This window comes from Tasmannia lanceolata, unplaced genomic scaffold, assembly GCF_043159265.1.
Source record: "Tasmannia lanceolata isolate RefF3 unplaced genomic scaffold, GAP_Taslan_0.1 ptg000013l, whole genome shotgun sequence".
NCBI classification, from domain to species: Eukaryota; Viridiplantae; Streptophyta; class Magnoliopsida; order Canellales; family Winteraceae; genus Tasmannia; species Tasmannia lanceolata.
Window position 1 is genome coordinate 38,212,552 of NW_027518690.1, and position 72,089 is coordinate 38,284,640.

General features: G+C 39.0%; 5 protein-coding genes across 5 annotated transcripts; 1 reads left to right on the forward strand and 4 right to left on the reverse strand.

Annotated features, from left to right (window-relative positions):
• Positions 1-25,136: 25,136 nt before the first annotated feature.
• LOC143891215 (protein FAR1-RELATED SEQUENCE 5-like) lies at positions 25,137-26,756 on the reverse strand. Its single transcript, XM_077395843.1, has 4 exons — positions 26,569-26,756; positions 25,713-26,517; positions 25,369-25,425; positions 25,137-25,256 (listed from the first exon to the last, which is right to left on the reverse strand). The coding sequence occupies exons 1-4, from the start codon at positions 26,754-26,756 to the stop codon at positions 25,137-25,139; spliced, it is 1,170 nt and encodes a 389-aa protein (XP_077251958.1).
• A 45-nt stretch (positions 26,757-26,801) lies between these two features.
• On the reverse strand, positions 26,802-28,686 carry LOC143891216 (protein FAR1-RELATED SEQUENCE 5-like). Its single transcript, XM_077395844.1, has 2 exons — positions 28,573-28,686; positions 26,802-27,914 (listed from the first exon to the last, which is right to left on the reverse strand). The coding sequence occupies exon 2, from the start codon at positions 27,903-27,905 to the stop codon at positions 26,802-26,804; it is 1,104 nt and encodes a 367-aa protein (XP_077251959.1). The 5' UTR covers positions 27,906-27,914; positions 28,573-28,686.
• A 2,676-nt stretch (positions 28,687-31,362) lies between these two features.
• Positions 31,363-42,576, forward strand: LOC143890056 (double-stranded RNA-binding protein 6-like). Its single transcript, XM_077394597.1, has 3 exons — positions 31,363-31,861; positions 34,631-34,850; positions 41,736-42,576. The coding sequence occupies exons 1-3, from the start codon at positions 31,616-31,618 to the stop codon at positions 42,431-42,433; spliced, it is 1,164 nt and encodes a 387-aa protein (XP_077250712.1). The 5' UTR covers positions 31,363-31,615; the 3' UTR covers positions 42,434-42,576.
• Positions 42,577-46,121: 3,545 nt separating this feature from the next.
• LOC143890057 (mRNA-decapping enzyme subunit 2-like) lies at positions 46,122-57,909 on the reverse strand. The gene is made up of 8 exons (XM_077394598.1): positions 57,714-57,909; positions 55,280-55,431; positions 54,401-54,528; positions 52,159-52,257; positions 47,989-48,141; positions 47,148-47,251; positions 46,995-47,062; positions 46,122-46,455 (listed from the first exon to the last, which is right to left on the reverse strand). Exons 1-8 carry the CDS (start codon positions 57,758-57,760, stop codon positions 46,271-46,273), a joined length of 936 nt encoding a protein of 311 aa, XP_077250713.1. The 5' UTR covers positions 57,761-57,909; the 3' UTR covers positions 46,122-46,270.
• A 2,650-nt stretch (positions 57,910-60,559) lies between these two features.
• LOC143891426 (uncharacterized) lies at positions 60,560-62,614 on the reverse strand. The gene has a single exon (XM_077396000.1). It carries the CDS (start codon positions 62,580-62,582, stop codon positions 60,594-60,596), a length of 1,989 nt encoding a protein of 662 aa, XP_077252115.1. The 5' UTR covers positions 62,583-62,614; the 3' UTR covers positions 60,560-60,593.
• Positions 62,615-72,089: the final 9,475 nt, after the last annotated feature.

Below are 72,089 nucleotides of genomic sequence, written 5' to 3' on the forward strand. Positions count from 1 at the left end.
ATACAAAACCATAATTCGGCCCCTGAATCTGTCCCAATTTTTGCCCAGTTCAACCCCTGTTTGTGCATGAGTTTCACCCGTGGATCAGCCCCTGTTTGTGCATGAGTTAACCCTTGAATCAGCCCATCTTTAAGCACATTTCAGCCTTCGTTTGAAGCGCATTTCAGCTCCTGTTTTAGCATATTTCAGCCTCCTCACTGAGCTATAGATGTTGTCACTAGCCATGTTGAGCTAGGGCTGACTTTTCATATTGGTGATTGGTCCAAAGACCCATGCTTTGCTTTATAATTATTGCAGCTGCCATGATATTTGACATGTGGTTAGGTCCTGTCAATAGAATCGCAAGGATTTTTCTTTCTACTCCAATCGCAATTCATATTATTATGCAATTGTCTCATTTGGATTGCACAAAGTTGAATCTGTTCTTCATTTCATTGTGTACTTCACTTCTTAATCTCGTTCGACTTTAAGGCCTGACCTTTCATTTTCTCAAACACTGATTTCATGATGTTTACATGTAGCCTTGGTTTGTGTGTTTAATGTTGGGTTTAAGAGTCTCAGTTTCAAAAAAAGGACAAATGATCATGTTGTTATCATTTCAGTATGTGCAAATGTTTTTGGTTGTATATAATTGAGGATAAAGGGGGGTCGTGAATGTTAACTTTGTCTTGAGTCCCTCTGGCTTGTTTAAAACTCGGAGTACATGAAGTTATGACAAAATCCCTATGGCAGCCATATTTTAGATAATCATATCTATACATTATGTAGAGTTCATCGATGAGGTTTTTAATAATATTGCCCTTATTATGTTTGATGTGTTTTCAGTTTGTATCTTTGTCTTAGTTTCTAAATTATAAGCGTTGTGTAAGATTTTCTGAAATTAACAGCAATTTCATGGGATGGCATATTCCTGGATGAAACTAGACATGCCTGTACTGATGTCAGCACCCTAAGATGTGTAATGAGGAGGTTAATAATTACATAAATGTAGGGAATTGATAGTATTACCTCAGTTGTTTTTTTTTTTTTAAAGTTGCGTAATTAAAAGGTGTGGCTGTCTCAAAACATGGGTGTCACATCTTTATACTCTTGTCCATGTTTTGAAACATCATTATTATAGTATTTGTTGGTGTGTAATTTCTTGACTTACTGCATTTTTTTCTTTTAAATGGGTCATGTGACTATGCAGATTCTTCACATATTTTAGTATCATCATCATGGCTGATTACTTAAAGTATAGAATTATTTCATCAGAAGTTATTTACATCAGGTCTGAGTATAAAGAACAATTCTTTTTAGATACTAAGATCATTTATTTTAAAGCGGAAATTATTTTCGAGATACATTTCAATAATATTGATGGTAGTAATGATAGAATTTGGAGTGGGGTATTGCTATCGGCCTTTTCTTTTCTTCAATTTGAATAGAGTTGATAATTCTTGCTATAAATTTCATGGCTACTTTATTATATTAAGATTCACAGATGGTGTTTGTCATACTTTATGATGTTGCCATGCTCTGTATTTTTGTGGTTCCATGAATATTTAAAAAAAAGAGAGAAGAAAGATGTGCTTTAGTTTTGATCATTGAATGCAGAGGATATAAAAAGGTTTCAGATATTGGACTTGATTCTTTATATTTTTATTTTTTTATTTTATCAAAATTTATGCTCAGAACATATTGATATGTTATTTTATTTTATTTTTAAAAATCATTTCCCAATTCAACTTGTAAGAATGTTTGACATCCTTTTAAGAATTGAGAGGTTTAACTAAAATATGAAATGGATCTGAATTTTTCTTGGGAAAATTTCACCTGTTGGATTAATTGTTTTGAGAATTTTACTTTTCTTAGAGGCAATGAATTGTTATCCCATACTTTTCTTTTACAGATGACGTATAAATTAGTATATATCAGGGTATGGATTCAAATGATTTTCTAGTCCAAAATGTAAAAGATGGTTTCCTTTTTAATCCCTGTTCCTTGTTAGATTTTGGTTCATACGCACGTTGTTGTTTAATTATATGGATCAAAGTAGCTATGCTATAACTGTTATTTTAAAGATCTTTAGATTGTGAGTTATCTCCATGAACTCAATGGCCAAAACCTATAGGTTACATGGATAGGATGCAGCCTGAACTCTTGGATTAGATATCGTTGCACCATAGGCCAAGATGTTATACCTAGTGTTATTTAAGCTTGAAGTCTATTTGAAATTGTGAACAGAATTTTAAATTTACAAGTTTCTTTATTGGTGATAAAATCTAGCAATGGAATAATGCCTGTATGCATTAGGGAATTTACATTGTACCTATGTGTTTGGTTATATAATAGATTTATGGGCTGTGTAGATGAATAAGTGTTTGCTGAACATATGTAATTTATCTATAGGGTGCTAAACTAATAGAACTTGTAGTTCTTTTTTTTTAAGATGCTAAAACTAAAAGAATCTTTTATTTTGAGAGGATTGATTAACATCTTAGTATGTTATGGTCCTAAGATAATTGTGATCTCTTGGCATTGAGAAGATTGCAGATTTGGTCTGTAGCTTTTAAGTTGATTTTTCATCTAATAGTAGTGTATCTTAGTCTGATAAATATGTGTATCCCATTGCAAGGACGATGAAGGCGATAGCCCAAGCCCATCATTAGGAGACTTGCTCGGTTCAAGTAGCACTCTTCTCTTTTATTTAAAAGACTTGCTCAGTCTTTTAGATGTATATCCCTTAAGATATTAGGTTTTCCCTCTATCATTGCAAGGGCAATAATAGAGTCATCTGAAGCCTTCTCTTTTAGGAGACAAGCTATGTCTCGGTAGAAAAACCACATCCTTAGGGGACTTGCTCAGTCCAAGTAGCTCCCCTCCTTTGTATAGTAGACTTTACTAGTCTTTTGGATGCCGGTAGAAATTAGACCCCACTAGGAAACATGCTTAGTCTCATTAAGGTGTTTCTCCCTTGGAGACAAGCCTTGTTGTTTAGAGCCTCCCCTTTTGAGAGTCTATTTTAGTTTGATAGAGAGTTTACCCATAGGAGGCATGCCTTGTCTCATTTACAGAGCCCCTATTTGGAGACAAGCCTTGTCTCATATAGAGAGTTTCCCCTTTAGGAGGCTTACCTAGCCTCATGTTAGAGTGGCCTCCTCTTTTAGAACGAGTCTTTGACTTGGTAGTGTTATTAGAAAGTCTCTGACTCATTTGTACTCCCTCCCTAGTGTTATTAGTTATGAGTTTTTTCATTAGAGACTAACTCAGTCATATAGAACCTTCCCTGCTTGGGATCTTAGATTGTTTTCTCTGTTTTTGGGACACTTCTTTACATGTCGAGGTTCATCTCTATGAGACGCTTGTTATTTGTTCGGGGTTTCCCCTTTGGCTTTAGGGCTTTGCCCTAGTTTGTGGTTGTACTTGCGTGTTCCCTTTAAGGATGAAAACATTTAAAGGTCCGAAACATTGGAAAAGCTTGAAAATCCAAAAAAAATATTAGAAATTTGAAACTCAAAAATATTTGAAAACTTAAAAAAATATCAAAAACATTTGAAAAAACTTTAAAACCGTTAAATCATTTGAAGTGTTAGGTTTTAGTTAAGAGAGTTAGTTCCGAACTACGTAGGCTTGATCCTCTTTCACGAGGTACGTAGTGCAGCTTGGGATCCACATCCTAGGTCCAGCCAAACCTTTAAAAATAAATTTGTCAAACCTTCAAAAAAATATAAAGCTTCTTCAAAACCTTTTCAAAAGATCTTCCCCTAGAGTTAGGAGTCTGTCCTAGCTGTTTGGAGTGTTTTAGAGTTAGGAGGCTGTCCTAGTTTGTATTGATATGGTGTGTCCTGTCGTGTGAGTGTCCCTAGAGTTAGGAGACCTCGAAGTCGATCGGTTAGACATTTAGTCGAACTGATGGCTAGACTAGGAAGCATATAGTCAGCCCATGGTTTTCATTAGGTTGCACAGCCTAGTTACACATAGAATGTAGGGCCCACCTGCATTAGCTTAAGGCTAACCAACTTGCATTAGTTAGGGCATACAGAGAGTCCTAAAACTTACAATTCACATGAACTTAAGCAATTGTGTAAAAAAATCAGTCGAGTCCAGTGGATCGAGTCTAGGATAGCGACTCTAGATGGTTAGGCATCGTAGTTTAGAATAGGTCATCGAACTACGTTGACTCCAATTCTTCCTAAGGCAGGGATACGTAGAGCAGCTGGGATGGATGGCTATCTTGGTCCGAGTCAAGTCTTGCATTAGAGTTTTAGGATTCATCTTGTCCAGTCATATATAGAGTTGATTTGTGTTGTATGTTTTGCTGTGTTTTCTTACTTTCATGTACAAATCCTATACCTTTAGTTGTAGCATGCATGTGCTTGTCCACCAGAACTTAGACACCCATTAGGCATGTCACTCATAACCTAGCTTTGCTTAGGTGACACATTTTTTATTTCATTTTATGTATGCTTATTTCTTTATCCTCAGGAAATGCATGCTTAGGTAGACGATTCCTGAGAATTATTCCTATTTCATATGATTTTCGCCCGAAACTCTTCGAGGTTAATAATAAATGGCATAAGAGACCAAGTGCTTGCACTCGGACGAATTGGGGGTGCTCTTCAGACCTTCTCCATTCGTAATCAGGCACGAACCCATATATATTTCTGGTTATCCATGGTATACGGAGCCTATTTTGTTTAAGGATCCATGGCCGTATACCATGGATGGCGACTCTGAGTTTGTTTAGGTACATTTCGAATCCGGACTTGTTCCCGAATCGAGAGGTATCTCTTTTATATCGCCACTCATGCTATGCTATGAGGGTGGCATCCGTTTCGAGAGTTCCTTGTTAGAGCTCTCCTTCACACGTGGATGATCCAAGAGGCCGCTGGGGGCTCGTTCCTCACCTCTCTCTCGGATCGAGGTCCACAGGAGCGCACTCCTGGTAAGGAACGGGCTCGAACAGAAAAGCCAAACCTACTCGGAAACCCAGTTCACTAAAACTTGGGTACTAGCTGCTTAGTTCACCCCGGTTCGTCTCTACAGAGACCCGGGTCAATAAAAGCTTGAATGCCTGCCCGGAGTACCGTTCTACTCGGAAACAAACTGTTTTACAAGTATTATTGGCCCACAGTGTTGAGTTAATCAGTATTAGCCAGAGGCAGACATGAGTGGAGACAGTGGACAGCGAAATGTAACTTCTATTCATGAAAAAGTGGGCCTCGAAGGGCCATTACAAAAAGTAGGGCCTCCAAGGGCCATTACAAAAAGAATCAAGAAGCCGTGCTCAAGAAAGGGAAATGGGGAGCTCAAGACACCCCATGACCACCATCTCATGGGGGATCTGCACCCGGAACTTTTGCTTGTGCGATGGTGCCTTGCTCGTCGCCGCCGGCCACCGGTGGATCAGGAAGGATAAGGCCCGTCAGAACGACAGCCGGGTTGGATCCCTTGACCTGCTCGAGGTATTCCATGAATCCCAGTTTGTAGGATTCAGTGGACAAACTAATGAGCTCGTCCTCTTTCTTCTGCACAGCCTCTTCGACGGCCGCTATCTGTCTCTCCCGAGCTCTTTCCCTTTGTGCATTGAGGGCTTCGGTGGTCTTCTGCTTCTGGGCGGCCATCTCAGCCTTGAGCCGCCTTATCTCCACGTCCCTCTCCCCGATGGACCTATGGAGCTCGGCTGCCTCCTGCACCAGTTTGTTGTTCTCCTCCTCGGACTTAGTGATAGCGGCAGAGAAGTTCAGACTCTTCTCGCGGAAGTCATTATAATACAATCTGATCTGATAAAGTGAGGAGAAAATGGCCTCATCAGCCGCATCGGGAGGCTCATTCAAAACCCGGAGCTGATCCTAGTTCAGTAGGCCTTTTGTGACAATCTCCATGGCCACCCGGCTATCACCCAGGCCGGTGTCGCTCTTCTGAACGGCCCAGTTAGGCCGGAAGACGTTGTCCCCGGACCTCGCGGGGGTGGGGCGGGCTCCGGTAGCTGCGTCCCCGACTTAGAGCTCCCCACTCCCCGACCATAGGAGCCGACCAACTTCACAGTGGGCTTGCCCTTGGGGAGCGGTGCGTCCTTAGTTGGCGCGGGACTTAAATCTCGGGAGCTTTCCTCTTCTAGCCCTGCTGACCTTGGCCCCTGCCGAAGGCCCCTTGCCTCACCTTCTCCAGCTTTGACTGCGTCTGCATTTCTAAAATCCAACAGCACAAACAAAAACCGGTCAGGGACAAAGAAGAGAAAAGAGACTTAAAATCAAGACTCGCCACATACGTGCCGGGATCGAAGTACTGATGCTGAGCCCGACCAGAACCTCTTCTCTAGAGAAGTCCGCACAGTGAATCATGCCCTTCCAATGTAACTCATCACAGACTAGGGCGAACGTTCTCAAATCCTCGCCCTCCAAGAGCAGTTTACGGCTCAGCGCAAGTGTGTCCGGGGTGTCCCACTTCAAAGGAACCGGCCAGGGCTCAGTGGGCTCACCGTCCTCAATATAGAAAAATATGTTCTTCCATAGGTGTATGGAGGATGGAATGCTAGTAATCATTCTCACCTCGGGGCGTTGACTGATATAAATCCAACCCCCATCCTTGTGCCTCTTCAGGTGCGCACACATCCGAAACAGCGGTAGGGACAAGCTCCTTTGGAGCCGGCCCTGGACGAGGTATTTGAACCCGACCAGCGTCCTCCATGAGTTCGGTACGACTTGAGCCGGAGCCAGGCCGTAATATCGAAGGACTGCGACGAAGAACGGATGCAAAGGGAACCTGAGCCCGGCTCTTAACGACTCATCGTATATACAGATGTCGGTGCTGTCGTTGCAAGCAATATCTCCCTCTATCGCAGCCCTCAGCCTGAACCTTTGGGGAATACAATACATATCTCTAATGTCCCCTAATCTGGACTCATCAAGGATATTCTCCTCGTAAAGAGCCTGAATGTTATATTTGGGATCAGCGTCCATCTGAGCCCTAGCAGTGACCTCGACGGCCCGGCCCGGACGGAATGTGGTGGACGCCTCGGCGGCATCACTACCTGCGCTCGCCTCTGTTCGGAAGAAGCTATCAGTTGGGGGCGGGGTGGTATTCAGATCCAAAATCACCTCGTCCCCACTATCTACGACCTCTTCACTTAAATAAGGACTCGCCATATAGGGGCCGGGAGTCCTGGTCGGATTAGTTTGGGTCCTCTCCGACGAACTAGACTCTGAACTACTCGAAGATGCGGACTCCCCGGAAGAGGACTTAGAACTGGACTCCGAACCGGACTCAGGGCTAGAGGCACTACGGGACATGAGGAATGCAGGAAAAGAAACGAATAAAAGACGCGCTCAAGAAGATTACTGTTCTGAACAGAGAGCTCCTAATTCGCGGACGGCCACAACCACGAGCTATCCGAGCTGAGCAAGCAGAGCAAAAAGCAAGAGTAAAAAGTTAAAAGTGAAAAAATGAAAGGTGAAAACCCCTTCTTATAGCCTCTAAGCTTGAGGCGGTTCGCATTCGTGAACCAGGTAACGCCACGTGTCTTTCATTAATGGAGGGCACACACTTCGAGGCAGGGAATTGAGTAAATACACGCGTACAGACTACGCGCGTACGGTATGGATGCGGGAAAAATCTCCAAGGGGTTAAGGGTCGTCCATAAAGTGCTCGTGTACGGGATACCTTTTAAACGATTGCGCCCGTCTAGAAAATCTGCCCGGCCCAAGCCGGACAGAATTTGACGCATTCGCTAAAAGACAAAAATGTGTCCGTCCCAAGCCGGCCAGCATATGATGCATCCACTAAACGACAAAAATCTGCCCGGCCCAAGCCGGACAGAATATGACGCGTCCACTAAACGACAAAAATCTGCCCAGCCCAAGCCAGACAGAATATGACGCGTCCGCTAAACGACAAAAATCTGCCCGGCCCAAGCCGGACAGAATATGACGCATCCGCTAGAAGACAAAAATATGTTTGTCCCAAGCCGGACAGAATATGACGCGTCCGCTAGACGACAAAAATATGCCCGTCCCAAGCCGGACAGAATATGACGCATCCACTAAACGACAAAAATCTGCCCGGCCCAAGCCGGACAGAATATGACGCGGCCGCTAGAAGACAAGAATGTGTTCGTCCCAAGCCGAACAGAATATGATGCGTCCGCTAGACGACAAAAATCTGCCCGGCCCAAGCAGGACAGAATATGACGCATCCGCTAGACGATAAAAATGTGTCTGTCCCAAGCCGGACAGAATATGACACGTCCGCTAGACGACAAAAATCTGCCCGGCCCAAGCCGGACAGAATATGACACGTCCGCTAAACGACAAAAATGCGCCCGACCCAAGCCGCCCAGATCGCTTGGCCGGACAGATTTCACGCCAAGTTTCTGCCCGTCCCAGGCCGCCCAGGTAGTGCTGGGCCGGACAGATTTCACGCCAAGTTTCTGCCCGTCCCAGGCCGCCCAGATCGCTTGGCCGGACAGATTTCACGCCAAGTTTTTGCCCGTCCCAGGCCGCCCTAATAGCTTCGCCGGACAGATCCTCCCGCTTCATTTTTCCAGCCGCCTTAGAGTACAGCCTCACACTTCCCCAAATCATCACAATGACTTGGAGAACTGAGGGGCAACTGACGGGGTATGAAAAACAACTAATGAGTTGTCGACACGTGGCCCTGAAAGGGCCCACCACGAATTCGACACCTGTCCAGGGGTAATCCGGTAATTACCCGAGAGTAGGTAAACCTAAACCCACAGAAGGGCTGACACCTGTCCTGGGGTAGGTAAGCCAACCACCCCAGGCCTCCCTCTATAAAAGGCCTCTCAAGGCTCAAAGTAAAGGGTAATAGCTTCTAAGCTACCACTTTTAAATTTTGGGCTCTGCACTCCTGCTCATACTGACTTGAGTGTCGAAGGGCCCGTCTGAAGCAACGACTCCGGGTTGGTCTTCTGACCTCGTGTGCTCTTGTGCAGGACTCAGGTCCTCCAGCTCAGCTCTTACGTCACTGCCGTATCTGTTACCGATTTTAGGCCTAACAGTATTCAACCCTTTTTGTTCCCTGGGGGTCACCCCCTCTAGTGTATTTATCACTACTCTTTTTACACTAGAGGGGGTGGGCCGAAAAAACAGACGGTGAACATATCACTTCTCTAACATCAGCTGTTAATATTATTAGAGTTTGATCTCGAGACTATCCCATAAATTAGTGAGTCGGCCAACAACTCCATCCGCATTAAATACAAAGATCTACGCATCAATGACATTGAAATGCATTCAACCTTCCGATCTACGCGTCAATCACATTGAATTACATTCAACCCTCCTACTTTTCCACGATCCTTCTAAATGGTATTTAAATCATGCTTTCAACTTCTTGTACCGTCCACTTTTTTCACAAAACATTCATTACAAGTTGGCCACCCATTCACACTCTGGTACGTGATAGCGAGCACGGTTGGCAACATGTTCCCACTCCAAAGTCCAAACTCCAACATACACACTCCAAATGTCATTTTAGTCTTCTAGCTAGTTCCATATTTTTACTATATTCATAAATTTTCAAGCTCCTTAGGTGTTTTATTGCAATATATTTTTAGCATAATTTAATATATTAGAGATTGTTGCTAATTAGTCCACTCTTAAGCATAATTTAATGACCCTTGGGAACATCATTTTACATGTACTTTTATACTTTTACACCCGTTTTGAGATTTTTTTCATTAATAAATTTTTTTCTTAAAAATGATTATTCAAAGACCTGTTGAGCCCCTTTTAAAGTTAGAGATTGTTGCTAATTAGTCCACCCTTTACAAAATTATTGCTAAATAATCCTTAAGAATTTCATATTTGTCAATTAGTCCATGATTTTGGAAAATAATTGCCTTACCACCCAAAAAACAAAGGCAGTTACTTTCTTCCATTAAAATTCTAAAATGAATAAATTACCCCTAACCGAGATCTACTGACGTTCATGAACGCCGCTAAAGAAAGGAATACATTTACCGGCATTTAGGAACGCCGGTAATAGATCCTAGCTCCACCCCTTGTTTATGGAAGTGATATATTCAACCCCTGCCCCTCCCTCCCTCCCTTATTGTGTTTATGGCTACTCTTTCTATACTAAAAAAGGGTGGCCCAAGAAAGAGAAGGGATGAAAACTTATTTCATGGAAAATTTTTATTTTTAGGAGATGATAAATTCGCACCCTCTTAGGATAATTCGCACCACTTTCAACGTGAATTGTGGCAGACTTGACGCTTTTTTTCGTCAAATCACGTTATAAGGGGTGCGAATTTATCATCACCTTTTTTCCGGTATTAAAAGTTTTACCTAAAAGAAGGCACCAGTGACCTGGCAAAAAGTGACCCGCACCCGCGGGTCCACCCGGCCCGCCCGCAAATTTGCAGGTGTGAGTCTCTAATTAGTGACCCGTTTGAAGTGGACCTGTGGGTCCACCCGGCCCGTCAAAACTGGGCCGGGCTGGGTAAATCCTCGAGTGCCAGTAGCATAAAAAAAAGCAAAAAACAAAAAATGAATAAAATCAGACTTTTAGAGGTTTTAAGCCAAAGGGCTTTTAGAGACCAAAATGCCCTCATGTACATTAAGAAACTCCACGATATATATATTCTCCCTCAGTGTGTGGGTCAGTTTCTACTTTTTAGGGTTTTTGAATCTCACAAAACCTCGCATTCGAGCAGCAACGAAAGAAGGTTCTCTCCAGAAATGGTATTTCTCTCTCTCTCTCTCTCTCTCTCTCTCTACATACAGCAGATTATTGAAAACCCTAGTTTTTTTTTATAGTATTTAGCTTTAAGATTTTAGGGAACCTAGTTTTCAGTAATTTACTCTCTCTCTCTCTCTCTCTCTCTCTCTCTCTCTCAATAGGGTTAGGGCCTTAGGGGCTATGATTATTTTCTAATCTCTTGTTTGATGAAATGTTAGGGTTTTAAGACAAGTTGCTTTATTTTTATTTTTATTTTAAATAGAGCTGATAAATCACACTCCCTATTTCGTGGGTAGAAATATTCTCTGTTATGGAGTTTATAAATTAAAGAAAAGGGTTTTGAGATAAAAAGAAAAACAATGTGCCTTGTGTCCCTGTGCTTTTTTTGTTGTTGGTTTGTTTTTCTTGTTTTAGTTTAGACGTTGGGTATGTTGAGGAGATCTTTGAGTATAATTATTTGTTCAGGGACATGTGATCTTATTCTGTAAATTTTTAACTTAAATTGAAGGAGAGGATGTGGAGGACTGACCCATTTTGTGAAAATTGTCTATTGATATCCTTATCCTGCAAATTTTTAACTTAATATGGAAGGAGAGAATGTGGGTGACAGACCCATTTTTTATCATGTGAGTTTTGTTAATGGGTTTTCATTGGAGGTTAAATTGCACATTATCAACTCATTTATAATAGTATGTGATGCTTGATTCAGATTGTCCAATAACCTTGGAGAATGTGATACCAATAGAACTCCAAAATTTGCCCGGTACCCGCGGGTTTACCCGTACCCGCCCGGGTGGGGTCTGGATACATGAAATGGCTACCCGCAGAATCGCGGGTATTTTTAACCCATACTCGTTGGGTCCGTACTCGCACGGGTTACCCGTTTGCTAGGTCTGGGCACCACCGGACCTTGGAAATATTGTATTTCAACCCAAAAAAAAAAATTCTTGGTTGTCAAACATGAGTGCGTATGTGGCGTGGTTGTATCTAGCCAATAGCCATAATTGTCATGGCCACCAACATGGAAAGATAAAAGCATGCCTCCCATGAAATGTTGACACGTGGACGTGGCATCCACATGTATACTTTGTACTCTGCAATAGTCAGATGTCACTTAGTCTTGCTGAGAATGGGTAGGAGACAAAAATATTTGAAGACCTAAGTTTCTCGAGGGTTTTTTTTTTGTTCATCTTTGTTTGGAAGAGGACATCTTCTCTTTATTTTATTGAAGGGATTTAGGTCAATGTACCATTTTGCATTGTAAAAATTAACTATAATTTATGAAAGTTATATATATTTTTCATGTCAATGCATGTACTACAAGTCCATAGCGATGAACCCATATGTCAAAATGTACCATTTTGCATTGTATTAATGAATTTCATGCACGTTTTACCAAATTTTAAGGTGCAAATACTATCTACAACATCATATCCTCATAATGGAGCTGTTCTGTACGAGGATCCCAATCCCAGGATAGTTATCCTCCGCAGCATGTTGGTTTCTCGGTCACACAAGGAGGGGGAATACCCAGAGTAGAAAGGGAGGGGGGCATGGATATTTCAAGTTTGAGCTGAGATTTCAAAATGGGTGATACATCAGTTATAGCTATTCAGGTGTAGAAACTCAAAATCGGTGATTCATTCGTTATAACTTATAACTCGGAGGTTTCCATAATATGCATTTCCTCTATAGATCGGAGGGCTATGATCATACTACGGACATGATTTTTTTGGCACAACCCATCCATATTATACTTTTAGAAAAATATTGAACTATACAGGCTTACACTGTATAAAATCTCCCATTCACACGCTCCAAAACGAGAGAATTTATATAATGAAAGGCCATACTCATCATCCCATCCTTGATATTTGATCCAACAGCAGCTCACTTTTTGAGAAGCTGTCGTTGGATCAAATATCAAGGGTGGGTGGTACTTCCATCATAACACCTTTAGGTGTACGTTTGCAAGCCTTTCATCATATAATTTCTCTTCTAAGCCTTTTCATCATAGAATTTCTTGCGCCTTTCACATATAATTCCCCTTTAAGCCTTTTCATCACTTAATTTCTCACGGGGCCCTTCAAAAGGGAAAGAAAGAGGAAAAACAATTACCTTGCCCATTCGAAAGGGAATCCTCGTTTGAAAATTCAAAGTCTTCTACCTAGACTATAAGAAACGTTGAGCCACAAAATAAATGGCCAGCAATGCCCTGTCAAGTATGTCTTAAATTTCCATTGCCCTTTGAAGTTTGATAGTTCGTCAATTCCTCTAACCAAGGATGGGTGGTACATTTCCTAATCATAACCTAGACTTGTTAGCCTGGCATGTAAACCAGAGTAAAAAATTTCTTGTGTAAATGAATAACTACCCTCTATATCTCAAACCATCCGACTTGTAAAAAAACCCACCCATAAGAGCTTCTGATTAATATTGTTCCTAATAGCAAATTTATAAACAGGGGAATGCTAAAAAAAAATCAACGGTGTCAATGTCATGATGTCTGTTTGGCATGGGACCTTCTACAAAATCAACGGTCTTGATGGTATTTACATTTCCCATAATTAGGAAATGAAGTAATAAAATCAATTTAAGCACCCTACTTATTGTAAATGAAGTATTAAATGCATGCCTTAAGCTACTTCCCAAGTTTAGAGGAATTACATTCTGGGTTGCAGAAATAAGTGAGCATGTGGGTGCTCACATTATATTATAAAATTATAATAATAGGTAAATATGAAAAGGAAAATTCATTTTTTTTCAAAAGGAGCAAATATAAAAATAAATAAGTAAGATGGCATCAAATTTCCATCCTCCCCCACCAATATTTCATGTTCACTTATTTTGATATTTCCACTCAATTCCTTATTTTAAGTCTCTTTGAATGCCACGGAAATCAGTCCTTTTTTGTAAGTAAAATTATTTTATGTAAATCTTATTTGCAAATGAGATATTAAGGCCTTTTTTGAAGCCATTGACTATAATAATAATAAGGGCCATGATATTTTCACCCTCCATGCTGTACGCATTCGCCCCCCTTATGACGTGAACAATGGGCCAACTTTTTAACACTTTTTGACGTCAAATCACGTTAAAAGAGGGGCGAATGCATACTGTTGGGGTAAAAATATCATCGCCATAATAATAATAATAATAATAAGGGAATTGCTAGTGTCCATCGCAAAAGGCATTTCGCGGCTGGTCTGTCGCACCTCAGACCAGCCACCTCGTGAATGGAGACAAACAACTTTTGTCTCCCTTCACGAGGTGGCTGGTCTGAGGTGCGACAGACCAGCCGCGAAATGCCTTTTGCGATGAACCTTAGCAAATCCTTAATAATAATAATTGTAAGCAGAAGGATTCCCATGGGTTCAACTAATCACCTTATTTTGATGATCAACAAACCTAAATTGATTAGTCATTTATGGACTGATGAGTTGCCTTGAGTGTTGTGCTATAAACAGGTAATTCAAAGGCAATCCATGTTAGCACACGCCATACATCCCCGATGCTTGAAGATGAATCAAACACAAGTTAAAGGAACTACAACAAACTAGAACCATCATGTCTTGGAGGTACATCCAAGGAGAAGTTCTATCTCAAGCATCTCAAGCATTGAACAAGCAAAGGAGGATCATTGAAGGCCAAAGGTTACAGATCAACATGCAAAAGAGCTTGAAGACATTGGTGGCATCATCCTTGGAAGATGTCAAATCAAGAAGCTCAAGTGAAGATCCCATAAGCAAGCTAAGAACCATATTAAAGATTAAATGAAGATTGGTTTAAGAGTTCATTCAAGAGAGTGTTTAAAATGGTAGAATGTATTCTTCTCTCTCTTGGACTTTCTCTTGATCAAGGCATATCTTAAAACCCTCCAAAAATATTTTTCAAAGAGACCACAACCTTAAAAAAGACTTAAATGGATAAGTGAATGACCATGGTAGTGTACAAATATGTTGGGACCCATATGGCGTTCCATTACATGGTATAAAAATGAGTTTCAAAGGCCAAACTGAAATCAGCACCTAAAACCTATCATAGCTGGTCCAAAAATTTTTCAAATATTTTTAATAGCAATATCTCATCGTTTCCATTCAAATCAAGTATAAGAACGTCGAAATCCGACGAGAAACAAAGGAGATATGAATTTTACAAAATTGGTGCTGAAATCTGGAATCTAGGTACGGAACTCCATTGAGCAACCTGTCCCAAAATAAAAAAAGGGCCAACGGCTATGACGGAGCTCTGTGCTATGCCTCCGTATTAGCCCTTAGAGACTCACAAACGATCATATTGAGTTGGAACTCTATATATATCCATTGTATGAGTCTAAAACATGATGATGAACATGTTCCAACCTTAAGAAACCCTAGAAATTCATTTGCAACTATTTTTTGGTACAATCTCTCACCAACCTCATTGTGCCTTGATTAGGAAAAATCTTTTGAGATTGGTTTAGGCTTTATTTGTATTCATCTTTGAGAGTATCTTAGGAGCTTCAACTTGCATTATAGCCTACTTAGAGGCAAAACTATTTTCTTCCTCTTCATTTGTATTGGTGGCAAGGGCATCCATTTTTAATTCCTTTCGGTTGATCGGTGGAACGGGCATCCGTATTTAATTCCCTTTGGATTGTAAAGGTGGCAAGGGCATCTTGTTGGGGATAATTTGTATCTGTTGGAGAATAAAGAATAGTAACTGGTTTGCTTCAAGGCGCGAAATCGCTTTCCTTAAGACAGATTTCGCCCCCACTAGAAGTGTGCAAAGAGGATCCTTTGGATTGTAAAGGTGGCAAGGGCATCCTGTTGGGGATAATTTGTATCTGTTGGAGAATAAAGAATAGTAACCGGTTTGCTTCAAGGTGCGAAATCGCTTTCCTTAAGACAGATTTCGCCCCCACTAGAAGTGTGCAAAGAGGATCCGCGAACTGCCTCCAAGATACAATGAAGCCAGTAGGAATGTCCTACTATATTTGATGACGCTATGCACAAGCGGAGTCAAATCCGAAATGCCCTTAGAGAATAACAAGCCTTAGAGAATCAGCCTAATTACTGTTACTGCAGTATAACAGTAATTAGATAAACAATAATGAAAACAGTATGTAAAACGAATTTGGTGGGAGTGAGAAAAGAGAGTATAATTGCACTGAAAGTCTTGAGAATTGCCCCAGAAATAAGAAAATTCGTTTTTTTATTGAAATGGCTGGGTTCTGCACTTTTTATTGAGCCTCTAGTGACTTTTCAGTGTGAAAAGCACCCCTGATAGTGTCTTTCCAGTTCGGTTTGAATTCTGGCCGTTAGATCGCGCCCATACGTGATTCAATGATCCAGATCAATCCTGGAGTGACTGTTGGGATTTGTTTTGAGATTGGAAAATTGGAATTTGTTTTTTGCTCAACTAATTGAACTTAATTAAGAAGGGATAAAGCTAGGGTGATTTTGGTAAAAGTTTTCTAAACAACTTATTCACCCCCCCCCCCTCTAGGTTGCCAAACCGAGACTCACATCGGATTTCACTTGGACCAATAAAAGAGATTTGCTAGTCAATTTCGCAGCTTACTTTTGCAGGAGAGAACTGCCACCTCAGATGAATTAAATCAATAAGACAAAATCTGCTAAAAAATGAGCATGTGTGGCTGTTCTATGTCCTAGTCTATTTAGACATATTTATCAACTTGTCTTATCTTATAGCTATCCATGCCTTTCACTAATCAATCATCGTGGACTTTAACCTTTGATTGCTTGATAAAATAATAACAGTTGTTACCTAATATCAACTATCAGATTTGGTAAATTGATGACGAATGGGCTGTCATTTAGTAGCCAAAATGGATTGAGATGTTAGTGCAACAGGGATCTAACAGACTAACACGATTACTCCCATCAATCTCTGGTTGGATTGAATGACAAATCTAGCTTGATTTGCTTTGCTTACTTTAACCAATTCTAAAAACCCTCCACCGATTCTCTTAAATCACGATTATGCAAGCAAGAAAAAACTTAAAAATTTATGTAATATGTTGTGTTAGTCAAATGGGTATGTGCTAAATACTCTTTATTTTAATGTTACACAAGCTAATAGAGGTACAAGACCGAGGAGGTCTAAACCAAGAAATATACAGAAGATAGAAACACCAAATTCCTCTAAGAGGGAGAAGATGAAAGGTCAAAATAGAAGCTATTGTGCATCTATTCTCTAAATACTATTTATTGATTAAGCCTTGTATGGATTGCAGGAATAATATTTCTAGTAGAATTTACTTCCTTGGATTTTTTTTCATTCTACAACTTAGAGAGAAATGATATGGTCATGGCTTCTTTAGAAGGATATCATCATAAACTACTCTAAGCAAAATTTGAGGCACCCCCACTTTAAGTTATGTTTTCATATGTAATAAAAAATAAATAAAAAGGGAGCTGATATTAGTTGGAGTGGATTGGTCTAAAAGTGGAGCGGAAATATCAATTCCCCTATGCTTTGGATATTTCCGCTCCCCTTTTAGACCAATCCACTAACTTGGAGTGGATTGGTCTAAGAGGGGAGCGGAAATATCAATTCCCAATAAAAACTATGAAATTCTGGAAAAGTTTGTCCTTTCCAAACTTTTACAAAAAATCCTTGCAATCTAAACAGGGGCCTTCGTAAGACCGTTGAATATTGGTTTAAAGAGGCAACTTTGGAAGGCGGCATGTTTCTAACTCTTGGAACCATCCTTACAAAGTTTGGGTTCTTGAATCATTGACTTCACAAATTTTTGAAAACATCTAGAAATATTTGGAAAGAGTTTGGGAAACAGTAAGGAGGGGAATTATTTTTCTCTTTAAATACTATAGAATTTACATGGAGAAACCGAAACAATATTTAAGAAATTGATAATTATTTGTGAATTCGGGTTTCACTTGAAAAATTGCATGTAATACCAAATAGTGGATTTAATTAAAAAAATGAAATAACTTTTTAATGGATTTGCTAGCATCCATCGCAGAAGTCATTTTGCGGATAGCCTGTTGCATGTGAGAGAAGCCACCTCGTGAATGAAGACAAATTTTGCTGAAAAGTGAGCTTATGTGGCTGCTCTCGCATCCAACAGGCCATCTGCGAAATACCCTCTGCAATGGACGCTAGCAAATACAACTTTTTAATTATTTTGAGAATTTTAAAGCTTAAAACGGGATATGAAAATTTTGTTATTTTTAAAAAAATATCAATTGTCCAGAGAAGCTATGTTTTATAATATAGCTCTGTGAGGAACGGTTTGGGCTTTGATAAATTTGAAAGGCCTTTTCTTCTTTTGGTACACCCTAACAAAGCCCAGTTCAGGCCGACTTCCCATAGTCCAGCCCATTAAATCCGAATTGCCATTTGAGTGTGGATGTTTAGGCCCGATTAAGATATAGGCCCGGTTAGGAGTGCTTACGAGATTGTTTTTTTTACGGCATGTTTACGAGATTGTTTCACCATACAATTACGAAAGTGCCATTATTTCACACCACATACATGATACATGCCTATTCCGGGGAATGATAGACTGAAGGGCGCCGTTGTAAAACCCAGTTACAAGGGCGCTCCTATTGGTCATTGTCAATAAAATACAGTTATTGACTTATGGTTCATTTAATTCTGCATTTCTCAATGCCACTTCCGTATTTTTTGTGCCATTTTCTTAAGATGGACTAATGCGGGCACCTTTGTAACTAGTTTTTGCAAGGGCGCCCTTCATTCTATCATTCCTCTCATTTTCTTATTTATTTTTGCAAATGTTAAGCTATTAAAATATATGCCATTTCCTTACAAAATCAATTGTGCATACTAGAATATTATGTTCAAACTAGTGTCGCCAAGGCATACCATTTCATTGAAGATATCAATATTATTATCTTGGGAGTAAAAATCAGACTCTAATGCGATGCCTACACGTGGCGCTACCATTAAGAAAAGATCACTGGTCCAAAACTGGAAAGCCTGTAGAGGGCCAGCCGTCCCATGAATGGTCAACTGGGGGAGCCGATCGACCATGGGGTCGTTCGTGAGAGCCATTAGGGTCTGTAACGGCTAGTTCTATGTTGGAAACTCTATAAAAAGGGTTCTATGTCCTCTAGACACATGTAGAACACGTACACCAAAGGCTTATCTCAACCTACATACTTGTGTGTACCCATTATTTGAATATCCATTGAGGTATTCGACTAAGAAGTTCATTGTAAATCTCTTGAGTGTTTATGCAGTGAGCTATGCTGGGTAAATCCTCTTTACAGAAGGATAACTTTGTTTTTTCTTTCGTCTTTGTAATTGGTGTAGGGCATCGAATCAACCTTCGGAGTCGAGCTTGAGGATAAAGCTCGGATTGGTGGACGAGGCATTGTATCAACCCCGGGAGAGTGGAAGCTTGTAACCTGTTTGGTCTTCACTCGTAAGAAGGCTGGGGCAGCAGAAACAAAAAGAGGGGACATCTTTGTGAGAATGGATGTAGGCCGGTGTTGGAACGAACCACTAAAAAAACGTGGTGCACTTTCTTTGACTCTATCTTTACTTTCATTCTTGCGTCTAGTTCTTATCTTCCTCGTTCTTAATTCTTATTGAATTATTTTTTTAAAGAGAACCAAGTTTTTTTAAGTACCCACTCACCCCCTCGTTAGCTACCACCTGGGCTAACAACACTTTCTTTGACTCTTCATTTACTTTCATTCTTTTATCTAGTTCTTATTTTCCTTGTTCTTAACATCTAATTTTTTTTCCTTTTCTAGATTTTCTTAATTAGCTCAAAGGATCCTGCCAATGAGACATATAAGGTGATCTATATTCTATTTCTAAATGCAACAAAAGTTTACTAAATTTTCTAAAAAATGGCATAGTGACATAAATTTCAAATTATGGGAAAAACAAAAAAACCCAAAAAATTATTTTGAAAATTATGAAACTATTTATTCTCCCTCAAATGATTATACACGCCTCTGAAGTTGAAGATATGTTTAGAGATTTTTTTGTAGGTGAGTTGTGATTGAACCTTTGATCTCCAAGTTGAAGAACAGAGCGTTGACCATTGACCTACAGGGTCAATCCCAGTTTCTAGATTTTTCTAGTGCAAATGATCTTGCCAATGCACGAGTAACGCTCGCGCATAGGGCGAATATATTCTATTTTTAACTGCAACAAAATCTTACTCATTTCTTTAAAAATGACATAGATTGTGCAGTATTGCCACCGCAGGAGTAACGCTCGCGCACAGGGCGCATGTATTCTATTTTTAACTGCAAAAAAATCTTACTCATTTCTTTAAAAAGGCATAGACTGCGCGGGGGTGATATTGCCAACGCAGTAGTAACGCTCGCGCACAGGGCAAACATATTCTATTTTTAACTACAACGAAATCTTACACGTTTCGTTAAAAATGGAATAGATTGCGCAGAGGAGATATTGCCAATGCAGGGGTAACGCTCGCGCACAGGGCGAACATATTCTATTTTAACTGCAACAAAATCCTACTAATTTCTTTAAAAATGGTATAGATTGCGTAGAGGAGATATTGCCAACGAAGGGGTAACGCTCGCGCACAGGGCGAACGTATTCTATTTTAACTGCAACAAAATCTTACTAATTTCTTTAAAAATGGTATAGATTGCGCAGAGGAGATATTGGCAACGAAGGGGTAACGCTCCCGCACAGGGCGAACATATTCTATTTTTAACTGCAACAAAATTACTAAAATTCTTTAAAAAAGGTATAGATTGCGCAGAGGAGATATTGCCAATGCAGGGGTAACGCTTGCGCACAGGGCGAATGTATTCTATTTTTAACTGCAACAAAATCTTACTCATTTCTTTAAAAATGGTATAGATTGCGCAGAGGAGATATTGCCAACGAAGGGGTAATGCTGGCGCACAGGGCGAACATATTCTATTTTTAACTGCAACAAAATTACTAAAATTCTTTAAAAATGGTATAGATTGCGCAGAGGAGATATTGCCAACAAAGGGGTAATGCTGGCGCACAGGGCGAACATATTCTATTTTTAACTGCAACAAAATTACTAAAATTCTTTAAAAATGGTATAGATTGCGCAGAGGAGATATTGCCAACGCCGGGATAACGCTCGCGCACAAGGCGAACATTTTCTATTTTTAACTGCAACAAAATCTTACTCATTTCTTTAAAAATGTCATAGTGGCATAAATTTCTACTTCTAGGAAAAAGCAAAAATATATCAAAAATTTGTTTTGAAAAGAGGAATGATATATACAAGGGAGCCCTTGCATAGAGAGCCAAAAATGGGCTTTGATTGGATCCACGTCATCAAATGTAACTAATTTTATTTTTTCAACCGATTTTTAAAATGTGACTGAAAATGACGTGGATCCAGTGAAGAGCCTTTTTGCGGCTCTTTATGCAAGGGCTCCCTTGTATCTATCATTGCTCTTTTGAAAATTATGAAGTTATTTATCATCCCTGAAATGAAAATACATATTTTTGAACAGAGGGTTTTTTTTTTTTTTTCTAGATTAAAGGATCGGACGGAAATTTCGGATTTCGCTGGAGACCGAAACTGAAATTTGCTGAAATTCTGAATTTCGGCCTTTAACAAATTTCGGCCAAAATTTCGGACCGATCAAAAATTTCGAGAAATTGTAATTTAAAAAAATAATAATATATATATATATATATATATATATATATATATATATATATATATATATATATATATATATATATATGAGGAAAAAGACTGTACGCTTGACCGTTCGTTCGAAAAAATGGTACGCTCGAATTGGTAAAAGCTCTCCTATTGGCTGTTTTACCGGGCCCCACTGTATGAAAAATATCGAGTTTCGGTTTTGGGTTTTCGTTTGGAAAAAACCCAAAACGAAGTCTTCTTCATTCTCTCGCTGCTGGTTTTGGGTTTTCGCAGGAAGAAAACCCAAAACTGAAATCTACACAAAAAAAAGCCTTGAATCACCCTCGGTTTTGGGTTTTCGTTTGGAAAAAAAGCCAAAACGCAGTCTTCTGCAAACTCTCGCTGCTGCTGGTTTTGGGTTTTCGCAGGAAGAAAACCCAAAACAAAAAAACCCAAAAAACAGCGTCGATTCTCCCTCCCTCCGACCTTCTCCGGGCGCCACCTCCTTCCGACGCACAGGTATGTCTTTTCTATTTATTTATTTTTCGAATAAACTGATATTCTAGGGTTTTTTTGTCGTTTTTGTTTTCCGTTTTTTAGGGGTTTTGATTCAAGGCTTTTTTTTATGCAACTAAAAAGGTTTTGATTCAAGGCTTTTTAGGGGTTTCGATCGAAGGCTTTTTTTTGTCGTTCTTCGAATAAACTGATATTATGACAGTTGCAAGAGAACCTAGAGCCAAAAGAAATAAAAAAGAATAAAAAGGCTTTTCTATTCTATTTTTCTATTTTTTGTAGGGTTTTTTATTCAAGGCTTTTTTTAAGGGTTTTGATTTTAGCCAAAAGAAAAATAAACTGATATTCTAGGGTTTTTTTGGATTCATTTTCCATGTTGGGTCCATTTTCCATAAACTGTGAGGGTTGGTTTTTTCTTTATCCTTAATGAATCCAAACCTACCTATAACTGGACTGTTGGTTAAGAAACTGTTCTCTTTATCCTTATTGAATTATTTTGCAATTGTTAATCTAAATGGTTATTTCATTTTGAGCAACCTCCTGGACATCCAAAATGTCTTAACATTGGTACATGAGCAAAATTACCTTTCACAACAAATTTATTCAGGTGACTGGAATAGAACCTGAAAAAATGTTTTCTTAATTGTAGTTGCATCAACAGTGTTAATTTAAAGGAAGTACCTTTTTATTCTTTTTTATTTCTTTTGGCTCTAGGTTCTCTTGCAACTGTCATAATACCAATTTGCATTCCTAATATTGATTAATGAGTAATGCTAAATTGTTCTTGACATGATTTAATTATGTTATGTTAGAGGGTGGCATTTTTATTTTCACTATGTTAGAGGGTGGCATTTTTATTTTCACTATGTTAGAGGGTGGCCTATGGAAAAAAACCATTGCTGATTTAGGGCTTTAGCCGGCTTGGAGGTGCTTTCATTTTTTTTAACCAAACCCACAATGGTATGTCATGATGATGCTCTTGATAATTAATGAATTAATTGATCCAATGGTTTTGAACGACGTAGTTATTTGGCTGACATTCTCTTATTTTGCATGTAAGAGAAACTATCGCGATGGCTTCCTCAAACAGCAACAATGGTAGTTCATCTGGAGCAACGTCCAACAACTGCCTATGTGCGCAGCCAACGGTGTTGAAAATTACCAAAAGTAACGCAAACGGAAATAGAGGCCGCCCATACTACAGTTGCAATATGCCCTGGGTCGGAAAACATTCAATTTTTTTAATGTACTCTTCTTTTATGCAACCTGTGAGAATTCTAATGTGTAACCAATGTTCAGGGCCACAAGTGTGGATATTTCCGTTGGGCTGACATTGATTCATACGGGATCGAGGTTGGCAGGGTTAAAAGGCCTTACAATGGAAGAGAAGGAAATGCTGAGAATAGGAGGATCGAAGACCGCGTGAAGGCATTGGAGAATGAAAATACCATGATAAAGAATGAAAATACCATTTTGAAGAATGAAAATACCATGTTGCATTTAGTATTAGGAATTGTAGGTTTTATTTCCTTATTTTTCAGGAAATCAAAGTCTTAAATTGGGTTGAAACATTATGGGGATGTTGGCAATGCAATTATTCTCATGGACGGAGAAACATGATGGTGGTGTTGGCAATGTACTTATTTTCATGCTTTGAATGTAAATTACTGATATTTTGTTGTGAAGTTGGTGTGATTTATTTCTACACTGCTTTAGAAGCCTGGCTACATATCAAGTGCTTTTTTTATGTGGTCAACCACCAATGAACTTCCTGGATTCTGGTAGCTTTTCTGCAAGCCTGGCTGCATTAAGAAATGGGAATCTGTATTTCTACAGTTAGCTTTTCTGCAATTGGTTCCTACAGTTAGCTTTTCTGTATCTTGCCCTTCATTTATCATTTGAAGGAAAAATTCCAAGGCCTTTTTATCAGAATGTTGTTCCAGGCAGAGTGGACATGAAATCTTCAAGCTGTGTTATCGCTTGGTTCATTGCATTCGTCCCCAGCTGTGTCACCGTAGGAGATCCTCTAATTCCATGGCTGATCATTTGGCTAAGGCTGGGGGAATCACTCAATTACCATATTATCGGGAATGGGGTCTTGCTGGGGGTCAATTCTATGTAATTTTATCCGGGTCCTTGTTTGGCTCCTGTATCTTAGCGGTGTTTTGGGGGACATCTTGTCCCTAGCACTTGCGTGTTTTTTCTATCCAATAAAATTTTCATTACCTTTTCGAACAAAAATAATAAGAAGTGGGTCAAAAATAAGGAAGCAAAAACTCAATTCACTCATGCCCTCTCAATTCTCTGCATCTGCCACCCTCCTTACCCCTATATCCCCCCACTTGATAAATAAATCTTCCATGGCAAAAAATTTCATGGCACCCAAAAATGAAAGACCATTCAGAAAAAAGTGTGTCACCTGAAATCAGTCCATTCACTTTCCCATGAATGGCAGAGATTACTCTTAACTGAAAAAAAGATTTTTTAATCTCAGTCATTCATGGGAAAGTGAATGTGCCGATTTTGGGCCTCGCACTTCGATGTAGATCTGGTTCAGATCTACAGAGATCTTTCAAAAAACTATCAAATCCGATTACAAACAACAAACAAAACAGGAATTCAGCTGGAAAATCAAATCAGTTTGTAAATGGACTAAAAAGGGAAGAAAACTGCCAATAAGTATCCTCAAAACAATCAAGAATTAGTGTAAAAATGGAATTGTTATTGAAATCCTCGAAAGAGTACACCAAAGACTCTACTTATTGAAATCCTTGTATAACAATCTAGAAATATAGCAGATTAAGTGGACATGTAATCTTCAAGGACTCCATCACAAAAATAAAGTTTTAAAAGGGAAGAGTTTCCAATTCAACTACATTGCTCTCTCCATAGCTCACCTGTCCATTGTGAACTAAAAAGACAATTTTTTGCTAATTTTTTGCCACATGCAATTGAAGCAGCAGGTTCCTCTTCATTAGTAATGCAGCAGTTTCCCCCTATCAATTGGTCAGAGATTTAGTTTTTCAAACCATTCAGTTCGAGTCATGAACAGTTGTGCCCCTGCCATGATAGAATTCAGCAGGAAAACAATCTAGATCTCACATCCAAGTGTCACTTTACACTAGATCAGAGTCATTGACAGCAGGAAGCAAAAAATGGTTTACACTGTACTCACCCTCAAAGCAAGATTCAAATTTTCTACTTTGGTTCTCAAGTTCAAAGATGTAAACATCATCACATCACACAAAATAAAATAAAGATTAAAGCACTATGGACCTGCACTAAAATACTTTTGAAATTCAATGAACAATTTCTTTTCTGAGGTCTAGCTGCTTTCCTCCTTGGATCGTGACATTGGAACCCCGAAAAAGAGATAAAATGCCTTTCTCATACAGATGAGCAGCAGCAGCAGCAGGTTCTGATAACTCTTCTCAGCCCAAAATGCCTGCAAGGATAGAACATCCATGTATTTATGATACTGATAACATCCATGTATTTATGAACTCGAAAAAAAAAAAAAAAACACCGACTAACCTGCTCGGCGTCTACTCTTCCACCTGCTCATCTTCCTCCTCCTCTCCCTCTTCTTTCCTTGGCCGCTTTCGTTTTAGTTTCTATTACAAAAAAAAAAAAAAAAAAAATTGTTATTAAGGAATAGTTTAAGGAGTACAAGGGCCTTATTGTTGTAAGGCCTTACACCATATAATTTCTCTGTTGTAAGAAACTTATAACTTAACAACGCATCATGTACAGACCTTGGAGTTCTTTTTACAAGTCAACGCATAATGTCCTTTCAAAAGTGTAGCATTCTTCGGTCGGCCTTTTGTCTTTGCAACTGTGGGGTCTCTAATTGTAATTTCAGGTGTTTGACTGACACAAATGTTAGATTGGACTTGGCTACCAATGCCTTTCTACCAATGACTGGTAACTCGCTTTGCACAAACTCATCTTTCTTCCTTTCTTCTTCTTCAGCCCAAAGTGCACTGCAAAAATCTTCCATCATTTTCATTACATCTTCCCTCTTACCTGGTCCATCTATAAGTCGTTGCCATGTTGAGATTAAGCACCACCTCTTAAATGGATTCATGCCATTACTCTCTTGTGTGCTTGTAGGTAATATACCCCCCCCTCGATCTCTTGCCTCAATAGACCACCTCCTTAACATGTAACGCTCAGGGATTTTTCTCAATTGTTTAAGGTCAAAAATACGAAGGATATGTTGACATAATATCCCTTCCATCTCAAACATAGCGCACTCACATGTCGCGGTCACTCCGTCAGAATCATCATACTGTACCCTGCACCATCTACTCTTCTGATCATTTTTGAGACCTACAGAATACTCTTCCATTGTCCCTTCACTGCTCAAAAAATCATGCCAACAGTTCGTACTACCCTTCAACTCATCCTGAAATTTGTTAAAGATAATTCTCGTATAGAATTTACCGGCCTCTTCTTCTAGTGGGCTATTCGTTTGCATCTTAGGAATCGAATATTTTGACTTGAAATCTTCTTCCACTTCGGTTTTACGGCGTTGAACAAGTGCCCTTTCATAGGCATTCAAGAACTCATTTAAGCCAGTATTGTTGTTCACATATCCGTCGAAGAAGGAATTCATGCTTTCGCTGCGCTGACTTGATTTCATGCCTGCAGTGAAAGTGGTTCTCCAATATGTCCGCATCCAATGCTCTCGCTGCTCCCACATCCTACACAACCATTCATTACCACCAATTTCATAATTGACCACCAATTATTGCCATTTATCCTCACAATCCTCTATTGTTTTTGAATGAAAACAGTAATTATAATCACGATAGAAATCACTATCGGTATCCTGCATTTCTACAACTTTCTCAAGTAGATGCTTCCATATGTGCCACTCACAAAACCTATGGCGTGTATCTGGAAAAACTATTTTAATTGCTTTTTTCATAGCCAAGTCCATATCGGTTATTATTGCACCCGGAGCTTTACCATGCATGCACGTCAACTACTGCTCAAATACCCAACAAAATGTCTCATCCGTCTCGTCGGCTAGCAGCGCAGATTCGAATAGGGTCGACTGTCTGTGGTGGTTCACTCCTGTAAACGGTGCAAATGGCAGAGAGAGTCTATTTGTTTTGTAGGTAACATAAAAAACAATGACATCATTGAATGTCATGTACGCATCCCTCGCCCTAGCGTCACCCCAGAACATGGATCGAAAGGTCCCATCTGTGTCTAACTCCATCGAGAAAAAGAAGTTTGGGTCTTCCGACCGTTTCTTTTGCAGATGGTTGGCCACTAAAACTGCTTCTTGCCCCAAATTGTTCTTCCTTTTTGCTCTCAAATGGGCAATAACTTGATTTGTTGAGAGCCCACCTGTTACTCCATCGTGGGTCGAATTAATGGCTTTTGCGATCCTAGACTTTGTCATTTGTGTCTCATTGAGACAATCTATCAAAACCTTAACACCTTCACTCTTATGAAATCGGTTGTGGGAACGAAGCATTTTGGTTTTCAGTGGGGAGGTCAGCTCATGAGAATAGAGGTCTTCAAAAGTACTCACAACCCACTTCTCATTTCTAAGTTTGATGATCATCCTAGCTTTACAATTTACTCTCACAGCGCGACGATCCCTCATTTCCTTCACATTATCTATCTTGCCCTTATCCCTTTTCACCCCCTCTCTGTCACATACAAACGTCCTCGATATAACCACATTTGTCTTCATTGAAGAGGATGTACTCCACTTCCGTACCCCAAACCCAGTGGCCAGCCCATAAGCATTGTAAAACTCATAGGCAGATTCCCATCTATCAAACGCTTGCCCCACAAATGGCATATTTACAACACCCTTCTCACCATCAACCCTCTTGGGTGTACTAAATGTACCACTGCTAAGCTCATCTCTGTCATTCACATCTGTCTCGGCCCATTCTCCAATATCTTCATCCATATTAACACCATCATCACCTATTAGTAAACCATGAGCATCAACTTCTTCAATAGCTAAGCCGCATGCTTGCGAGAAAGCGTCGTCAACCAAACCACAAGGTCTACAATCAACTCCTTCAATAGGTACCCCACATGGTTGTGAAGAATTTGGATCCATTATGGTTACCTAAACAAATGGAAATTTGATAAATATATCCACCAAACAACATGGAAAAACAAAATGAAAGAACAAAATGTGTAGATTTTAGAAAACAGAGGGATTCTAGGAAAGCTCTATAGGTCATTTCTTACTGATATCAGCCATGGAAAAAGGCCTTACAAACCAGTCTTGTGTTTTGACTCTATATGGTCAAATGAAAATGACACCATCTAACTTAATGGTTAGCCAAAAACAGGGGGACCCAAAGTCCATCAATTGATACTACAAGCCCACATATGGGCACATCATCACACAACAACAATTTAAAACCCTAAGTTCACGTCTTGAATCTACACAAAAATACAAACCCTAACTCCATGTCTTGAATCCAAACGCCTTTAATCCATAAACCAAATAAATAAAAAACCGAAACCCTAGATAGGTTTTTTCCTAAAAAAACAAAAACAAATCACATACCTAAACAATCAGTTAAATTTTTTTAAAAAAACCCTATATTTTAAGAAAACAAAACCCTCACTCAGAAATCATAAACCCATTGGCTTAGAAACCCCTAAAATGGAAAAAAAAACCCTTGAATCAAACCCCTAACAAACGAAAAAAAAAACGACAAAAAAAGCCTAGAATAGCAGTTTATACGAAGAAAAAAAAAATAGAAAAGACATACCTGTGCGTCGGAGAAGGAGTTGGCGCCCGTCGCGACGGAGGTGGTGCCCGGAGAAGGTCGGACGGAGGGAGAAGAGACGGTTTGTTAAGAAAACAAAACCCTCACTCAGAAATCAGAAACCCACTGCCTTAGAAACCCCTAAAATGAAAAAAAAAAAAAGCCTTGAATCAAAACCCCTAAAAAACGGGGAAAAAACGACAAAAAACCCCTACAATATCAGTTTATTCGAAGAAAAAAAAATAGAAAAGACATACCTGTGCGTCGAAAGGAGTTGGCGCCCGTCGCGACGGAGGTGGTGCCCGGAGAAGGTCGGAGGGAGGGAGAAGAGACGTCTGGTTTTGGGTTTTTTTGTTTTGGGTTTTCTTCCTGCGAAAACCCAAAACCAGCAGCAGCGAGAGTTTGCAGAAGACTGCGTTTTGGCTTTTTTTCCAAACGAAAACCCAAAACCGAGGGTGATTCAAGGCTTTTTTTTGTGTAGATTTCGATTTTGGGTTTTCTTCCTGCGAAAACCCAAAACCAGCAGCGAGAGAATGAAGAAGACTTCGTTTTGGGTTTTTTCCAAACGAAAACCCAAAACCGAAACTCGATATTTTTCATACAGTGGGGCCCGGTAAAACAGCCAATAGGAGAGCTTTTACCAATTCGAGCGTACCATTTTTTCGAACGGTCAAGCGTACAGTCTTTTTCCTTTATATATATATATATGAGGAAACTGTTGGTGAGCTTAACCAAACTTATGGTGAGCTAGCTTGCCCAATCACATGGGGGCCCACTTTGTTAGGATGATCCAAACCATTCATTTGAAAGTCCCTTACATAGATGGGGGGTGTACCAAAAATCAGCTCCATAGGATCATCCTAACCCCTCCATTTGTGGAGGACAAAAATGGATAGACACAAATCTGCCCCATTTTTGTCCTCCACAAATGGAGGGGTTATGATGATCCTATGGAGCTGATTTTTGGTACACCCCCTATCTATGATAAGGCCTTGCAAATGAATGGTTTGGATCACTCCCCAAAATGTGGGACCCCATGTGATTGGGCAAGCTAGCTCACCATAAGTTTGGTGAGCTTAAGCTCACCAACAGTTTCCTCTATATATATATATATATATATATATATATATATATATATAGAGAGAGAGAGAGAGAGAGAGAGAGAGAGAGAGAGAGAACGGTTCCTACACATATGTATAGATAAGTTATCTACACACTAGCTTAAAATACAGTGGGGGCCACATTATTTGGGTGATCCAAACCATTCATTTTTAAGGCCCTCACATAGATAGGGTGTCCACAAAAAATCAGATCTATAGGATCATCCTAACCATTCAAACTGTGGAGGCAAAAAATGGACTAATTTGTGAAGGATTAAAGACATCCATTTTACCTCCACAAATCGTAGGGTTGGGATGATCCTATGGATCTGATTTTTTGTAGACACCCTATCTATGTGAGGGCCTTTAAAATGGATGGCTTGGATCACCCAAACAATGTGGGCCCCCACTGTATTTTAAGCTAGTGTGTAGAGAACTCTCTACACATATGTGTAGGAACCGTTTTCTCATATATATATATATATATATATATATATATATATATATATATATATATGTTACAAAATTTCGTCCGAAATTTCGGAATGAATTAAATATTCTTTTTTAATTATTACCAAATTTCGGCCAAAATTTCAGTTTTTGAAAGGTCCGAAACCGGTACCGAAAACCGGAATTTTAAACCATGGTCATAGATGCACTAGAGGGGGGGCTGTCCCAAGTAAAGAAAGGGGGCAATATATCATTTCCCTTACGAAGAATGTCAGGTTTTTTAGTAAAATTTGGGATTTGCTAGGGACCATTGTAGAAGGCATTTTACGGACCGGCTCTTGCATAAGGGAGCAGCCACACATGCTCACTTTTCAACAGATTTTGTCTTATTCATGAGGTGGCTGCTCCCACATGCGACAAATGGTCAGTGAAATGCTCTTTCCGATGGTCCTTGGCAAATCCCTAGTAAGATGATATTTTCACCCCTCTGCATTACGCATGCGTCCCCTTATGACATGATTTGACGTCAAAAAGCGTTAAAGTTGCCCTCTTTTCATGTCAAATCACGTTATAAGAGGAGCACGCGTAATGCAGGGGGAGTGAAAATATCATTTATCGTACTTCAATCAGGTTTTTCCGTAAATTGTGTTGCAAACTTGTCTTTTTCGGATGTTCCAAGGTTTCTGACCTGAAGGTCTCTCACGTCATTAACGGAATTACGGAACATTATGACGATACTACCCATTGAGTGAAGAACAAAAGAACACTCTTTAGAGCCGTTGAAAAGGACAATTACGTAATTTCACACTTCCGGTAATTTTAAGAAGCTTACCTGAAGAAAGAACTTCACAGCAGTAGAAAACCAGTTCAATTAATTACATACATTAAATAAAAGAAAAAGGTCAAAAAAAAGAAAGGAGTGATATATTCGCACCCGCAGTAGGATGATTCGCACCACTGTTACATATAAAAAGTTAAAGGTCTTCCAGAATTCAAGTTAAAAGTGGTGCGAATAATCCTAGAGGGGGTAAACTGCGAATATATAATTGGCAAAAAAGAAAACAGAAAATCCAACAAAAAGGTATTCATGCAAACGCATCCATGCAGCCAAACGTGCAGTTGACCGACGAAAGAGAGTAATATAATAATAAATATAAAAAAATCATAATATAAAATATTAATTAAATAACAAATGAAAAAAAAAAATTAAAAAATTAGTACCCCTTACAAAAAGGACTCTCCACCCCCCTTATTTTTCTCCCCGTTTTTCAGATCTCTCTCTGCCGGAAAACAACATACTTCTTAAGTCCTTAAACCCTCGATCTCGCCGGAAACTCTCCTCCGGCCAAAAATCCTTACAAACACTAACATTTTCCGGCCGTTCGCAATTTTGATCTGCGATCTTGACAGCCGGATCAATTTTTCCAATTTCCGGCCGCCGGATTTGTTTTTCCGGTCGATTTTTAGGGTTTTGGGGGGTATTTTGAGAGGGAGAGATGTATAAGAACCAGCTTCAAGAGCTGGCACAAAGGAGTTGCTTTAATCTCCCTTCTTATTCGTGTATAAGAGAAGGACCAGATCATGCGCCGAGATTCAAGTCTTCCGTTAACTTTAACGGCGAGATCTTCGAAAGCCCTAACTTTTGTACAACGTTGAGACAGGCTGAGCACTCAGCGGCTGAGGTGGCGCTCAATTCGCTCTCGAGCAGAGGTCCCTCGCATTCTCTTGCCGCTAGGATTCTGGTAAGAATAATCGATTCTCTGATTTCAGGGTTTTCCCGTTAGGGTTCCGTTTCTCTTCCGTTAGGATTTTTCATTTCTACATTCTTTATGTTCTCTGTTCCGTTTTATCCACCTGAGTTTGATGGTTTTTTCTTTACTTAATTCTGATTTTTGAGTGATTAAAATGCCAAAAAAAAAAAAAAAAAAAGGTAAAAGTGCTAACTTGCACCGTGGGCATGCTAATGTGCGCTGGGATGTTAAGGATCTTCCATACTAAGGTTTACCGAACGGCTCCTGGCTCCCACCCTAATCGCTCGATGCTAATGTGCGCCAGGGGTACATGTACTTATCGTGCGCTTCTCTTCTCAGAGTTTTCATCCTTTCGAACACCGCCGTGATTATTTCCCGGTGCCGATTGTTATTGTGAAATGACTATATTGCCCCTGATCTTTTTTTTTGGAGGGAATGGTTAAAAAAAGGCTAGAATTTGAGGCAAACTGACGAAATTTTGTAGTAATTTAAGAAATGGGAAATCGGGAAGGGTTCTTGGAAGTTGGAAGTATCTCTGAGAAGAAATTTTATATATGTTTTGATTTTATTTATTTATTATTATTACAAAAATGGGGTTTGGACAAAATTATTTTGATTTATTAGGGGGGAACAAGTGGGCTTTTTAGTCATGAGAGATCACGTCGGAGGTTTAAATATTTTTGGGTCTTTTCCCTTGAGCTGTGCCTTTGTTAATTCTGTGGTATTGAAGATGGGTCGTTTTTCAAGGATTTATTAATTTTGTTATTTACGATGGAAACATTTGCATGCAATGACTAATGAAAAATGTTATATTTTTATCTCTGTATTTTTATTTTTTTATTTTGCCATTAAATTTTGGAGGAGTGATACTTGGGGGAGAGTTTTTAGTGGGTGAAAATTGAACATGGCAGGGCCCAACAATGTCTTAAAACTTCTAGAAGAAAGCCCAAATTTTGGTCTTAGTGTGGCCCAGACTCAGCTCCAGGTCGGGCCCATGACTAAAATTCAAGTTCAGTTTTGACCCAGCTTACATTTTCAACCCATTTTTTCAACTAGGGTTCCAAGTTTGTGTGTTTGTGCGTGCATATGTGATGCATGGGCTGGCCCAACCGGGCTATTCGGAGCTGTCAAGGCTTTAGTAGGCCTGGCGGTCCCGAGTAGTCTGAACCCAACTTTCATGTAGGCCCATCCCAACTACATCAACATGACCTTGACCTTTTCATCCAAAGGGTAGATGATTGTAATCTGAAAATCACTGTAGTTGTATAATATAGCTTGGTAATGGTTGGTTAAGAACATATTGAGCTATGTTCCACATTCAAGTCCTTCCATTTAATGGCTAGGCATATTTGATTGGGGTTATTTCTTGGGTTTGTCATCTAGTTTGAGACTCCCCGATCTATGGGTCCAGACGATAATGATATCATGAAGGTGGGCTCCGACCAAGCTTCTCATGTGCTTCTTGTCATAAACACCTCTTATTGGCATAACAATAGATTTTGATGATTATTATAGATGTTTTTTATATTTTGGAAAATGCTCTCTTAGGGATTGATTGGATGCACAATAAAATATTTTTGTGGAAACATTTAATGGCACATACACGAAATGTATTAGGAAAATGATATTGCAACTCACTTTTCTGGTTGCTTCCACCATTTCTTATATACAACTTTTTCACTGGCTCATAGAACTCTTTCTCTTTGGGATTTCCCCCTTCTTAGCTGTCATTATATCAAATCCTTGGCTACAGGAAACTTCCTAGTTGGATGGGAAGCTCGCTTTGGAAGAAAAGTTCTTCTTGCTTCCCAAATTTAGGGAAAGAACGCTTCAAAAACACTTCCCTACGCATTTCTTCTTAATTAAGAGTGCTTCCTATTTAGGTGATTATTTCTTCCTAGTTCCTAGAAGTATATTTTCTCCTTTTGATAATTTTGAAAGAGTGTATTTAAAAAAAATGCATTTAAAACATGAAAACTCAATTTAAGTTTCACATGAAAATTACGTGGATCTTTCTCCAAAAACCTTACATTAAATATGCATGAATAAAACATGTGAAACTGTAATTTCCTAAAATTTGCAACTCTAATTTGTTGCGAAGTCTTCTTTTCTACTTGTAGTCCTTATCTATATTAACCCTTCATCCTTTCTAACATACTACAATCCTCCTCTTTCTATGTACTTCTTGCTCACTTCCAATAAGGCGTCTTACATGGTTAATGTTGACTTTCAATAACGCTTCCCACGAATTTTTCTCTCTTTACGTTCTTTAGAGATGTTTGCTTCCCATATTTTCTCTTTTCTAAACCCTCACTTCTCGGTTTCACTTCTTGCATTGGTTCTCGCACTTGCTTTCCACTCTGGCAACTATGATCAAACCCATTAATAATGTTAGATTTTTCTCTTCTCATTTTATTTGTCACATTAAATCTTTTTGTTTTTAAAATTTGTTTTGTAGTTATATTATCTTCCTGATTATAAATAATGAAAAATTGGAACAAATGCATTTAAGTTAAATATACGATTGCCTTTAGCCAATCAAAGCCATAATATTCTAGTAATGGTATAAAATTTGGCATGTAAATATCTTGATTTAGTCCTCCCTCTTTGAAAGGGAAGGGAATTTTTGCTTACAATATTGGCTATCCATAAAGGAATATAAATATACTGCATGTACAGGACATTCTATGTTACATGTCCATTTGCTATTCTGTGAGTTGCAGAGTTTGCTTCTCTCACGTTGAAGTTTCTCTTGGACAGGATGAGACGGGTGTGTACAAGAATCTGTTACAAGAGATTTCACAAAGAGTTGGAGCAGCATTACCTGTATACAGAACCTGCCGCTCAGGCCTCGGACACCTACCTGTATTCACGTGCATGGTGGAGCTGGCTGGAATCACATTCACGGGCGAGCCGGCCAAGAACAAGAAGCAAGCAGAGAAGAATGCAGCCATGGCCGCATGGTCATCTCTAAAACAACGTAAGAGTTTCCAAATACCTCTGTTGCTATCTTTCATATCAATATTCCTATGGCTAAATGTTTCCTAGGTCTAAATCAAAATGCAATCGTTCTTAGGTCCTTTTTGAACGTTGTCTTCTGGGTTTTCAAAATATTCCTGTCATGCAAAAAGAAGAGGGAAAGTAAGATCATGGACACGGGTGACGCTTTTCCAATCAGGATCAAGCCTTGATTGGTACTGCTTGGAAAAGATTGATTGGCCTGGGCGATGCTTTTCCAATCAGGTTTGGGCCTTGATAGCGCCACTGCCCTGCTGAAAAATCAAAATCTAAAACAGTTCTTTACTTTCTTAGTAAGTCACCATTCAGAAAAAGGTCGTTTTCAGTTTTGACTGAGCAAGTCATTGTAGCTGGGCTTGACTTTGGCCTGAAATGGTGTCTTTTCTGAATTGTAAAAACCCAAATTAATCTTGTCATGGGAGATACCTAAAATATATTCTTCTTTCCTAAAAGGTGCATTTGAATTTATGGGCTCTGTGAAGACCCGAACGAGAAGGAGTAGTTGGTCCTGACTTCAGATTTTCTTTTGAGTGGAGGCAAACTAAATGAATGAGTCCACAGATCATGTTGCAACATGTGTCTTGTTAGTTAGAAAACATATGGTCTGGGACTCTGGGTTATGCTTTTCCAATCAGGTCCAGGCCTTGATAGCACCAGCTGCCCTGCTGAAAAATCAAAACCTGAAACTGTTTAATTTTCTTAATAAGTCACCAATAAAAAAAAAAGTTGTTTTGGTTTTGACTAAGTGGGACATTGTAGTGGTGTCTTGTCTGAATGGTAAATTCCCAAATTCATCTTGCCATGGGGGGGGGGTGAGGGTGGGTTGGGCGCGTGAGTTTAAGCTTCCTTCTCAAAGGGTTGCATTTTAAATTTTATCAGTTTTGTGAAGAAGACCGGCGAGACCATTCAAAAAAAAAAAAGGACCGACGACAGGGAGTGGTTGGCTTTGACTTCAGATTTTCTTTCAAGTGGAGGAACTATGGTATTTGTCGTGACAGACCTATGATATATAGTACCAGTGTAAAAGGCAGAGATATGTCTTAGTAGTTCTTGGACAGCCGTATTGGTTCCGTCCCAATCTCCTTCATACATTGACGCGCATATTATGAATGGAACTGGTCGAGGAGCCATCGTGAACGTATCTCACCAATTGGATTATTGTAGCTGTATACGATCAATGGCTGTAGGTGAACTGTCAAACTAAAATGGCCAATGATTCACATTCAACCGGATAGGGTAGGATCAGTTGGTCAGTAAGATTTTGAACCATGTCCCATCCATCGTGGGCACCTTAAGACCTATTTTAGAGTTCCAGTCTTTGTGCATCTGCGTTCTGTACATTGAGCAGACAACCAAATTCTTATCCGGTTTTTATGCATAAAACATTCTTAAATTAAATAAAAAAGTGGCATAAATAAACTGAACCTTGTCACTTTTTGTTGGGAAAATTGCCTTGTTTCCCACCACCACTTTCCTTTATTGAATAGGATTGTGGGGGTTAGTGGGAAACAAAGTACAAAAAGGGCTCTTATAGGATTTTTTTGGGGGAAACTAAAGAGTAGAGACAAAACGTGCGTGAGTTTTCTCTTGGGGCTTGAGAGAGAGAGAGAGAGAGAGAGAGAGAGAGAGAGAGAGAGAGAGAGAAAGTTCTCTTGGGTTTTATCTCGGGTTCCTCTTGAGTCTTCTTCTTGGTTTTTTCATGGGTTTCTTGTGTACAATCTTCATTGAGAGGACAAGGGAAGGGCCATGATGACACACTCGGTATCTCTCCCAAATCACACTTGTGTATTTCTATGGTTCTCGGCAATCTGACCGATTTTTTTAAAAGTTGGATTGGTTTTAAACGTGGACTGAACTAATGTACCCCCATGTGGACTAAGTAGGTGTCGTGAGTAGTGAGCATACTAGTAATTGTGTCTTCATCACTAAACACGAATTCAATCTCTTGGTCGGGATAGAGAAGTTGAGTGAGACGAACTTTAGCAAATGGAAGGACCACATCCATATTGTATTGGGTTGCCTGGATAGGAATTGAGATTTATCGGAATAGGACTCGAGAATTGCCTGGGTTTATCTCAGAAGGCATATATAGAGAAAGTTCGTAAGAGGTTCAACATGGATGGTGCTCCGCTAGTCCTGCTCATTTGGTTACGGGCGATGTGTTTAGTTATAGTGTCCTAGGAACACACTGAACTAGATGAGAAGAGGAAGATTTCATATGCCTTGGCAATTAGGAGCCTTATGTGTACGTAGGTCTGTACCCGTCCAGATATATCATTTGATGAGATGAGGAAGATTTCATATGCCTCGACAATTAGGAGCCTTATGTATACTTAGGTCTGTACCCGTCCAGATATATCATTTGATGTTGGCATGCTTGGGAGATACCAAAGTAATCTTGTGAATCACTGGAAGGTAGCCAAGAAGATTATACATTATCTACGAGGAACTTTGCATCTTATGCTCACGTTTAGGAGATCTGATTGCCTTGAGGTTATTGGCTACTCTGATTGCAACTTTGTTGGTTATCAGGACACCCACATGCCTGGTCTGGTTACATTTTATACTTGCAGAAGGGACTGTTTTCCAGAGAAGCTTCAAACAGAGAATGGCGACTTCATCTACTATGGAGGCAGAATTTATTGCATGTAATGAGGCTTCGGCCAATGCTTATGGTTGTAGAATTTTGTTTAGGGTCTTGAGGTGATTATTCTGCAGCGTTATTCTTTTTCAAAAACAAGTTTGGATATAGGTTCAAGCATATAGATTTGAGGTCTCTTGCTCTAAGGGAAAGAGTTTAGAATCAATATGTACCTGTTGAGCACATAAGCACAACACTTATGTTGGTAGATCCATTGACTAAGGGCTTGTTACTAAAGCTATTTAGAGAGCATGTAGCGCGCATGGGGGTTGGTTGACACTTTTGATAGCTCTTGTTTGTAGGAGTTTGCATTAGGTATTCAGATATACTAGTGCGATCACATTTGGTTTACTGATTCTGATATTGTGGCAATTTTTTTGCTGCTTAATTTGTTTTTTGTGCACATTATATGGATTGTAATAGGAAGCTCAATGTTTGATTGCAGCTTTGGACATGTTTGCATTTTATGTTTGATTGCAATTTTGGAAATGTTTACTTTTCATGTATATTCATGTTAGTGTGGTTGCTAGTTATATAGCCACGGAGTGTTCTATTTTTTATTTTTTTTAGAAAATTGACATATATATATATATATATATATATATATATATATATATATATATATATATATATATAATCAAGATGTACAAAGATTGGGGACAAGTAGTCCCACCCCATTACATACATCCTGACAGCCAGTGGAGTACCCTCCAATGGCAAAAAACAGGCAAAGAAAAAGAACATCATCAAGAAACCCTTAAAAAGTTCAATTGGTGCCCACGCTGCACCTCCCAAATAAAACACAGAGCTACAATTTCCCCTAATTCCCAAAAAACCAAATGTTAGCACCATTCGAGACTTACACTATCACCAAATCATACCCTCAGACCTTTATAATCCTCATTCCTTCAGTACAATCGTTGGCTAACCATCCACGAATAAGAGAAATCACGAGCAGCGAAGAACCAAAGTTCCTCAAGCACCTCTCGGATATCATTACAATTTCATCCCCTTCATTATAAAAGATGAAAATCCAGGAAAGCAAGATTCTTGTATAAACCCATCACTACTCGCTTGAAGCTTCCACCAAAAACTTTTCATAAGCAAACCATATCATATGCCCTTATAACCCTAAATAAAGAAGAGATTAAACAGAGGAAAATCCTCGAGCAGCGAAGGACCCAAGGTCCCTCAAGCACACTCCATTAATCTCAATTCACATCCACCTCCAGAGTAGGGGCAAAGATTCCCGTCATCAGATCTTTACAACACACGTCAATCTTCAAGAAAGAGAAAAAACATGCACCATCATCCATTAAAACAAAAAAGAAAATCGCCAAAACAAAACATATCAAAACCCAAAAACATTTACAGCCAAAGACCTAAGAAACCCCTATTTCTTAAGAGCCTTAAGCTCCCTGCTTCCTTTGGCCGGTGTTTTTCTTTTCTCCACTGCGTCCCACTTATCAATATCCAGGAGCATCTCCTTTGTCTTCGACACATTCTCCTCAAACCCGACCCCAAAGACTTCCCCATCTTCACCATTTTTCTAAATTCTTCTTGAAAGGCATGTTGTTCCTTGTTCTCTACATCCGCACAGTCCTCCTCCTCCCCCTTCTCAGCTCTATTCATGCAACTCTTGATCTGTCCGCTAAGATCTGCATCCATTGAGTCCCTGGACTGAGCGGTCTCATGGCTGACAATAGTATCCCATTCTTCTTCTCTGGAATCCTTTTCCACTTCCAAGGCCTCCTTTTCTTCGGCTAGGGCTTTTTAAAAGTGTGGGAGTTTATGGAGAGGAACACAGACCTCCTCCAATGATCTTTTGCCAGTGAGGGCTTCGATCTCGTCCTCCTTCCTCTTGGCCTCCAGTAATAGTTTGTTCCATTGGTGCTCCAAGTACGCTTGTGCAATTTCTCCTCGTGTGGCGGAGTGTCGGTGCCTTGATCGCTTATCATGTCCATGCTCTTTAAAAGCAATAGTTTTGTCCACTCCAGTCCCTCTTCCTTTGCTAGTTCACGGAGTGTTCCATTAGATCGTAATGGTTACATGATATTTTTTAGTAATCTGGCTGGACGGAATGTTGTGTTTTGATGAATGATTTATATATCACCTAAAGTTATGATCCTTATGTTAAGACATGATCTTTGCAAGCCAACTAGGAGAATGTTTTGATTTATCCTAAATGTTAAGTGACCTATGCAAAGATCGACGGCCAAGATTAGTGCCAAGCCAAGTCCATCCTGATCGGTTCTAATGGCTTCCAGGGAGTGTTGATGTTGTTTATATTGAAAACCAAATGGACACTTCAGAATAAGGGGGATTTGTCAAAGTCGCCAAGATCCATTGCCGATGTTCCTAGGGTTGGGCCTTCCTTGGGCCATTAAACATTGGGGTGGGCTTTTATTTTGAATTTTTTGATGTTATGACTATAAGAATAGGAAAATGCTTGTTCTTGTAATATCTTGAAATTGAGAATTTATATGGTGTCTGCTCATACATGCATGTAATGGTGGTACAACTAATACTGCCCACGGGGTGGGTGGTGGTTTGGGGTTTTGGAGGGGGGGGGGGGGGGGGGGGCAGTGTTCTAGAAAGCGGCAGCTGACTGACCTCCCAGCGCCTAGGCGTTTTTCATTTTTTTTTAGATATTAATATATTTTCATAATATCTTGCATTTTTTATATAAAATATAAATTCTTGAATACATAATAATCCAAACAATTTTATGCATAAGCACTAAACATTAAATAATAACAAAAAGTCAAAAACATAATAAGAAATTAAGCATAAAGTACTTAATAATTTATGTATTTAACAATACAACACAAATCCATGACAAAAAAAAGCTTAAAATCCAAGCACTTCTTCAGTCTTCACCAATCATTATCCTCTCCCTCCAAGACCAAGACTCTATCTTCATCTGAGCGTTCAAACGCAATCTCCCCATCTACCCCCTCATCCTCTGTCTCATCATCCAATTGAAAATTATGTTCATCAAGTTCTCTTACATTCCTGGGAATGGTACGAGAGGAAGAAAAAGAACTACCACCAACTCTTCTACTCCTCCGAGGTTCTAAAGCATCATCTGCTCCTGTTGCCTCTCCAACCACTCTCCAAGTAAGTCCCGAACCGGGGTAGACTTCATCTTCTTCTTCTTCGTCACCACCATCCACTATCCATCCTTGAGCCTTACTAGCTTCATTCGCTAGTAACACATCTCCTCCTCGTTCTTTCATCCTTTTCTTCTCATTGAGGAGCTTAGCATTGAATTGAACATAAACAAGATTGTTCAATCTTGAAGCATCTAGCCTATTCCTCTTCTTTGTATGAATCTAAAAAAAGAAAATGCAAGTATTAGTATATTAGTAGCAAAACTTTTAATCTTTAAAATTTTCTTTAAACTATTTTTAACACTTACCCTATTCCACTTCTACGTTTTTCTTTAAACTATTTAGCATCTAGCCTATTCCTCTTCTGCGTTTTTTTCCGCGGGCCGCCCAGGCCGCCTTTTAGAACACTGGAAGAGGGAGGGGGGGGGGGGGTTCAGATTACTTGCAGGTACGCCGAAAACCATATCAGAACTCCTTGAAAACATAGAAAAAACAATTTTAGGTATTTCATTTTTTTATCTTCCATATCAAAACTCCTTGAAAACATAGAAAAAACAATTTTATGTCTTTCATTTTTTTCCTTGTGGATTGATGGGTAGAGGATTAAACATTTTGCAATCAAATAACTATGGCTGTCCCTGGGCTCACTCAGGGACCAATACTGGTTTGATGTTAGCTAACTGGTCCCCGGTTTGTCCCTGACTTGAGTTCTGTCACTCAACTTCATTGCCGGTTTGGGTTTTTGATGGAAGTGCTATAGTATCGTAACTATCTTGGTTAAGGATCATTGAAACATTTGCATGTAATTCCATACTGGAAATTAGACTTACTTGCTTATGTTAAAGTGTGAAATTATGGGCAAGACACTGGAACTTTTATGAATCTTTTCATAAACAGAATTGCTTATCCTTTTTGCCAGTGTTAAATAAATACTGTATTTAATTTATCGTTAGGTATGCTTGCTCAGAACCCTTCATTAATTTTGGTGGTACTTGCTCTGCCCAAGCCTGGCCCATTAGATTGTCTATTTCAACCAAGTTTTTTATGTATAAAAAGACTGATACTTGACCTCTGACATACATTTTCTGGCCAGTGGCACAAGAATCTGTGAGCTCTTCCTCAGAGACAGAGAACATCGATGAGCAAGAACAGATCACCATTGCCAGAGCTCTGTTAAAATACCGCTTGCAGGAAAAGCTGGCATTGGCAACTGCAAATTCACCACATGCACTGCCATTTCCGAAGGCAATCCCAATGCATGATCAAAAGCTATCCATCTCGCAACCGTCCCAAGTCACTGGATCCAAAATCCTACCTTTAATCCGTCCCAAAACGACTCCAAGGAACAGGCCCATGTCTCCGATCATGAATGAAGGCCCCCCATCGGCATCACCCTTCTTACTTACTGGGTCCCGTCCGCAGAAGTTCCCGGCCGCCGGAGCAACACCATATGTACCGGTCCGGCATTACCGACCCCCATACCATGCAATGGCTCCACCTGTGACGATAAGGACGGCAGTGCCAGTTTACTCGGCCCCACCACTCCCACCACCCCCTGGCCGACAAGCTCATGTGATGGGGCCCGGTCTGCGAATTGCACCGCCGGTTCGTATAAGACCTGCGATTCCAGTTTTTGCTGCTCCAGCTCCAGTGGCATTGATAGACGGGCCACCAATGATTCTGCCCCCTCCTCCTCCTTCAGTGAGGCCATCTGTTCGGATAGAGGAGATTGGGAGTGCAAGTGGGCTGCAAGAATCGGTGATACAGAACGTGAAACAGCTCAAGCTATGAGGTTAGGAGGATTTGAATCCTCAAGAAACTGATAATTTTCTCATATTTTTGTCTCTGTTTTTGGTTTGTTATTTGCCTTCTCTTCTTTATCATTGTTTTTACATTGTCTTGGGTTATAGTTATACAGTAGTGATTCTCAGTCATTGGCAAATTCAAAATGCAGGTTTAATTACTAGGGGCACTGGCATTCAAAATGCTGTTATCCATGGATTCTCGAATGCCGGTGCCAAACAGGATCATTGGATTTTGCATTCAGGGTGAAACTTGGGCTGACCTAGCCTGAAAGTACAAGTGTATGACGCAACCTTGGGCTGGGTTTGGAGCTTAGCATGAGCTTGATTTCAGGCCATACTTAAAATTTGGTTGGGCTTTGGCTTATGGGTTTACTTTGCAGCTTCTCTTTATATTGTGTTGGCATCTGGTTTATGGCCTTTTCTTGCTGTCCTCTTTAAAATTGGGTTGGGCTTTGGCTTCCATTTTTACTTCCAGCCCACCCCCTTTTCCAGTATTTCCACCTCCTCTTGTTTTTCTTTTCCTAAATATTGGTGTCATATTCGCATCTTTTGGTTTGCCTTTTCCAAAAATATAGTCGTTTTCAGAAAAGATAAACAAAAGGGCAATGGAAGTGCTTAGAAGGCAGGTGAAAATATCATTTTGGCCCTGTTCGTTTCAGATTTATGTTTCTTTCTTTTGAAGTTAACTTTTATTGATAATGAAAGCCCAATGCATCAAAATGGGGACAAGATGTTCCCAAAAGAAATGTAAGAGTACAATTATAGTGAGCTTGATCCTCCTCCTAAGGGGATGAATTGCCCAATTCGATCAGAGAGACACAACGGATGTCAGATAGACAGATTTATGTTTCTTTGTACATGGAGGTATCACTACTAACACCCCACACACAAGCTGCTGCTTCTTTTTTTCCCCTAAAGTAAACCATTTTCATTCCCACAAAAACTCAAACTTACAACCAAGGGAACAACCTGTCCCCATAAGAGAATAAGCCAAGGCAAAAATACAATAAAAGGGCCGGGCCACACAAAACAAAACCAAAATCCAGATCCCATATGAAGAGGGGTTGAGAGGACATGGAGTAATTAATTATCACACCCCCGCTTGAGGAAGGCATTGGAAACTTCCACTCTGGCCTTCACACCCTCCTTCACCAAAACATCTGCATTCATATTGGCCGATTGTCTTAAATGTTGGATTTGAGGGCTGATAATTAGCACCAAATCCTGCATCTCAGCAGTAACACAGTCAAGCTATAAGCCCAAGCCAACACATTCGATGAATCCCCTTCAATGATAAGAGAGCCCAAGTTATGGGTTGAGTACCACCTTAGGCCATAAAGCAATGCCCCAGCTTCAGCTTCAGCTTCATTCGCATCCCAAAAACCCGCCGATCCAGAAACAGACATTAATACTACGTCCAAAGAATTACGAATCAAGCCACCAATACCGGCACGACCCTCGTTGCGGATCGAACTTCCATCAAAATTTAATTTGACCCAACCCATTTGGGAGAGATTTTATCTTTTCTTTTCTTTTCTATTAAAACCGACTGCTAGTTTTTGAAAATGGTGTTAACACGCACTCACAAGCTAAGATGAAGTTATAGAAATTGATAGTTTGTCTACCAAGAAATGGTGTTCCCCATTACTCATTTCCATAGTGAATATCCATACAGCTTGATCCTCAAATGGAAAGAACATGGTAGAACTTGAAACATTGTAACATCTTATGCTTATCTTCCAAGAAAAACATCCCGATATATCTACCAAAATCCTCAATGAATACATCATGACATTGAAATATAGACGTAGATGAAGTAGGACCCCCCACACATCACTATGGCTGAGACCAAGAGGTTCTTTAGAATAAATAATCAACATCCCCGATTATTTTGGGTCTGTTATTAAAAGTACATATTTTCCTCGAGGAATGATAGAATGAAGGGCGCACTTGCAAAAATCAGCTCCAAGGGCGCCCCTATTGGTTGATTTATGCAAAGTACAGTAGCGAAAAAGTGTAATGCGCCTAAAAAAGTGGAAAATGTGTTGACTTTTCATAAATGAACGTGGGCTTTTTTAATGTGATTTTTTTTAGCGTAAGCGGCTTTCGCACCTCAATGAGGCTAGTGTCACGGGAAAACAGTTCAAACAGTTCAGGACACAATCAGTATTAAAATCCAAACATACCTTGTCTCGTTGCGTCTTGAGAAGTAGTCATTTATAGCACCTTTGGTTGCCACTCCTGGTTAAGGGGGTTGGTTGGCCAAACTCTATAGGAAGAGTTGGCGATTTGCTCATGAGTTGCAAGAGGACTTGCTTGTGCATCTGACGCACATAGCAAGAAATCATACTTCAACTCGTAGGCATGCCCTAAGGGAGCTTTGGGTGTGGAATGCGAGCTATCCACAAGGATGCTCCAGTTTCTTTAGTCGAGGATGGGGGCCAAAGACGGTGCATGTTGGGTTGGGTTCCCACAAGCATTGCGCGTACGGACCGGTGCAAGTGGCTAGCTATACTGTTTGCCTCCTGCACCGCGGTACGCCTTGTGGGCTGTCCAATCTCTGGGCCTTCCATGAGTTCGTGCCGGGGTGACCCTGGTTGCCCTTGCGAGGTGTACACCTTGCGGATCAGTCCATGGGGCATCTTGCTCCTTGGATGATCAAGCCCCATACTCAATGGACTGATCAAGGGGTGTGCTTGGCGGATTTGTGCGTGGCATCGTCATGCCTCATACTCAATGGACTTTGCATTGGGCCCCAAGGCCTTATGTTCGATGTACTCGTGATGCATGCTGATCATAAGTGTGGGTATTTAGAAGCGCATGTCAAGATCTGATCAAGTAGCAGCCTGTTGAACAACTTAGAATTTGTGTGCACATTCTAAGCATCAAGGGGTGTTGGCGTATAGGGCCTTTAAAGCCTTGCACGATTGAAGGCTTGCACTAGTATTCGTGCATGTCGGGGCGCCGCACAGGTTATTCCGCTGCTCAAACATTTGGCCCGTGACATTAGGCTCCTGAATCCGATGAAGCTGATAGCGGAAAGAAACGCTTAATTAGTCAAATTGAGGCACACATCACAAAAGCTGCAAGTGCCTAGTCTAGTAGAATCATTGATGGGAGAGATCCTTCATAGAAGCCCAATAGGCTACAAGACGTGTTTACGCCCCGGCATTGAGTTAGCTTCCTCTCAAATCAAGAGGAAAATGAAAGTAAAGAAACGTAAATCTAGATTTGTTTCATCCTCTTATATTACTTACATCCAAACAAACCCAATGATGGGGTAGTAGTTGATATTCACTCTTATTTCTACACTTCACTTTACCCACAACCTCAAACACCGAGAACATTCCCTTTCCATAGGTACCACTTTTCTTCTACTTCTATTATCTCTTTCGGCCACATCTTTTCCAAGGGAGGATTCCACCCCACAAATTGCAAGCAAACAGAGCCTGAGGGACTGTTTGGGCACAGAGACAATTTATCTTGGAAAATTTCAACCATTTCAACCCTAATAGGAGTTTTCATAAATTGAAGGATGTGAACCAAACAGCAGAAAAAAAAAATCAGGAATGCCTTCTCTGAGAAAATGGAGTTATAGGGAGTCCAAGTTTTGCAATAAATCATTTTTGGGGGTTCAAACAACCGGGAATCTTCGATGAAAGTTCCGTTCCAACTCGGCCATGAAAATGTAATTTTTTTTCTTATTTACAGAAAGTTATGATTCATACATCCATCTATCACAACACATCTGTCACTGCAACAAGACTCAAAGCTATGGCAACAACAAACAGCTATTTTGAACAATGAAGACTCAGAGTATATTTTATCTAGATGAAAAGCCAGCTTCCATTGCTTTAAAGATTGAAGCAGTATCAAACTTAAAATTTCTAAAGCTTTTACCAGGGCGGTTATCAGTAGGCGGAATCTCAGATACAGGTCTAGTTGACGGGCCCTCACTTGTCATCAAGATGCCTGAAGAGTTGTTCTTTGCTTTCCACACACATGTTCCTTATCAAAATAAAATATCAAGTAAAAACACATTACTGTTAGTAACACCACATGAAGAAATTGAGTAATTTTTAAAAACTTAGGGGCAAATCAGAATTTTTGTCCTTTGTTTTGAGAAAAATGGCCAAAACAAAATTTAGGCTCTAATCAGCTTGAAACTTAGTGGAGTAAACTCAATTTGCCTATTTTCAGATCACAGGTCCAAATTCCCAGTTGTTTAAAAAAATTGGGAAATCATTCATCGACACGTCCTACTTTGATCTCAGAACTCAAATGAACAAACATCTGAAAATTACAAACCCAGTTGAGAGTTGAGAATCAGTAAAATAAGTTTGTCCGGGTTCCAAGCACACCTTAAAATATTAGGAAAATATTCAGTTAAATTTGCCTACTTAATCTCAAAAAAAAATAAGAAAAATTTCAGTCAAGTGCAAGATTTTGAGAATTTGTAAAAATGAAATCAAAATAAACAAGGGGTGTAACAATCCTTCCAAGAACCAGCAACTTCATGGAAGGGAGAAAAGGGGGTAAGGGGAGACCTTTGGTATAGCCATCAGATTTTTTAGCCGCAAAAGGCAGATGGGCTGAAATCCAAGCTTTAAGAGACCTGCATAATGGTATTACCAGTTTCTGTAAATCAAATTTGCCTCATCATAAGATTTATGTGATGATGTACATATATAAATACTCACGGCAAAAATGGCGCCACCATGTAAAGTTTCAGGCCATTGGCTCCTCTAGATATTGGGTCATTGCTTGCTGGCTGAAGCTCATCAAGCCGATGCCATGAAATTTCCTGCAAGTAAAACATGTGTAGATCTAAAACTTAGATTTGAACACCTTCGGCATGGGTGAATAGATAGACACATCGTTTTTATAAAAACCGGGAGAATGATTACAAGATCTTTGATACTGAGTATCCTTGAAATAATGTTCAAATATCAAACTTGGCATTTGGCTCCAAAATCAGTCTTTTATTTTCTGTTTCCCTTGCAAACGAATGAGGTGAAGTGAAGTGGGCCCCGTGTGAAGTTCCAGTGGGGTGGAAAATGGGAGTTTGGTTATCACAAATTGAAGAAAAGTGGAGCGGACTGAAGGCGTGGGTTTCATTATCAAAACAAGAGAGCTTTCCCCGGCAGAGTGTCATTATCAAAACAGGGGGTCAGAAAGGGGTGACATTATAAAAAAACATAAGTTCAGAAGGTGTGTCATTATCAAAATGTATGGTTTTTTATTTTTCCCAGGAATATTGCATTTACCATTCTGATGGGGCAAAAAATACAAAAGGTGAAATTTAATGTCACATTGGCTGTAATCAAGGTTTCACTTGCCATGAAGACACGTGGAAAACTGGTGAAGAGTTAAATTTCTGGCAATTTTCCCTGGGGTTTCCAGAGGAAAGCAACCAGACGGGGCCTAAGGGCCAGTCAAATTTAGGCAACTCAGCTAATTTTAAATAACAAGTTTTTATACACTGAGATTAACAGCATTATGGAAGATCTATCACGTCCAAAGATGGAAGGGAACACATACACTGATCTCCTTCTTAGTTAGTGGGGCAAAGACAGTATCCTCCTTTACACCAGCAATTATGTAAAGCCTCACCCTCTGTTCTCCAATTGTAACCTCAATATGATCCTCCATTTTTAAGAGTTTAGAAACATCAAAACCTGTTTCCTCTAAAACCTGCATCCACCATCATTACAATAACTGATTACATTGAAGTAGCTAGATGAGAAGAGCCAAGAAAAGATAAAAGGACCGTTTGAATACATGGATTTTATAATACAGAATTGTAAAATCCTGGATTTCATAAGCTAAAACCTGGATTTTATAATCCTGTAAAATTCAAGTTTTAGCTTATAAAATCCACGCTTTGGCTTATAAAATTCAGGTTTTAACTAGAAAAATCCAAGTTCTAGATTGTAAAATACATGTATCCAAACGGCCCAAAAATATTTCTAAAACAAAAAAAGCATGAAGTCTTGCTTCTGGACAGAATGAGTTCATGAATTGATTCTACGCAAGAAAGAAGCAATACAAAAAACAAAAAATTAGAGCCAAATGTAAAACTTGAGTCTAGAAAATCTTGATTCTAGTCCAGTGCTACATGGATGTGGTAGCTGGTCTCAGTGATCTGTCAGTTAGCCCGACCATAGGCCAAAACAATTCAGATTTGCCAATTCAGTCTCCACAAAATTATTGAAAAACAAAATTAAAGAAAGCAACCAATTTACCAAAGAGAAAAAACAAATTACAAAAGATCATTGGGCAACAAGGGCCTGAAGAAACCATTAAAAAAAAGGGCCCAAAGAAATGAGGTCTAGTCACTACCGATTTGGAAAATTTATCCACAAGGACATTAGCACTACTCGGGGTGTGAGTAAAGACAATCTCCCTCCTCTGGGTGTGAGTAAAGATGCTCTCTCTCTCCGCGCGCGCGCCACACCAAGTTCCATATCTCATCAATACGTAGCCAGACAGCACGACCAACACTATTACCATGAGACCATGAAATCACACTAGATGAGCCCCCCTCCACCTTGACACGACCTTCCATCATAACACAAAAGATCCGAAGCCCAAAGTGAGGTGCCCTAGCCTCCACTCAGAAGAATTAGTGTGGCCAATTGGACGCAAGTAAGAGAAGAGAATATGATCTTCCCCAACCCTAAAAACTACACCAATGCCCACTGATCCAGGGTTCCCAAGAGCAACCATTGAGATTCAAATTAATCGAATTAGACAAAGGAGAGCTACCATCTAGCCAAGTTCATTTTAGTTATTCTTCCCATCATAATCTCACTCCAATGCCTAATGGTCTGATCTAAGGAGTGAAAATTAATAGAATTAAGCAAAGGAAACCTGCCATCTAGCCAAGTTCATCTTAGTCATTCTACCCATCATAATCTCACTCCAATGCCTAATGATCTGATCTAAGGAGTTTCCCCAAAACTCTTAACTCTCAGCCAGCCACACAATACTTAATTCTCCAAGGAATGGATGCCACTGATGAGTGCCTACCATCCAATATGCGAGTATTAATCTCACCACAAAGCACCCACCAAACTGCAAAAGAGATAATCTCCCAAAGAATCATGGCCAAAGATCCTATCCCGCTGATACTCTAAAAATAAATGTGTGTATATATATAAGTGTGTGCGTGCATGCTCGCGCACACGTGTGTGTGAGAGAGAGAAAATAAACAAGGCATAAATGCCAAAAAATGTACAGACATAATTCAAGTTTATTATATATTTAATCTTATCATATACTTTTTAAACATATTTTCTATATGTACTATGTATGTATGTTTGTATGTATGTGTATACATGTGTATGTATGTGCATGGGGAAATGATATTTGCACTCCCTTGTTTCATGATTACACTCTTTTACTAAAAGTATTGAAAAGTATTATTAAAAGAAGAAGAAAATAATACACGCAAAACAATGGAAGCCAGAAAACCACGATGAAGAGGAAGGGAAATAAAGTAAACCTTAATAGGCCTCAATGGAAAATGAAACAATCGCACAAAAAGAAAAAGTCTCATTTTCTCTTTTCTTCTATTATATATGAAACCCTAGGTTTGATTGCCCCTCCATGTGAATTATAGCTTCACACAAACAAAAACACCCTAAAAAAGCTCTTTGCCGTCCAATGAAAAAACTAAAATTTCGAATTTTCCCCTTATCAGTTATTAAATAAAAATGAAAAATTTTCTTTTATTACCAATAATTAAAATCCAGTCTTCTTCTACCGACCGATATCTTATCTGTTTCACACCAGATTTGAACCAAAGGTGCTGTGTCGAACATGACATGATCACATGACACATGTGTCATCAATAAATTCGAAGTGTCGGCTAAATCATAGGAGAATACTTTTGAATCATTGACTGACGACAAAAAAATGGAAAGATGTTATGATTTGCATTTCATTTCGTTAATGTCGGGAATGATATTTGGTAGGCAACATCACCGAACTGTACAGCAAAGTAACCATATCTTAGACCTGGAATATCGGATCGTCATGGGACCAATAATACCTTGTAACTCCATGTAGCATTGACATAGAGTTGGGTCCTTGGAGGGAAGATTGGTCCTTGGAGGGGAGATTGGTCATTGTATTTTCTTTTTTTTTGAGACGGAAAGGAGTGAGTGGTGTTTGAAAGCCTTCTCTATCAAGAACTGTATTTTCTTATACTTCATTACATTTTACTTCTTCATTGACTTTATGCGACAACACATGTCACTAGGTGTTCAATGTGATTTAAGGCTTTAAGCTATTATGGATGGCTTTCCTGCTTATGCGATGGTTTCTATGTGTTTGTGCTTATTCTAGCATTTCACATATGTTTCGATACATTTCCGTGAATTCAAAGGATTGCCACCGAAACCGAAATATTTCGTTTTCCATGCCGACTGAAACCAAAATTTAAAACCTTGTCTTTGAGTGGGGACCAACTCTCAAAAGAAAAGAAGTGCAGGGATAATTCCACACACACACACACACACATAAAAGAACAATACATATGTTGTACTAATATTTTTACATAAATTAATGTGTGTGTGTATATATATATATATATATATATATATATATATATATATATATATATATATATATATATATAACCGAATCAAAGGTGGAGGGGGAAATGGACAGACACTGTTTCTGACCATTTTTTCTCTCCACAAATGGCAGGGTTAGGATGATCCTAAAGGGCTCATTTTTGGTACACACCCAATCCATGCAAGGGCCTTCCAAATGAATGCTTTGGATCACCCTAAAAATGTGGGGCCACATGAGTTTTTGAAGCAGCTGCCCAGATAAGCTATTTGAGCAGCTGCGCAAGAACACTACTCTCTCTCTCTCTCTCTCTCTCTCTCTCTCTCTCTATATATATATATATATATATATATATATATATATATATATATATATCTCTCTCTATATATATATATATAGGTGAATATCGCATGTGATGTATGTTCTCTTTTTCCTTTTTATGCCTTGTTCAAAATAAATAAATAAAGGTTCTCTTTTATAGTTTTTTTTTAGAATGTTCCTTTTAGAGTTCTGTTCTCTGAGATTTTTTTCCAAAATAGTTGTTCTCAGAGAATTTTAGGTCAACAATATGCCATACATTGGAGATGATCGTTTTCGACCTTGGTCAGATATATTTGGAAGAAAACTGCTATAATGGTGACCTGAAGATTTTAACAAATGATATCAAACGTGTGCCTGTATGCATGGGATTCACACGTGTCATTGACATGTCAAATTGAAGACACATCCGACTAGTGGAGAGTTAAATAAATACAATGATCTTATATACATAAAAATAGAATTTTTTCTTACACTGGACCCATAGGCATACCATCTCAGATTTAGTGCATAGACAAACCCAGAAGAGAAACTTCATTCTACTTGATATATTATTAGATTGCAGAAATATCAATGGCTAGTGTATATCAAGAGAAAGTTTCCCCGTCACCATTCTTGCCGTAAATAGAGGTCCTCGCCTACAATTTAATGAGAATAGGAGAAAGCTTCCCAACCCTCTGAATAAAGCATGTCCATAAACACTAATACATTTATGATCGAAAAACCAATTCTAAAGCTTTCAATAAGAGCATTTCAGAAAAATAGATATATTGGAACAAATTGTAAAATGAGTTTCACTAAGAAACACATTACTTCTCTTATGGCGCAGGTGTGATCTTCCTCATCTTTGTTCTTTTTCCCTCGAGGAAAACTCCAACTTGCTCCAGCCTTCCAACCTTTCACTAGTAAACACTGCAAAATGCACATGGAGCACATCAATATCAAGTTGGTACGCCTTAGGAAGGAGAGAGAATCACAAAAGCTCTGTACGGCATTACCTACTTATTTCTACTTGTTTAGATAAGTTTTTAATGCATAGGGCAGCTTAAATTTACTTTTAATGGGAAACAAAAAAATCTTTGACAAATGAATTTCTTCAACGACAGGGACACCCTCTTACAAAAAAAAACAGATATGGTAAATTACTTACATGGTGTGGTCAAATGCAGTGTTTCAAAATTCGAAGTCGGACAAGAACTCAGTCAAGGTAAAAGGGAGTCGACTTGGACGAGTAAATGGTTGATGTGGCCAATTTTCCATTAACTCGTGAGAATCAAAGAAGTTTTGGCTGACTTGGTATGGAAAAACTCGGACCAAAACAAGAAACCAGCCAGTGTAAAGGGGAATTGACTTAGGCAAGTCAAGGATTGACTCGAGGAGTTTTTAAACAGTGGTCAAATGTCACACTTGGATAGCCATTCAAAAAAGTGTCACACTTGGATAGTAGCATTAATGAGCACTAGTGAGGTTTGTTGGACGCCGACACCCTCATACAAAAAGAGGAAGTTGACGGAGACAAAGACCCATGACAAGAAAGGAATCGATGGCATACTTTCCTACAGTCGATGCTTCCTCAGTATGGTTTAAATTTCCCCAAAACAACTGAAATGTTCCTGTTTCCATCCCCACCGAAACGAAATCTACGTGAATTCCTTCCACATCATTATTTCCGATCGAAATTCTACCAAAAATCTAAAAAATCTGACCGAAATTTCTGAAACTCCACCAAAATGGTTGGAACGACAAAAAATGGAAAGGTGTTATGATTTACATCGTATAAAGCTATTTACATCGTATTGACATAGAGTTGGGGTCCTTGGAGGGAGACTGGTCAATGTACTTTCTTATATTTTGTTACATTATACTTCATTATTAACTTTACTATTCCAGACATATGCGAAAACGCATGTCACTAGGTGTCCGATGTGATTAGGCCATTATGGATGACTTTCTTGCTTATGTGATGGTTTCTACGTATGTATATTTGTGCTTATTCTTCTAGCATTTCCCAAAGTTCGTCTAAAATTTTTGTCATTTGCATATGTTTCCATACGTTTCTGTGATTTTAAAAGATTTTCACCGAAAATGAAATGTTTCTATTTCCGTGCCGACCAAAACCGAAATTTAAAAAACACTTCAATTCCAAATTAAAAATGCAAGGGACTGAAAGACATATAGATCAACAAGCCCTTGGAGGCATCTATTAGACTTTGGGAATGAGTTTCATACAAATCAGGTAACGGAAGTATTCGCATCCCCACCCGAAGAGGTAATTTTTCAAGGAAGATAGACACAGAAATGTTCTGACTGCAAATGTCGAGATTGATGTGGAACATAAGGTGGTATGCTAAGCACACGTTGAAAAATCAGAATTGGAAACACTTCCAAAAGGGTGGAATGCCAGCTGGATGTGTCTTTAATAGACTAGTGGAAGATTACTACGCTGAGTTTTTTCTTGATAATTAGGCATGGACCCTATTCAAATACTGAATTGATTTTTTGAAGGCATGGTTTGATAAGGCATTTCAAGACCTTTATGGAAGGGCCTTTCTGATTCTTCACCTCCAATACATCAGCAACACTTCAAAATCATAAAGGCTATTCTTTCAGCATTTACTTTTTCTCCTTGGTTGAAGAAAAGGAACAATATATCCAAGAGCATTTCTTGAGGTGCTGACGAGGAAATTGAGACCTAGGTTTCTAGTGGTATCATGCCGAGGAGGAAAGTTGGAGTGACATCTAAAACAACTTCTCTAATAGCTTGGAATATTACGTGTGCATGATCAAAGAGAACTTCAATTTGTAAATCCACTCGTCAATAATTAAACATGCATACATGAATACATCTAGATGCACATATTGGAATTAAATAGAACATAATCAAATGAATATTGATAATGAAAATTTTCAAAAGAAACAAAAATAAATAGCACTAATTTATGCAAAACAGAATAAGTTCGAGAATGGGGTCTAAATCATAAGCAAGGGAAAGAAATAGCACTAATTTCAGTTATTCCCTTATTCAAATTTTCCTGCTTGTCTACGTTGAGCTTACCCGTTCAAAAGATTCATCCAAAATGATCGCACCAGTAACTGGCACCCGAACTTTGTAGGAGGTGAAGTCGTTGTATATGTCATCTATGTGAGCAATGTAAGGTCTTAGTGCAGCGCAGCTATTGAACACTATAAGAAGTTAAGGGAAATTGGGGAGCAATAAATACGAATATGTAGCAGCAAAGAACTATAATGTTCACTGGAAGAGATTACCTAAGCCTCATAAACAATTTGATACCATTAATACTTCAAACCAGCATAGATCACAAAGGTCTACCATAAAAACAACAATAGAAAACATAAATAACAACACTAGGGCACATTTTTAAGGGGGCAGAAGACGGTACTCTGCTGTTGTACCAAATTTGAGTATTCAATTGGCGCTTATTGGAGGAAATAATGTGGTAGACCCTGTATCACATTGATCCCCAATTGAACACAGGTGTCCCCATTGTTTCTACCGATGGGAGAATGGGAAATAGCTAGTTTGGTACAATGCAGAGAGCAAAACTGGACTTCTTTCGTTGCTGGTAAAGGGCAGTCATCCAAGAGATGGGATAGAATCCCATAAAAATAATTGGGATGACAAAGCACTATGGCCTGCAAGCTTGTCCCCAACAGTTACTTTTTTGTGGATATATATGGCCCTATAAAATATGAAAAATCAAACAAAACGCATTTGCAATCTGCCAGGGGTTTCAGCCCCACTCCACCACCTGTCTCAGTGGATGGTTTTATACTGTCTTGCTGATTATACAGAAATGTAATTTCACAATTAAAGATGTGCTATCTTAAAACCAAAAAAACTATGGGGTACCGACAAGAGTTTTCTTCAACTCTGATACACCCAAAACTCAGAAAGATAAGAGGAAAAGGATACTCAAAGATGTGAATTCCCTGAGAGAGAGCGACTTCAGCAATGGATTCTGTTCCACTGAATTGTCTTCATAAAACCAATGTGCTTGTTCCACGAGAAATAAAATTCTCTCAAATGACTGTAGATCTTCTTGTGGAACATTCAAAACAAATCGACTGCATAAAGAGCAAAATGGTTAATGTTAAATCAAGCAGAAAGTGATCTTAAACAAGATGTCCATCATATAAAAAAAAAGCAGGTGATCCCGTGAAAAGCTTCCCTGTGCTACAACATTTGAAAAAGGCATAAACACTCATGACGTTTATACTAACAGATACACAAAATCCACATAACAATATGTTGAAGAATGGAACCCAAGAGTGCAAACCCTAACCTCGATGAGAGCCAAAATGTTCCAAAGGTAATCCTGACATATTAAGACTTGAAACTCATGAAGTAAAATATTAATAGTGAACCATACATTAGAATAGTGAACTGTACGTTAGAATAGTAAACTATACGACGATTGCATGGCTTAACATCAGTATCGACTATAGAGTGGTTTTAGACGAAGCAGCAACCAATTTTAACAGGAAAAAGGGAGCTTGTTTATACAAATTACTCTGTCAGTTGTGATCAAGAAAATTGTGATTGCAGAGAATTTTACGAATCAAATACATTTTCCATTTCAACCATGCATTGGATCTAAGTGTGACTTCAAGGAACTAGAATATCGTTAGAGTTAAAAGGATTCTTCATTTAATCCCGATGTAAAAGAATCTTAACATCTTTTTTAAATGATGAAATATTTTATTAAAGAAGGGAGCAAATGCCAAATGGCCAAGATGGTCAAAAAATGGAGGAAAAAAGGAAACAATAAAAGGATAGCACCCTAATCCTATACAGCCTCAAAGAGGAAGGTAATCAAGTAGACATTGTGCCGACACCCTGATTTGGCGAGTGAATCTGCATCGGAATTGGCCGACCTCCAAAAATGTTGAATCTCACAATAGTGACCCTCCAACACGTCAAGAATCTCCTATCACGTCCGTGAATCTCCATGGATATAGCTGACCCCGTCTCTGACTCATCTTAATGTTTAACCATCAAATCATGACGAATTGAAGTATACTCGAGTGACAGAACCAGAGACATTTCTAGCAGCATTTGCTGGAAATTATCGGTCATAGCTAGCATAGTTAAAGCAAACAAATGAGTATACTGGATTGAATTCTACAAGCCTGTTTGCTAGACTAGTTTAATTCTCAGAACCTATTTTCCAAAGGAAGTGCTTATTGGCACTTACTTTGAAGTTAACTTTTTTTTTTCTCTCACTAATATTCAGCAAAAAAAATCCCAGCTAAGAAATCCCAACACCCAAACCAAAAATTCTAGTTATAAGATTTTGCAGTACTTTTATACATGCTCATCCCTGAGCCCATCCACAAGATTTCCATGAACAACCAAAAAATAGTATAATTGTTGTATTAGAGAGAGTTGAAAACTAAATTACTGACTGTGGCCACAGGCTGATGAAAAAACCATGAAGATAGAGATGCCCACATCTATAGGATCGAATCACCATTGCATCCTTTCATCTGCATTAGTGTAGGGCTTTAGTGTTTAATTGTGATCTGTGACTATTACATTTGTACCACTACCATCATTAAGAACTCGGACTCAAGCTCAGATGAGAACACATTCAAGATAAAGCCGAGTTAACTCGGGCAAGTCAATGACATGATCAATTCGCTATTAACTCAGGCAAGTCAAAGAAGTTTCCTATCGACTTGATAGAACAAAACTCAGACTTAGATGAGTACTCGGCCAAGGTAAAACCAATTCAACTTGGACGAGTTTATGATTGACTCGGAGAATTTTATATTGTGATTTTTACTTTACTAGACTTGTCCATGATTTAAAAGCAATATTGATGGAATGTATCTTATACAATATTTGGATTTCATATTTCAGTTATATCTTTATTCTATTACATTTTGCTTCTTGTTTGTGCTACTCACCACCATACTCATTATAGGATTTGTTTTCCAGTGACAGCACAATAGCAGATAAAAGCAAAGAGAAGGAATGTCACCTCAGAAGGCCAAATTTTATATAGCATAACAAGGTTTTCGAAAACAGAATCAAATAGCACTTGTAAGAGCGTCTATAAGAGGAATGATCAAACATGAACAAAGCAATGCAAAAAAAAAAAAAAAAAAACCCTAATTTGAAAATGAATCCCCAAATCCCCATCATTTCTTCAATAACTCATATAAAGCTCTCCAATTCGAATTATACAAACGGAAACCTAAACAAGGCGTATCATAAAACAATAAAAGAATGAAAGAAGCAGAGAGAAATCATCAATTGAAACAGAACAATGGGACAGTGAAAAAAAAAACAGAAAACGAAAGAAAGTGGAAGAAAATGAAGAGAAAATCTTGGGGGCAAAGACCTGCATAGATCATCGAGGAGCTCTTGAGGAGGAAAAATGCTTTTCATTGGAGCACTTGAAGATCGATGAAGGCCTGTCAAGGGCAGAGATTAAAACCCTAATTCCAGTAACTCGAAAACCCTAATTTCGGTTTTTTTAACAAAGACACACCCGGTAAGGTGTAAGTAACGACACTTAACTATAAAACGCCTCGTGAATAACACGCTCGCTTTTCAAACTGATAATATCAGATAAATATTTGGGATTTGCTATGGACAATCTCAGAAGGCATTTTGCGGCTGGGGTATTGCATGTGAGAGCTGTCACACAAGCTCAGATTTTGTCTTAATGATTTAATTCATGAGGTGGCTGTTCCCACAGGCATCAGATTAAATCTACTTTCTAATCTCTCTTGCTTGTCTCTTCTATCCATTGCCTAATTTATCTACATGCTTCATTTAGCCAACTTACCCAATCTGCCTCCGAAAAAGATCCAACGGTGAGATCTTAACCCAATCTAACAGTTGGATCCCACATATTCTAACATTTAAAGAAAAACAAGCGAGGGAGCTTCGTTGTGATCTCTGAGAACTCCACCGATTCCAGCTTTTTCGCCATCAAGGGAGGCATCAGAGTTGATTTTTATCATTCCCGGGGAATGCTTGGTCCAACAGCAGGTTTTATGTTGAGTAAGTTTCTAAATCTGAGGGGGATTGAGATGCTTTGCTGTGTGAATAGCTCTTGAGTTTGGGTTGTCTGGCAATTTGAGAAATATGAGGCGGATCCTGATTGTTTGAATAATGTTGGCAAGGATAATTCTTTTATGAGAGTGCGGCTTTCCATGTATCCTGGCGTTTCTTTCTTGCCAAATCAGATAAACCGAAGCACCTAGAGCAAGTTTCATGGCTGTAGATGTTTGAGAATTGCCTCTAAAATTGTTGCGGATCCATAGCTCTTCTTCAAGAATAGGGCTCTTCGGTTTTCTGCTGCTATTGAATCTCCCAAGAATTGAGGACCAGAACCAGGCTTTCAAACTCTTTATCATTGCCTTGCTCACGGTTTGGGTGCACAAGGTTTTATATTCTTTTGGCTTAAAGTCATGGGTATGCTCTCAGTGACGTGAGTTCGAATCCCCCCGGCTTACCCGATGCACGTGGTTTATGGGTTATTGCGGGCATCCGTAGGGAGTAGTCCCGCCCCATACCCTATGTCATAAAAAAAAAAGGTTTTATATTGTATACCTTGAAAGAAAAAAATAATCGGTTTCCTACTACCAATGTCAAGCGAGAGTCGGGCACATCTGTCATCAGTGTGACCGCCCTTGTTGTGCCAGTCCATGGCTGTTGCGATCACCATAATAAATTGCACTTAAGGGACTAAAGAGTACAGTAAGTATTTACATGCAATATGTACATGAGTGTTGCTAAGGAGACCGGTTGCCTAACCGAGAATTGAAACGAACAAAAATCCCTACAGGAGTAGTTTTGCTATTTTGAAAAAAAAAAAAAATGTTGGAAGTTGTTGTTAACATGTGAAGAGGCCATTTCTTTGATTCTATTTGAGGTTCCTAACTCGATCATATCATTATTATATGTATTTTGAACAACATTAATGATCACTTATATGTACTGTGAACAATATTTCCTAAGAAAGTATCTCTTATAACTGACATCACTAGATTTTTGTATTGAGTCTTAGAAATAAGAGAGTACAAATTATCAGCAAAAGAACAGTGCTGGTTCCTGGTCTCAGCAATAAAATATGATTATTAATTTATGAAGCATAAATTTATTAGAGCCCTAACCGTATTGGTATTCGTGGGCTGAGAAATTCAAATATGAATGAGATGCATGTGTTGGACAATCTGAGCAAGCCTGAATTTCAGATTTATAAATGCCATGCTATGTATGATCCAAAGTGAATAAATCGTGACCCTTTGTACTGCTACTAGATATGACATGATAATCAGCTCTCGATAGTGGATCATGGCCAACATGGAACTATAGTTGATCGAAAAGGGTGGGAGTCAGGGCCATGGGCTTTTCATCGGCCCAAGTTCAAGCAAAGCTCTCGATCTTCACATAAGGCAATACGCACGGCTTCCTCAATTTATAGGGCTTCTTATTAGAAGGGACTCGCGTCGCGGACCTTTGGTACGACAAGCAAGTAAGCCTAGCAAAGTTGTGTGAAAACAAGCACAAAAAGGAAGGCTGAGTTTCCAAGCACACACAAAGCAATTAGGCACACTAGTAGGCACTCGCGTCACGGACCTAGAAGTGGTTGCTGCACATTCCAATTTTCCAACCTCTACCGTCCTTCAAAAGATGGAAAAGGCAACAGTAGCAATCGTAGGCATACCCTAAGCCCAGCATTAAGTGTTGAGAACATGACAAGGGCCCTTTCCTCTATGAAGGAAGGATTGAAAGAGGTGCTCCCATAGATCTTGAAAGAGAAAGTTACATTTAAAGGTACCTCCTGCATATGAATGCACAGCAAAGACCTCGTAAATCCTGATTGAGTTATCCCTTGCACAAGAAAATCAACATCCAGCCAGCAAGACCTGATTTCTCTGATATTAGATGGAGTTTCACGAAAATTGCACGGTAAGGAGCAGTTCCCGAAAGAACCACAACTCCTGCCACTGGTCAGTTGGCTCATGATTAGAGCGATAAATGGGACTTCCACACATCCTTCACAACACTGATTCTAACCTTCTCTGATTTGGTTCTGTTTCCATCAAGGCCTAAAACCTTGATTAAACACTCCAAAGAACTCGTCAACTTGACAGGTGATCCACCCAGAAGATAAATACATGGTTAAAAGGATCCTTTTTATCACACACAAAAGAACAATGGCAATGTCGGGCATGCAGACCTGGTCCCCATGTAACACACTCAAGACTCAACCATCTAAAAGAGTTCGGAACTTCACACGCTTTTTGGTGGAGCCCCACCTTGTATAGCCTATACCAATCTTGCTGTGCAGCAATTTGACGGCCAAGTCAGCTTTACCCGCTTTCCTCAAGGAATTGATTAGAGTCGTACGCACTCTTCCGGGTATTTCACGACCTCTATCAACAATTCCATCGGCCAACTTGCAAGCTTGTTCGACACGACCCGCTTTACACAAGACATTGATCATATCTTCGAAAGCTGTTTCGGGAATAACTCCCATTGGTGCTAGATCATCCAATATCTTACAAGCCCTTGCAACCTTGCCCGAAAGACACAGACCAATCGAAAGTGCTCGGAAAGAAGCAGGGGTGGGAGTGATACCCTTATCAATCATTGCCTCCCATAACTTCAATGCCTCTTCATTTTTATGTTCTCTGAACAACCCATCAATTAGTATGGTGTAAGTATAAACTGTCTGATCACAACTTTCATCCTCCATTCTCTTAAAGAAATCTAATGCTTTATCAATCATTCCTGCTTTAGCAAAAGCATCAATAAGTGCATTGTAACAATACGAATCCCGTGCACATCCCTTCTCCACCATCTCTTCAAAAAGCCTCTCTGCTTCATCCAGCATCCCGGCCTTCCCAAGCCCATCAATGAGACTTGAATAAAAAATGGTGTTAATCGAAATGCCATTCTTTCTGCAGAATTCAAAACACTCCATAGCTTTATCCAACTTCCCAGCCTTGGACAAACCATTCACAATAACACTATACGTGACCTCATCAGGTTCAAACCCTTCATCCTTCATCCTCTCGAAAAGTCTCATAGCTTCCTCATCTTTCCCAACTTTCGCAAACGAACTAATTAAAGCCGTATATATCGCCACATTGGCTTTACACCCCCTCCTAACCATACTCTCAAAAACAGCAAATCCTTCTAATGGCTTCCCATCTTTACACAACCCGCCGATCACTAAACTATACGCATGAGGGGGAATCTCCAAACCCTTCTCTTCCATTTCATGGTAAAGAACCAAACACGAATCGAAACCCCCTTCCGAATAATACGATTGAATCAAAGTCATGTAAGTAATCTTATCAGGTCTAAGTTTTTTCACCTCCATGTCCCTAAATTTCTCAATTGCTTTTTGGGTTTTTCCAGCCTTACAATACCCTTTAATCAATATATTATAAGTCACCACATCAGGACTAATCTTCCCCTTCTCCATAACCTCAAAAACCCTCTCCGCGGATTCGACAAACATCGAATTAACCAACCCATCCATCAGAAAATTATAACTAAACAAACTAGGATCAATTCCAGACTCTTTCATTCGACGCCAAACCCATAACAATTCCTCTATCATTCCCAAAAACCCTAAGCTTCTTATCAAAGCATTCGACCCCGACATCGTAAATACAAACTCCCTAACCCTAATCTCATTAACTAATGACCGAACTCCCTCTGAATTTCTTTCCACAGACAATATATCAATCAGAGAAACGTAAGATTCGAGCTTATGCGAGTAGTTCCTCTGTTTCCCAGCCCAAGCAAAAAACCTAGACGCAATTCTAGGGTTTTTTTTAAGAAATTCGATGGAACGAAGAATATGAGAAACAAAATTTGGGGATAATCGGATGAGAAACTTACGGCAGAATTCGTCTAGATCGGATTCTAGATTTGGAGAATCGTTTAATAGGTTGGAGATGCGATCAACCCATGGCGAGGGTTTGAGATTTCTAGGGCTTTGTGTGAGATCTGAAATGTCGTGAAAAGGTTCTATCCATTCGGGAGGAGGGAGAGAAGTAGAAAGATTTCTAGGGTTTTGGTTTGAATCGAATGAAGATGAGAAGAGTGGAGATTTTTTAGATCCGCCATTTTTGTACGGACGTAGAGGGTGAGGGTTTTGGGGAGTATGAGGTTGTAATGAGAATTTAAATATTGGGGAAGAAGATGAGGAAGGAAAGGAATATCTCAGGGTTTTTCTCATCGAAGATGGGTTTAGGGTTTATTTGAGATAAAATTATCCAAGTAGCGGAGCAGATGCAAGGAAAATGGCTAATGATATTGGCACTACCGAGTTTTGATAATTGCAGTAAATTGTCTTGTCTTTTATTTATTAATTAAACAGCTGTCAAAAGTTATTACGGTTCCAAAATTTAAAAAGAAAATACAAGTTGAGTGTTTGCAATTATTAAAACATGGCGATACCAATATGACTGGCCTACATTAAGAAAAATAAAAAACTCTTTTTTGAGTGAAGTTTTTCTTTTTCCTGTTTTTGAGTCACTCCTCACCAAGGTTTTAAATTTCGGTTTCGGAATGCGTTTCAGTACTAACCGAAACCAAAAATCTTGCCGAAATTTTGAAATTTCGTTCGAAATCCGATAGAAATAAAAAACGTTAGTTTTTATCCCGCCTGGAATTTTGGGCCGGTAATTTCAGAGAAATATTAAATAATGAATAAAAGTAAATCTATTCCTAAGATTTCGGTATCGACCGAAACTTGCTCCTCACCCCTGCATTCTCGCTCTCTCGCTCTCCTTCTTCCTCTCCTACCGCTTGATTAATTAATATTCCAGGGAAAATTCTTTCATGGCTAACGAACATGGCCTTAGAGATATTCGAGGAGGCCGAAGTTGCAGCATGAATGACCAAACATGGCTTTAGAGATATTCAAAGAGGAAGAAGTTGCAGCATGAATGATGACAATGCCGCCAATCTGAAAATTCTAGGGAAGCATCCTTATTCAGTTATCGAGCTCCATCAAAGGCATTTTTTCAATCTTTTGAATTAGATTATGAATGTATTCTAAATTATACAATATGGAGGAGTTCTTTTCATTAATTATACTCTTCTTCTAACTTTGAAGATAATACGTTTGAAATGTTATGAATTTAGGGCGCGAAACTGACCTGTTAACACTCCAAACACAAAAGTTTGTAACACTACGCAATGTTTACTCAATAAATTTTCAAGAACAAAGTAAAAAATGTGCATGACAAACACAAATAAAGTACACCAGATATACGTGGTTCGTCACAGTGTACAGCCACATCCACAAGAGAAGACATCATAAGATCTCACTGCATGGAAGACATCAAAAGATTTCACTATATGGAGAATAAAGGGTTAGAAGACACAAACTCAATGCTGTCTAGGATTGCTGAAGTGCAAAAGTTTCTCTGGATTACACAAGAAACAAACTCGATGTTGTCTAGGATTCAAGCTTCAATGCTCCTTACTTGGCCGCTTCTTCTTCTTCTACATCTTCCTAAGAGAGAGCAAAAAACGACACCCTTGAAACTCTGGTTCTTTCTTTCTCGTTCCCTAAAAGTGTTGAAAACCCTTGAAAACATTTCTTCTTTATCTCTTTTTTTGAAGTCGGACTTTTTTCTTTTCCTCCTCTTTTTTTCCAAACCGTCAGACCGCCTAGCCCTGCTTTTAATTTTTTATAGGTTTTAACAAAACGTAAAAATAGCCAAGAATAAGGTCTCCAAAGTAACAAGAATCCATGTCACTTTTCCTGTTTTAAAGTTAGCTTATCAAAGAGCTTTTCACTGACGTTTTATCCTAAACGTCATTATAACCCTTTAGGGACGGTGCCTTTTTACCGACGTTTTGGTTAAACATCGGTGAAAAATACACTGATGTTGTGGAACGCGGGTGAAAGTCAATTTTGTTGTACTGAGTCCTAATAGAAGGAAACAAAACGTGGAATGCTTATACGTACTGCCTTGCAAATTTAAGACAACTTTAACATGATGTCAAGAAGGATATTCCCTAGAACAGTTATATGGGACTCTTTCTCAAATCTTTGGCCATTTATTTCATGGGAAATGATACTTTCCCCACATTTGTAGCATTTCCACCTTTTGTTGTCATTTGCTGAGTATGAAGTCAATTTTTGGAAGCAACCAACGAAAATAGCATGATACTTCCACCACATTTGTAGCATTTCCACCTTCTGTTGTCTTTTGAGGAAATGAGGTCATTTTAAGAAGCGACAAACCCAAAGTGCAGGTTTTGTTTTGAGATAAACAATTTGGTATTTTTTGAACGGAGCCTGGATACTTCATTTTATTGGTCAAAGCCAACCATAAATTCTTCTAATTGAGAATATTGATCCCCAACCAACAAATAAATTGATCTAATTGCCCTCTTTGCCTTCAATTACATCTGAAAACGACTTGTAAACTTTATTATGACCATCCCTTATTGGTTGCCCGTGGATCCCATTATCAAGAAGTGTATCTACGGCTTCTTGTACCAATTTCAAAGCAGGTTTGCTAGAAATGCAAATTAATAAATAAAGAAATAAATCAAGAGAGTACAGTAATCTAGAACACAAGATTTACGTGCATGGTTTGGCCATTTTCTTAGCCATTATTTATGATGCATCTACCTTCATTTGTAAGCCGGGCTGCTTGCAGAAGCTTGCATAAAATCAATTGCAAAATCAAGGTTGAAGACACACACATCCAAACCGAAACCGGTGTGTGTGCGCGCATGCGTGCGCGGCGTGGGCGTGTGCGTGTGTTTGTGAACTATTTCCTCGCCAAATGAGTGACCAAAGGCCGACGGTGTCAAGTGCATGTTGGTGTTGGTGTTGGGTTTGACATGGCTACCCAATAAGCATTGGATTACAAACCCATATAGGACACATTTGGCTACCATGATTTTTTTTCCTGGAATATTAGCTTACCCAATGGTGAGGGAGGCTGGGACAGGGATAGATATGACAGGGACTAAGCAAGGAGAGGGTGATAAAAGCCAGAGAAACCAAGAAACAAAAACCTTCACCCAAAATATGATCGACTTTTTCCTGATTTTTTAGCCACCTCTCACCCTGTACTCCTTTGTGCCCTCTCAAGTCTCTGCTTCTCCCACCCGCACTACGCCACTCTCACCACTTGGAGAAACTAATTTATCATGAAAAACTTTTCATGGTTGCCAGACATGGCCTTACTGTACTACACTTTTAAATGGGTGGATCATAGATATTGCATTCACATAGGCCATGACAAACATGAAAAAATATTCCATGGAATATTTGTGGGGCTAGTGGCAAGAGGCAGGCGGGAGAGGAAGATTATTGAGAGAGGCGAGAAATGAAGGGAGCATAAAAAAATCCTAAAGTAAAAATCAAGAAAACAAAATAACTAATTTTAAATATGTAAACTTTTTTACTAGTTTTTAGGAATTTTTATGCCCTCTCCACTCTTGCTCACACAACTATCTCCCTCTCCCTCCTTCTTGGCCCTTCTCACACAATTGGCTCACAAGTATTCCATAAAATCAATTTTCATGGTTGCCAAAATGGCCTTCAGCCCTTCAGGACGCAGGTCGTTGATCTCTTTTTTTTTTTTTTTAATTACAAAAATAGAAGATTAATTTTCCTCATTTTTTGTTACTCCTTAGTCTTTTTGCTCTCACAAATCCCTCATTTTACATGTAACTTCAGTACATTAGCTATGATTAGGGTAATCAGAGGTTGGCCTTCAGGCATTGGGTGTCATGCACCAAAGAAAAGTGTTATAGAGTTATTTCATTGCAATAGAGGGGCGCGTTCCTTCACTGCTCCGTCGGGTTGGCATCCAATTCGTGGAGAAATCTTGTTATCGTTTGTACCAGCATTTCATCGGTGCCTGTTTGCCTCGGCGCGGTGGTGGTTGTATTCTCTCTTGAGCTCTAGAAGAACAAAAGGAAAATTAGAATCACATTTTTATGCCAAATTATCCCAAAAGAAGAGTTTTTCATCTTTTCTTTGAGAAACCATTCTTTCTTATTTAGTATGTGTGTGTGAGAGAGAGCGAGAGAGAGATTAGGAAAAACTATGGAAATATTTGCCAACAACCTATCAAAAAATGACAGAAGGCTACTTTCTTTGTTGTTGTTTTTTAAAAGGTTCCACCACAGTTGAAAAACACATCAGCTAAACTCCAAAGTGGGTAAAGTCAAAGTCAACCTAACAAATGACTGCTGACTCAATAAAAACTCAAGCACAGTTTGCTATTAATACATGAAGATTTTATAGATGTATCTGTAGTTCTTCCATTGTAATGCATAAGAGATGCAAACACAAAGGCACTGCTTGTTTTGGATTTTGAGAACCGATTGAATCCAAAACTGATTACTGGACTCAAAATACTGAACTCAAAATTACATTTAATTTTGTGTCCAATAATTGTTTTGGACTCAAATTGGGTTCTCAAAATCCAAAACAAACAGGGCCCAAATAGGAGCTCGTGAATTCAAACCTCTTGATGAGATTTTTCACTTTTTCATGCCCAACGAGTTGTTGATGAGTGAACTGGTTCCAGTGGCGACTTGTGTAAACTCGGCCGAGTTTTGAGTTGACTGACAAGTTTTAGCACTATGGATTACAATATAGCCTAGAGTCCAAAAATTTTGCAATCAAATGATGCAACCTTCTGATTAGTGGCTTGCAAAATATCATTAGAAATAAGAAGAAAGATAATGATTCAAATTTAGTAGGTAAAAAACCATAGATCGCTTGACTAGGATCATCCAGTATGTATGATCGCTATCGATGGCTGGCCGATAGGTAGCTGGAGATATCACAATAACTTTGTGTTGTATAGTAAAAATAGAACTTACCGATGATGAAACCTTTCGCCTCTTTTGCGGTCTGCTTCTAGCATCCACCTTATCAATCAGCTCGTCAAACCGGAAAGAAGAAAGACACCCAAACATAATCAGGTCCTCTGAAAAAAACTCAATGCTAACCATGATTCCAATTTTTTTTTATTCCAAATTTTATTTTCTGCTAAGTAAGGTAGAGTTTTCTTAAATATATAGAGAGCCTTCAAGTTGAGCTTTTACCATAAAATCAGGCCCAGTCCAATTCATTTTTTAGCAAAAGCTCAGGTCTAAGCTCCGCCAGCGTCCATTGCAACAGAATCAGCCATTCACTTTGTATGAAAGGCCTGTTTATTTTTTGAATGTTTAGTTTTGTGGTGACGGAATTTGGATAACCTCTTCTTAATATATTATGTTGCACCAATTTTAAAGGAGGAATTCTAGACTGAAGGGAGCCTTTGCAAAAAAAAAGAGGTGAAAGGGCTCTCCTATTGGCTACACATCACCATCATGCATTAATAACGGCTAAAAAGTCAAACATGATGGTGATGTGCAGCCAATGGGGGAGCCCTTTCACCTCGTTTTTGCAAGGGCTCCCTTCAATCTAGACTTCCTCATTTTAAAGAAGGATGTGATATTACCATTCATAAATTTAGGCATTCCCCTGTGTCATATTGACATATTGGATATATACATAAAGAAACCAAACAAATCTAACTAATTTACAGATAATTTCACATAAAATCACAGCTCATTATTTCAAGCTTTTTAATCGATAAAACAAAATAAAATAATAAAATGAAGAAGAAAGAAGAAACCAATTATTTCAAACAACATAAATTACATTAAAAAATCAAAATAAAAAATATGAATACAAAACCGTATCTGAAATTCGCTTGAAACAAGCAAAAAAAACCCATCTTTAAATTAAATGACAACAAAGAACAATTTTTTTTATTAAATTTAGTCCATCAAAAATGAAATAAGGAAAGAAATGAAATTTTTCAACCAAATTACCTTTTTAAAAATATTGAAATTATACGAAATGGAACAGTCCCCTTGGATGAACTCCACAAAATTAATTTTGAGGACAGTGTAACCAGATTCCAACTTGGGGGATCCACTTTTGGTACTTTGTATTAGTATGTTCATAGTACCAAAATAAATGAAAAATATCAGATATGAAAATGATCTGTGTTCCTCACAAAAAAAAAATTTACAAAAGGGCGATGATATGTTCACACCCTTGCATTACGTATGCCCCTTTTCATGTCAATTCAAGTTATAAGGGGAGCGTATGCGTAATGCAGGGGGAGTGAAAATATCATCTCCCTTTACAAAATCCCAAAATAACCCACTTTGTATTTTTTTTTTAAAGTTAGCTCCAAAACCTCAAATAACCCAAAGAAAAATGAAAAGGAAAGAAAAACTAGGCATAGAACACCAAGTCTCTTTATGAACAAGTTTCCTTTCTCAGGCATCTATTTACCTGTTTTACAATCTCTTCATACTTCCTCAAACACTGGTATTGCCTTCTATCATCATTTTCTTCTTCCCTAGACATTATCAAACCTTCTCTATTTTATTATATCTTATTAAAATGAATGTTCTTCTTATATGGGCTAAGAGCATGGGATTAGCATGGGAAAAGAGGTTGCTTTTTAAGTAAAATGGCGCGAAAAAGGTGAATGGTTTTGTTTTGCTTGAATTTAATTCGACCGTTACATAACGACCCTTTGAAAAAGAAACAAAACTGTTATATGCCGCTATTTACTTTCTTCTCTATTAGGCTCAAACGAGAGTCGCGTGATGTGTAAACAGAATGAATGTCAGTGCAGTCCAAGCTGTTGGGGTTGAAGGGAAAAAAGTTTGAAAATAACGGTCACGACTAGAATTGAATAATTTAAGGAGTAAAGGCCAATGGAGCAAGAAATGTGTCACGTTCTTTTCTTTGAATCTCTCGTTAATTCGAAAACTTGACTAGTTTAAGAGGTGGCTGTTCTCTTATGCAAAAGTCAGCCGTGAAATGCCTCTCCGCGAAATTCCCTAGCAAATCCCATTTTTAAGTAATTTGCTAGGGAATTTCACGAAAAGGCATTTTGCTGCTGACTGTTGCAGTAGAGAACAGCAACATAGGCTCACTTTTAAGCAGATTTTATCGTATTCATTTAATTCAGCTCAGGTGGTTCTTCTCATGCAACAGTCAGACGCAAAATGCCTTTCTGCGAAATTCCCTAGCAAATCCCATATTAAATATGGTCTAGTTCGATTCTTCCTGAGAAAGGTAAGGGTGAAATTGTTTCCCCCATTATTTGCCCGCTCAAAGTTGTATAAGGGATAGAAACCTAGTCAACTGAAAAAAATGCTAACGGGTTTGGGTTTTGTTCTTTATTCCTTTCTTTGCACTTTTTTCTGTGTGGAAAATGATAAAAATGTTAACCCGCTTTGAATGGATCGATATTAGTGTTGTGTTGAAAAGATCAAGGTAAGGGAGCTTGGGAGATTCACGGCCAAAGGTTCGTGTAGAGCTCCAAAAAAACACAAGTGTAACACCAAAATATAAAGAAATTTATATCTCAAAACACACTTACAAGAAATCTCTACACTTGTTCTCCCTTGAACCTTTACCCTTGAAGCTTTTCTCTAAGCTTTCTCTTTAAATTCTTTAAGCTTACAATTTCTATAGGAATGACTACATACATATAGACTCAAGACATACCTAAACTAACAATACATTAAACACATAGTTGTAGTTCCCATGAGTCCTAAGCAACTACATAGGAACTCACCTTTTGACTCTTTGATAATCTAAATGTTACCTGGAACGTGTTCGTTCCGGTTCGTGGTACAGAAACGGGTACTGGGTATGATGGTAATGCGGGTGCTTAAGAGGGAAGAAGAAGAAAAATAGAAATCAAGAACACAACAAGAGAAGAAGAAGAAAATGGGAGCAATGCTCAACCCAATTGATATTCCATCAATTACATAAGTTTATCAACATCAATATCCACTCTAAAGATGGTTCTAACTCTTTAAATAAAAGAAAACCAAAGCAAATTCGTTCAAGATCCTCCACTAGCTAGCTTAGGGACTAACATAACATTAATTGCATTGGAACTCACTAACTTTGACTGTTTTGGGAACCCACAGACACAGTCCACAAAAACTGCCATAAATTTCTGTCCTCTTATCCAATTTTCAAGCACAAATACTTGTTGGAAAGATCTCAAAGAGACCTACAACTTTGTAGTTTACCACTTTCCATAATTCTTCCATTTAGAAGCTCAACAATCAGGTTCAAAACGGGCCAGCAACATTAATGAGGGCTGTACATTGGAACTCCACCAAAACCACCTAGACATGACTTGGCTGCCATGTTGGCACTGCATCATTATCTCCAGGTGAGAAAGAACTCGCCCACGAGTTCTCATCAAGCTCTTTATGATAAGTTGTCAAGTTTGTAACATTGAAGTTGAGTGAGTATTGATATTTGGAGGGAGCTCAACCTTGAATGCATTATCCCCAATTTTCTTAAGCACTTGAAAAGGGGCATCCACACGATCTTGAAATTTGCTAAACTTCCTTGGTTCAAGAAAATTCGCCCTCGAACCTTGAAGTATCGAAGAATGATCATCAATTGAAACTTCCCAAGATCAAACTCCGCTTCATAATCTCCATTAAGAAGTGATAATTTGTCTAGATTTTGAACATGTTTGAATATATAAATATCAACTGTGAGCTTCAATGTAGGATCGAATAAAAATGGATCGATGTAATTGGATGAAAAAATCGATGTAATATTTTTCCATTCACCCATCACTTCAATATCCATCGGTTCACCTAATATGCAATCGGATCCAATTTCTTTAGTGATGAATTCATTGAATTGCCGTTGAAATTCCTCGTACTCCTCGTTAGTTTCAACAACAAGTAGAGCATTGAATTTACCATTATCATTGGTCTCTTGATCAAATTCGTTCTTGGAAATAAAAAAGTTACTCTCATACTCTTTCTTGAACCATGCAATCCCGATACGGCTTTGGATGTTGTTCGGTTTTGAGCTTGTGCTTGTTCACCATTTTGTGAGATACGATATTCTCACAACTCCCACCATCGATCACAATGGAACAAACCTTATCATGAGATTCGCATCGAGTCTTGAAAATATCGAAACGAAGCCAATTATTATCGGATTCAACCTTTGGTGTAGCAAGTGCTCTTTGGATCACCAAACTTTCTCCTTCTTCGGGTTCGATTTCTTCATTTTGTATGCCATCTTCCTCATCATATATGGGTTGATTTGAATAGTCAATAAGATCATCATCATATATGGGCTGATTTGAATCATCAACAAAATTATCATCATTTTCTTCATCACCGAAGGCAACTACTTGCCTCCTTGGACAATCTTTGAAACGATGGCCAACTTGACCACACTTGAAACAAGCATTTGAATTGTTGGAACGATTGGGCTGCTTTACAACTTGATGTGTAGGGGCTGATTTTGTAGAATTTTTATTGAAATATTCGGACCTTGACTTTGTACCTCCACCATGTGAAGATTCACCTTCGAAAGAAGGATAGAGACTACGAACATCCACATACTTTTTAGCACCACGACGAGAAAGCTTAGCCTACACCTTCAAGGCTAGTTGATAAGCATCATTGACGCTCAATGATCGGTGCACTTTCACCTCATCACAAATGGAAAACTTCAAACCATCAACATATCTTGCCACAAGTTGATCTTCACCCCCTTGAATATCATTACGAGCCATGAGTTTGTAGAATTCTTCGGTGTAGTCCAACACACTCTTGGATTCTTGGCGTAGGTTGTTGAATTGAGAAAAGATAATTTGGGAAAAATCCAACGGAAGAAATTTCTCCTTAAGCC

Coding starts and splice junctions, on each gene's coding strand:
- LOC143891215 (XM_077395843.1), bottom strand. CDS start 26,756: ATGGACTTGGCTATGAAAAAAGCAATTAAAATAGTTTTTCCAGATACA. Junction 25,426..25,712: donor TCATTGGTAGAAAGGCATTG/GTAGCCAAGTCC, acceptor TTTTTGTAATAG/AAACTAAAACGAAAGCGGCC. Junction 25,257..25,368: donor AGGAGGAGGAAGATGAGCAG/GTGGAAGAGTAG, acceptor CTATCCTTGCAG/GCATTTTGGGCTGAGAAGAG.
- LOC143891216 (XM_077395844.1), bottom strand. CDS start 27,905: ATGGATCCAAATTCTTCACAACCATGTGGGGTACCTATTGAAGGAGTT.
- LOC143890056 (XM_077394597.1), top strand. CDS start 31,616: ATGTATAAGAACCAGCTTCAAGAGCTGGCACAAAGGAGTTGCTTTAAT. Junction 31,862..34,630: donor CTCTTGCCGCTAGGATTCTG/GTAAGAATAATC, acceptor TCTCTTGGACAG/GATGAGACGGGTGTGTACAA. Junction 34,851..41,735: donor ATGGTCATCTCTAAAACAAC/GTAAGAGTTTCC, acceptor TTTTCTGGCCAG/TGGCACAAGAATCTGTGAGC.
- LOC143890057 (XM_077394598.1), bottom strand. CDS start 57,760: ATGAAAAGCATTTTTCCTCCTCAAGAGCTCCTCGATGATCTATGCAG. Junction 52,258..54,400: donor TGGATGAATCTTTTGAACGG/GTAAGCTCAACG, acceptor TGCATTTTGCAG/TGTTTACTAGTGAAAGGTTG. Junction 46,456..46,994: donor ATCTGATGGCTATACCAAAG/GTCTCCCCTTAC, acceptor TATTTTGATAAG/GAACATGTGTGTGGAAAGCA.
- LOC143891426 (XM_077396000.1), bottom strand. CDS start 62,582: ATGAGAAAAACCCTGAGATATTCCTTTCCTTCCTCATCTTCTTCCCCA.